Consider the following 64,185-nt stretch of genomic DNA (forward strand, 5'->3'; position numbering starts at 1 on the left):
GCGCGCGGGTTATAAATTTCTTTATTAATCAAAGAAACATGTGTTGTTAATTAGACTTGTTTTGTTCGAAGCTAGACAAAAAAATTTGCTGCGTTCGAGGAAAGTTCTCATTTCATTTTTTTTTTCATTTCATTTTTCTTAACTTAATTTACTAGTTACATCGTTATTATCGCATTGGTGAATATATATCATGGCCAATCATCTAAAAACGGACTAGCAGCTAAATACGACTCGAAGTATTAATAATAATCATGTTTGATTATATACTCACATATGGGTCTCAATGATCATCATTTGGAAAAATAAACTTATACTCGAATATTGGTTGATAGTTGAATGTTACTGGCGAAGGATGAGCCACCATGGGCGACAATAAGACAAGACACCGCCAACCAAATTGTGAGAGAATATCTTACCTGGGTCCCATGATTACGTCATCATGTAATAAAACCTGAACCAGCAAATGCCTGCCCATCTTTTGTTTCATTGCGATTGTTTTTGTTTTTGCTTCTCTCCTTTCGTCCTCTTAAACTAGCACGGAACATGCAATTATTTCAATAAGTTACAGGATTATGGATTACCAAAACAAGTTACAGGATTATGTAGGTTCACTCCAGCTGCTTTCCTTTTTCAGGGATAACCTACCTCTTCCATGGTAATGGTACCCACCTCCAAACAACTTCAATACTGTCCGAGTGTTTATCCGAACACTAAAGGTAACGAAGAAAAAATTGTGATTATTTGGGTGTATTGTCGAGACTTTGTTGAGTGGTCGTAACGTCTGTTGCGTGATCTTGTTGGAGGGTAGTCATAGGGCTTCCGGGCTGTCCAAGTTTCATAAGTATAAATTAAGGGTAATCACGAAATAACGTCTTATTTAAAAAAAATTCCGATAGCCACCCGTTTCAAAAACTAGTCTCCACATAAACTAGCGAAAAGAACTTAACATTTTATCTACTGTCTTCGTGTGCACAATAACAAAGAGGTGAAGTAGATAACCCTAGACTGAGGTACCCACAAGGACCACAACAAACGAAAATGATTTAACGATAAATAAGAAAACAGTAGGATTCTATGAAAATTTACCAGGTCCTACATTTTTTTCCAGGTCCTACATTATGACACCAATCAACAAGAGATATGATAACTTTCCAAGATATTTTTACCTTATCCGAGTATCAAAGACTAGCGGGGTAAATAGTAAATTGATTTCTCCACCTCTAATTTAAGGACACGTGTCGTCGTCCCTCTCAAATAATTGACAATCACGATGCCGCTACAAGCCTACAAGGAAGCCTCCACACACCTTTTGGCCAATGAACGGTGTAGACTGTGTAGTTAATCACTACTAATAAGGGTAATCACGTAATAGCAAGTCGTTAAGCTCTATATAAAGACAACTTTTTCTCTGCTTTTGTCCGGCGAAACTAAACAGAACTTAGATCTCGTTTCTCTCTCTCTCTCTACTGATTTTGAGAAAAAAAAAGGTGAAAGAAACTTTTAAGGGAATGCAGAGAGATGGTCGGAGTATCGCCGGTGAAGACTAAGCTGTGTGATCGTTTTAACCGATCTGTCACCGGCAGAAACAGCCACCGGAAACACGTTGAGGACGGGTGATTAGTTCAAAAAGCACCAGAGATCGAAATCCTAAATCTTTTTTTTCTTTCTTTTTTAATATTTGTAAGAAAAAACTATGGAGAAAGGATCTGAGGCTAAGGCAAGTACTACAGGGCTTCTCCACGGGCGTTACGAGCTAGGTCGTCTCCTAGGGCACGGTACATTCGCGAAAGTGTACCACGCACGTAACGTAACAACCGGAAAAAGCATGGCGATGAAAGTCGTGGCCAAAGAGAAAGTCATAAAGGTTGGCATGGTGGAGCAGATCAAGCGAGAGATCTCGGTGATGAGCATGGTGAAGCATCCCAACATCGTCGAGCTCCACGAGGTCATGGCCAGCAAATCCAAGATCTACTTCGCCATGGAGCTGGTCCGAGGCGGCGAGCTGTTCGCCAAAATCTCCAAAGGGAGACTACGCGAGGACGTGGCGCGCGTGTACTTCCAGCAGCTGATCTCCGCCGTCGATTTCTGCCATAGCCGGGGGGTTTACCACCGCGATCTCAAACCGGAGAATCTCTTGCTTGACGAAGAAGGCAACCTTAAGGTCACTGACTTCGGTCTCTCTGCTTTGACTGAGCATTTGAAGCAAGACGGGCTTTTCCACACGACGTGTGGAACTCCGGCGTACGTCGCGCCGGAGGTTATACTGAAGAAAGGATACGACGGAGCTAAGGCGGATCTGTGGTCCTGCGGTGTGATCCTCTTTGTGCTTCTCGCTGGGTACTTACCGTTTCAAGATGATAACCTTGTGAACATGTATAGGAAGATATACAGAGGAGACTTCAAGTGCCCTGGTTGGCTTTCTTCCGATGCAAGAAAGCTCGTAACGAAGCTTCTGGATCCGAATCCGAATACCCGAATCACCATCGATAAGGTTATGGACTCGGCTTGGTTCAAGAAACACTCCGCTAGGTCCAAGAACGAGCCAGGCGTTGTGGGAGAGGCGAAGGAAGAGATCTCGGAGACGTTAAACGCGTTCCACATCATCGCCTTGTCTGAAGGGTTTGATCTCTCGCCGTTGTTCGAGGAGAAGAAGAAAGAGGAGAAGAGAGAGATGAGATTCGCGACTTCTAGGCCCGCGAGTAGTGTCATCTCGAGCCTTGAGGAAGCTGCGAGAGTTGGGGATAAGTTCGATGTGAGGAAGAGTGAGAGTAGAGTGAGGATTGAAGGGAAACAGAATGGTCGGAAAGGGAAGTTGGCGGTGGAGGCGGAGATATTCGCGGTGGCTCCATCGTTTGTTGTCGTGGAGGTGAAGAAAGATCATGGAGACACTCTTGAGTACAATAACTTTTGCAGTACGGCTCTTAGACCAGCTCTCAAAGACATTTTCTGGACTTCTACACCTGTTTAAATCTTTGTGTGTTTATGTTCCTGTCTGAAAAAAGTATTGTTGGATTCTAGATTCGGTTCGTGATTCTTGTTCTTGATTCTTGAATCGTTTGGATCGTGTAAAAAGGTTTGAGTCTTTTCATCATTTGTGTGTTCTGTCTCCTTGTTGTCGATATGTTGCTTCACGAAGCAGAGATTGTTGTGTGGTTCTGTTCCTGTGGTTCAGCATGGTGTCTTAAAGATTCCGTATCAACAAATGATATTTATGATTTTAAGAATGTTCAATTGTCAATTCTTATGCATTCTCGTTATCTGTTTTATTGTTCTTTTGCATTACATTGGAATGATTAGGACATCATCATCATCTTTGTCTAAACCTCTTCCAATTGGAGTTGGTCCAGTTTAGACTAATGTCTTATTAATACATGTGTTATTCTGATGCGTGTCGACATAACTCATTTGAATTTGTGTGTGATTAACTTTATTGAGTATTACTCCCTATGTACACATAAGTGTTATCTAATCAATAGTGTAAGATAAGTTATATAGTCACTAGTCTGGTAGCTTTAGCGATTGGATTACAGCTCAAACGTGGTATCGATAATATGATTAACGATGTCTTTGTTTTGACGTCAAATATAAATGGAGATAAGTATTAGTACTTGGTTTGGTGAAGATAAAAAATAGTGGAGTAGAAAAGTTGATGGATCCTGATAATATTAAAAGAAAAAAGGAAGATGAGGTGGGCAACAAAACAAAAGTAGAAGCTGCATGATTGTGATGGATGTTTCACAAACCATATTATATATATCTTATCTGTTTTACATCTCACTAATAAAGTTTCTTTTTCATATTTTTGACATGTGATCAATTATGAAGATGCAAACCACCAACCGCATGATTTATTACCTCAAAGAAAATAATTGTGACATTTAACATTTGGAAATGTGAAACCTCCTAGAGCCATCGAATTTTACCAATTACAGACTTTTCTTATGGCATTTTTCTTGATCACTGTAGAAACCTTATATTCTGTTTTGTAAAAACTTTATACAAGGCCGGTTTTGATCAAATATCACGTATACATGTATGAGTTTCACCTGTCTATTCTCTACTGACCTACACAGGATGTAGTCATGTGGACACGGTCGTATTGGGGGTTCTTTGTCACTTTTAGTCGTTGTTTTATGTTGATTGATAACTAATTTGTCACTGATTAACAGACGGATTTTAAGTTGCGTGGCAATAAGGCCCAGTTTGATGACAGAAAGTTGCGGTTCACCTAAGTTCTTCTCCCCTACAATCTGCGGTACTAGTTTACTCTAATAATCATACAAATCTTTCACTAGGAAGAAAAGAAGTAATAATTCTATAAGATTTTTTCTCATTTAACATATGCATTATATTAAAAGAGCTTATAATTGACAAATTATACTGTATTATTCTACCCGTATACAGTCAGGTTCCGGTCCGGAGAATTGATCGTTTTGAGAATTATGATTTTTATATGACAACTTTAGTTATAAGTAAACACTGAAGATTTTATATGAAAATAAATGCATGAACTTTTATTTGAGCGTACTAACAAATTTAAACTGTCAGATTGGCAATATTACATATATAATATATATATATATATATTATATATATATATTATATATATATATATAGTACTCGAGATTTCTCACGTATTCAGAAAATGCAACTCTGATTTATAATGGCCTCGCAAGAGAAAATGTAATGATATGTCATAAATTCGAACAGGGTGATATTGATCGACTGGTATATAATACATTCACATGGGTTTGAATAATGTTTTATACCTTTGGTTGTTTTTAATAAGATGAGACATGATCACGAATAGGTTTTGGTTATCTGTCCACAGAACTCGAAATGCCGCGATATGCACGTCACCACGCACCACCGTTGATCTTAGTCCATGTGGTTTCTTATCTGATCTAATGATCTTCTTGGAATTCAGATGATGTGATATTGTGTAGTGTTCAGATGATGAGTAAAAATGGACGTTCTAATAGAGTTGCATATATAAGAAAAAAAAATTAGAGAGATATTTAGGTTTTGAATGGTGACCAAAGAACGGGGAGGAACATTCAATTCCTTATCATTCCTAAAAATATTCACCATTCACAAGGAATGTTTTTTCCTCTCATTCTTTCTCGTTCCTATTTTTGTAGAGGAATAAAGAATAAATCATTCTTTGAGAATTTAAAAAAGGAACAATTTTTTTTTTATTCTTGCAACTTTGTTCCTATACATTTTTTTCATAGTTGTTCCTAGGCTCGAATTGGTGACAATGAAAATGAATTAAATGAATACAAAAAATTGAAAAAAAAACTCACTTAAGGAATTGAATTGAAAAAAAAAAGTTAAATATAGAGGAACAAACGTTCCCTCTCAAATTTAGAAGAGGAAAATACTTCTCTAACTGGTGACCACAAAAAAAATAATAGGAACAAAGAGAAATGTAATGCAGAGGAACAAAATAATAGGAATACTTATTTCTTCTTATTCCTTGCCAGATTTTATAAGGAATACTTTTACTCTATAATTTCTTAAATTAAAAGGAATGAGAAGGAACATTAGGAAAATAATATTCTACATGAATGGTGTAAAATTTGAGGAATGAAGAGGAATTACCCATTTCCATTCATTCTTTTGGTCACCATCTTCTTTATTCATCAATATATGAGGAACAAGGAGGAATGGGATGGGGTCCATATGCTGTTCATTTGACAAAAAAAATCAACTTAATTGGTATCAATTTTGAGAAATAGCCAACTCATCATCTTTTTTTCCTTGTAATGTGGTTACCAATTGAAGCCCTAGTGTTTCCAGTAAGGTTACCAGTCGGAGCTTTAGATTTTAAAGGAAGTCTTCATCATATATATCAATGAGCCTCTGATATGTGTAAATATATCGTCGTTGTTCATCAAGGGAGTGCTTCGAGCTGTATGTTGGTATTACTTGTTAATCGTATATATAACTAAGAGAGGGAAGAGGTACATCAGATTTTTAATACAGAAAAAAATGGAGTTCTTTGTTCTGCCTTATGTGACTGTGCTGCGCTGTAAATTTTTCGGGGACTTGCCAATTTATTATTCAAATTTCCTTCAATATTTGGAAACATTAGAAGGAAACTAATCTAGAGGGATACATATTTGATTTTAGTATTTACTAGTGGATGATATTTCTTTTATTTGGTTTTTCTAAGTCACATTGGTCAGGCTGTTAAACATATACATGTGTGATCTGTGGGACAAATGGGCTTAGCTAGAGCCGAAATAATCGACGGAACTATTTGCCATGGGTATGAGTATGACTTCTTGCCCTGCATGTTCTTTTGAATCGCATATTCTGAAAAAAGGCTCTAAACCATAGAAAAAAAAAAGAAATTGGGCTGTATAGCAAGGAAAAAAAGTGTAATTAGAGAAGTAACCATTTTACCTACCAGACATATATACGGCGTTATCTATACATATTAATACTGTATTACCCTCTTCTATCAACCGGCTAACCTGTTAATAAAAATAAAAAATTACTTATTAATCTTCTAAAAATAAATCGTGGTTTTTATCGATGGTTTACTCCATATCTTCTAGTCCACCGTTTCGTTCTACATCGTCGTCAGCGTCAGATCGTCGGTCTTATCTGAGTTTGTTCCTTCTGAAATCTTCCACTATTGCCATCATCTCTAATTCTGAAATCAATTACGAAAAGACGTCGTTACAAATCAAAGTGGTGAACAAGAGCAACTCGAACCTCTTTCCCTTCACATTGGTGCTTTGTCTCACACCGCTTCTTCGTCAGATGCAGTACTTATCTTTTGTCTCTGTTAATTACTTAAAGTTGATCGGAGAAGATAAACAGTTTCTGTTATTGTGTTCTATTCTATTATATATGCATATAGAATAGTATGTAAAATAATATGTATTTTTATATTTTATTATGCGATATATTGTGTTACTATACTATTTTAGTGTTTCCATTCCATTTGATTGTTACTAAAAAGTGCTATATTTTGTTTAGAAATATTGTTTGTAATATTCTTAAGTTCTCACAATCGTTTGAACATGTAAAATTATACTATGATCGTTACATAATATTATGTACTTTTTAGATTTTAACATTTGGGTTTAGGGTTTATATTTGAGTTTAAGTTTAGTAATATTTAGAAGGTTTAGTAACTATATGTGAAACATATTTTGCTATTTCAATTTATGGTTTATATTTGGATTAGGGTTTACATTTAGATTAGAGTTTAGTGATTAGAATTTAAGGTTTATTATTTATAAGGTAAGGGTGTATGTTATGGATTAGTGCTATGTTATTTATTATATTCCATTCTATTTGGATTTAGAGTTTATCTTGGGGTTAATAGTTTATATTTAGGTTTAGGGTTTACTGATTAGATTTTAGGGTTTAATGTCCTATTGTGTTCAGAAGTATATTTTGATAATTTGGGTTGAGGTCAACATTAACTTATTTCATGTAATCATACACATTTCACCAATATATACTATGTTATTTATTTTGTTCCATACTATTTTGGGGTTATGGTTTATATTTGGGTTTATGGTTTTTATATATATGGTTTTAGGGTTTACTGGTTAGGGTTTAGGGTTTACTATTTAGGAGTTGTGGTGGAACTGGGATAAGGTTTAATATCTAGGGATTTGGGTTGGATTATGTATAGTATTTAGTGGTTGTTGGTGGGATTATAATCCTATACTATTTAGTTGATACGGAATGGAAAATTTGTTGTATATATATGTGATCAATAAAACTATACGTGGTGGTTTCTTTTTCTCTCAAAAAACCATGACGTCGCTTAATATATAAACTGTAACTGGTAACATATTAAATGAGAGGGCATAACCGAATAAAATAGGTACAAAAAGCCTGACATTAAATTATGTCAAAATCATAGCTAGATTTTTAATTTCACTTCAACAAAAAGCTATTTGGCCAATTAGCCCTAAAAAAACTAAAATTAAGAAAATAACCATCTGTCGACAAAAAAAGATGGAAATAACCATCTTTCCCCTTCTCTCTTTTATTTTTTATTCCTATATCTCTCTAGCTTTTAGTTAGTTTCTTAATATTTTGGTTATTAAATCAAGGAAAATTGGATTCCATATACATATGAACACCAAAAATCAAGTTTATAACCATAACAATATTTTGGTTATGATATTCTTTGTATAATATGTATAATGACAAAAGTTATCCTTCATTCCCTGTTCATTCTCACTCTCACTTTCATTTTTGTTCTCCTTCTCCTAAGACTATTTTTTATTTACCAAATTTTCTGTTTTATTCCATGATTATTTATAGGTTTTATGAAGTTTTTAGAAAATGAATTCTTCAGACACTGTATAACCATCATCAAATCCAATAACTGATGGACTTATCATTTTTATTCATATTTTTTTGGGTTTTATGATTTTGCTAATTTTCTGTATATGTGGATTACGATTCAGAGAACATGTCGAATTGTTGGAGAAGATAAACAGTGTAAGGTACTTTGTACTATTCTATTTTATAAACAGAATAGACATGGTTTTTTACTGTTTCAAGAAAATATGAATTTGACGGTGTGTTTGTTTAGTTGATGGTGCTTCAGTATAAAGTTTTATGTGTCAAAACTTTATATATAATGTAAACACTTTTTTTCATGAACTCTATATTTCAATGAAGAATATGCACAAAATTTTGCAACACTGCTTGTGAATACTATACTATCTATTTTATTATCTAAGAATGGTGTAGTCATCCTCTTCCTCTTCCCCATCCCCCTCCCCTACCTCTCCTCCTCTCCCTTACCCCTCCCTCCTCTTCCGCTCCTTCTCCCCTCCTGTCCTCCTCCTTTATCGCGGTAAAGCATCACTATCACACTTTCTTAACCAATAAATGATTTACATTGTGATGTTTCTATGTATCAAGTTCTCTATATTATTTATAGATTAGTAATATGTTAGTTATGCATAATACGTTAAACACATAAGAATTATGTTTAGTACAGAGGAAGATGCATGTGTACTTTATATATCTTGTGTTCGGTTCATCCTTTTTCTTCTCTTCATCTTCTTTTTAATCTCTCTCTTCTTTCTCTTTCTCTTTCTCTTATTTTTCTTCCTTGTGATGTATTGTTGGTGTAAATAGATTGTGTTGTGCTATTCTATTTGATAACATAGAATAGAAACAATTTCTTAATGTTTTCTCCTCCTTTCTTTCTTTTGCAGCGCCCCTCCTTCTCCTTCTCATTTGTCGTGGCAAGACATCACTGTCATTTTTTCTTAATCTATAACCGATTTACATCGTGATGTTTCTATATATTAAGTTGTCTATATTATTTATTTACTATATATAGTATAGTATAAATAACTACTTCAATTTGCACTGGATTGAATTTAGAGTTTAGTATTTGGGTTTATGGTATATGGTTTGGGTTTAGGGTTTAAAGGTTTGGGTTTAGGATTTAGGATTTGGGTTTAGGGTATATGGATTGGGTTTAGGGTTTAGAATTTGGGTTTAGGGTTTAGGATTTGGGTTTATGGTATATGGTTTGGGTTTAGGGTTTAAAGTTTGGGTTTAAGATTTAGGATTTGGGTTTAGAGTTTGGGTTTAGGGTTTATAGTTTGGGTTTAGGGTATATGGTTTGGGTTTAGGGTTTGAGTTTAGGATTTAGAATTTGGGTTTAGGGTTTAGAATTTGGGTTTGGAGTTTAAAATTTAGTTTAGGGTATATAGATTTGTGTTTATTTGTTTGTTTTTGTCTATATTATATGATATTTAGTTTAGGATATAATGACTTTTGTTTAGGATATATGGTTTGGGTTTAGGGAATTAGGATTTTGGGTTTAGAGTTTGGGTTTAGGGTATATGGTTTTTGTTTAGGGTTTAGGGTTTGGGTTTAGGGAAGTAGGACTTGAGTTCAGAGTTTGGATGTGTCGAGTATTCCATACCATAATATGTATAGCATAGTCACGTAATTGATGAAACTCAATCTCATAACTAGTTAACTTCTTTTGCGAAACTGACTATATTATATCGTGTATAGTATAGTATCACAGTTTTCATATTAGAATATTAATATTATGCTCACGCGCCATAAATGAGAGTTTGGTCATATTTGTGTACAAATTGTCACATCTGCTACTTTTTACTGTAGAATGACTATATCTTTCATTTTTTTCTGCTATGAATATAGAGCAAAATCACCTTTAAATCAATTCTCCCTTCTACTTTTTTTTGTCAACCCAATTCTCCCTTCTACAAAATGGGTTTGTTTGTCACATTACCATGTCCTTGTTTTAAAAATTAAAAATTTTAAAGACACTGGAATGTGAAAATAACCAAACTAAAATGAAGCTTATTATACATATACACATGACCTTTTTAGATACACTTGGATAAAACATTTGCTTAAATCTCTAAATTTTAAAACATTATTATACATAGATCGAATAACTCTAAGTTATTAAGTATTTTTATTAATATTAACGTAAAAATATTTATATCTCTTAAAATTTACATCCCGTCTTGGAAATACAAATGCCATTCTACTAATATAACACTAAAACCCCGACTATATGTCAGAAAACGGTATGGAATTCATCATTTGTTAGATTTTGGGGTATATTTAAAGTTTTTGGTATTTTTTTTACCAGTTCGTTAGAAATTGACATGTAGAAGAAATTTTTAATTTGTCTAAGGAATAAGTGAGCAAATAGCTCCTCCTAAGTTCGACTATGGATTTTGAATTAATTTGTTTATGGTTTATGATTCGTTTGTAAGTTATAAGACTATACCCGGATTTTTCAAAGACCCGAGTTTGTTTCCTCACTTATTTGTAAACCATAAATTTGAAAAAAAAAAAAAAGTAAACCATAAATTTAAATAACATTTATGTCCATTATATAAACATAAACTACGAATTTGTATTTCGTCTCTTTTTAAATTTTGTAAAGAATATTTTTTTTTAAAAAACAATGACGATAGTTTTTTATATATATTTGCAAACATTAGGGCTGGGCAAAAAATCCGAACCCGAAAAACCGAACCGAACCCGATCCGAAAAAGTAGCACCGAACCCGAACCAAAATTGATTAAATATCCGAACGGGTTCAAAATTTCGGTATTTAAAGAACCGAAACCGAACCCGATCCGAACCGAAATATTTTGGGTACCCGAATGTATCTGAAATAAATTTATATACTTAAATATATACATTATTTTTATATATAATGTATATTAAAAATATTCAAAATATATAAGATACCTTTAAGTTTTCCAAAATACTCGGAAAATATACGCAAATAGTCAAAAATAAATGTTTAAAATAGCTAAAGTATACTGAAAACACCAAAATAGTTAAATATCTATTGATTCTTTATCCAAATATTCAAAGAAAACCAATTTATATGTTAAATTAAGGTATTTTGACATATATGTTATGAAAATTTATATGTAATATGTTATCTTTCTTATAGATTTTGAAAATTTAAAGTATATAATGAATTTTGAAAATTTAAAAACATTTTAAATGGGTTATCCGAACCCGAACCGAACCCGCAAAGATCCGAACCGGACCCGAACCGAAATTTAGAAATATCCGAATGGGGCTGAAATCTTTGACCCCGAAAACCCGAAACCCGAATGGATTGAACCGAAACCCGAATGGGTACCCGAATGCCCAGCCCTAGCAAACATAAGCACAAATGTTTACGTTTGAAAAACAAATATCTACTATTTTCATCATTAGAAGTAACATGTAACACAGTTGGCATATTGCACGGTGGAAACAAGCATGTTATGAGTCTTATGACTTATGAGACACATGTGATACCATTTGTTTAGTCGAGGGCTGTTCAATATGGCAAAACCGAACCGTACCGAATTGAAATAGACAATGTGGTTTGAATTTGGTATATACCATACAAACCGAATGGATGTAAATTTCTAAAAATCGTAGGATTTGGATATGGTTTGGTATATAACCGATAAAACCGAATAAAACTGATTAAGAATAAAAACATGTAAATATATATATATATATATTTTATAACAACATATGAAAATTATAAGTTAATTTGTTTGCTAATAACTATTACCATATTTTTTACAGTAATAAAGAAATCATGATTTGTAAAACACTTGAAGTATAATTAAATAACAATTCATCACAACCGATGTTTCTTATTTTTTAAGTCTTTTTTTATCTTTTTGTTTTATTTTATCATTGACTAAATTGAAATAAATATTATAAATTTGATGGACAACAATTAGTGGAAATTATTCACAACTTTTTAATATATAAATGAATAGAGATTCTTGTTCAATCGAAGAAACATGACTTTGATGAACGCTAAATATGGAAGAACAGAAAATTTTCTTTGGTGCTTCGTGCTTCTGTTTTGTTTTTAGTTTTTTTTTATTTTTATTCAAAATTTTGAGTTTTGATTTTAATTCTAGATTTGATTATTTATTAGATGGTATAAGCTTTTTTTATTTTTTTGTTTTTTTATTTAAACTTATAATATTTTTTAATAAATGACTGTGTTGATAACATGACTCTAAAATTCATATAATATGATCACAAAATAAAAAATTATGTTTTTTGGTATAAAACCGAATAAACCGAACCGAACCGAAGTAAATATGGATTTAGAATGGTAGTTGTATTTTACTAACCGAAATACCGAAAAACCGAAAAAACCGAACCGAAACCGAACCGTTATCCGGATTGAACACCCCTAGTTTAGTCCCACCTAAAGTATTTCTACACGCATACTTGAGAACAAAGATTGTTAGACATACAAATTGAGAAGTAGTACACCATGTTGGTGAAAGGCAAAATGGGAAATATAAAGAGCAATATAAAACGTGGACAAATGAGATGTAGATAACTGTTTTGTCTAAACCTATGAAGAAACTAAGGCTTTGAATGGTAAAAGCGGTTCAAGCAGTGCAGATCAAGCGGATCAAGCGGATCAAGCAGGAGAAGTGCAGATCAAGTAGATCAAGCAGGAGAAATGCAGACCAAGCGGATCAAACAGAAGAATTACAGAACATGCAGGAGAAATGCGGAACAATTAGAACAAACATTTATTATAATTTTAAATAAAAAAAATCCAAATAAAGTAGATTAAATGTTTAAAAGATTATAATAAAATATATCAAAGTATATAATATGTAAATATAGTACATAAATAACAAAAATTATTGCACTAAATCTATAATATCACAATTTTAAAATAAAAATTTAATGATATTCTCTTCCATTATTGTTCATATTTCAATTATGTTACTATATATTTTCATAATACATATCATAATTAAATATATAAATGAAATATACATCTCTCTTCATAAGTATACATATTTAAATTATATTACTATATATTTGTGTGATACAAAATACGCATCTCTTACATTAGTATACATATTTAAACTATATTACTATAGATATACATAATATATTGAAATATGTATTATATTAAAATGATTATTTTGAAAAGTAAAAATTATATGACAAAAAATAATAAGTAGAGAATGATAATTTTGTATTGTTAAAGTTGTAAATAAAATAAAGTAAAAATATTATATTCATAAGACTAGATAAATATATTTTAAAGTTATGTGTTGTAACAAAGTTATTTATTGACCAAACAAAAAAAGCAGATCAACACCACCAAATGTTAGCGGATAAGATATGCATGCAGATCTCCTGCCTTTTCCACAAAAAGACAAAAAATATTGAACTGCATGCAGATCTTCCGCTTGAACTGCTTTTACAAACAGAAAATGGTGAATGGTGAATGCAGTGCGGGAGAACTGCATGTGGCGGGAGAACCGCACTTGTCCCGCTACTCCATTCGGACACTAAAGCGAAATAGCTTTTGAGTTTTCATGGGTTTTGGAACTCGGGATGTCCCTAACTAGTTTTCTTTCCCATCATCATCTTCCAATTTCCGTCCTTTTCTTGTTTGTTTGTTTCTTTTAACTCTTATTATATACACGTACAACTACAATGCCAAATTTTATCACGTGCGAAAGAATCCAAGGAATAGTTACTTGCGTTGTTGATTCACTGATAATTAATGTTCATAAAACGGGAAAAAGTTTATTTCTAACTGAATTTTTATGTAGTACTTTTTCTATTTTATAATAAGCGTCGTTTTATACTTGTACGCATTAAAAAATCATTTAAATTTGTATAACTTTTTATATAAAAATATCATTACCAATGCACATAATTTTATTTCAACAAATGAAAAAATAAATTAGATACTAAAGTTAATAAATTATGCATTAAATAATAGAACGACACTTATTTGCAATAAATTTTATTTTCTACAACGATACTAAATACGAAACGGAAGGAAAATATTTTTTCTCACTAATTTTTTAACAGTGCTTATTTTTATCATCAATTAAACATAAATTCAAAAAAAATTTATAATTTTAAAAATGTTTTAAATGTATGTTGACCGTAATCAACTAACTAAGTGACTAGATATCTGACGCGATGTGATTATTTAAATAAAACTTTTTATTTATTTATTTTATTTCATTTTTAGAAATCTAAGTCACCTAAACTACTAGGCCGAATCAGTTGATTTATTAATAGTGCAAAATAAGATATATATAATAAAATGAATTTAAAAAAATTGAGACTCAAACAAATAAACTCAGTCATCGGAAAATTAAACCATTTGACTAACTGAACATTTTAGTAATACAAATTCAACATTATTTTAACATACCATATAGTCATATTAGTTAAAGTATTAACTTTTTCCCTTTTAGACACATTTTTTTTCTATTTCTATTAGAACTTACAAAATTAAATTTTCAATGGAAGAAAATAAATTTTGAACTAAGCCGTGTAGGTTTCAATGGAAGAAAATAATAAATTTGTCTACGAAAAAGATAGTTGACAAAAACTGTATAATTTGTTAAATAATATTTAGTTTATTTTGATTAAGTAGTTTTTGACTGTTTTTTATGTGGATTCGATTCTCATGAAAGATAAAATTTTAATTAGAAATAATTAGCTAAACGACGTATTTTAAATGATAATACCACATCAAAAGTCCATTCAGTCCATCGCAGTCAACATATATTTAACTACTACTTTAAAATTTCATGTAGTTTAATAAAATTGTATTCAGTTCATAATAAAAAATACACATTATTGTATAGTTCACGATTCACGAAGAGAAAAAAACATAATGAAAAAACTCATATAAAAAATAACATATACTATATATATATATATATATATATATCCATTTCAATCCACAAACTTCTAGTCATCCAAAAAGAACTAGTACTTAAATACTGAGTTATGATATTTAAATATCTATTATTTAAAAATAACAAATTGCATTTCATATGTCAAAGCTTTATTTTTTTGACATCAACATAAACACACTCAATTAATATACTCTGCTAACTAAATGAAAGACTCTTTATCTACATGGACGAAATAGAACGTATGACTTTGTGCACCACTTACAGGATGTTCCATCAGATGTTTCGTCCTTGTATTTTGAGTCCGAAGTACATGTATGAGATGAAAAGTAGAGAAACTTTTATGAGGCATCTAAAATCTTCCAAATTTATTGCATACACAGACCATTTTTCTGAATCTAAAACTATTTTTATCAACTGAAAATAATCCAATGAAAACATGATATTAAATTGTCGATTTTTTTTATACATTCTAGTGTCCAAATAAATTATTTCAGTTCTACATGCGAGGGTGATTGAGTAGGTCCTGTAACTTTTGCCCCGTTAAACTATCAAAACGTTCAAAGTACCAAGAATTCAAGTATTTATAATGTATGTATTTTTTCTATTGTTAAAGCATCTCTAACCTTGAAAGTCACTTATAAATAGTGTTGTTTATCTATTTAAAATTTTAGCCGTTTAGGAATTTTTCAATTGAGGTAATTTTTGTTGATATTGAATATTACTATTGTACTGTTCTTTATTTTATAAAATTTATTTATATTGGATGAAAAAGTGTAAATTTGCTCCGTTCTTTGTTTATAAAATTTATCTAGCTTGGATGGAAAAGTGTTTATTTATTTATTTATTTATTTGATTTGTTTTTATTTTATTTTAGTTTTTATGAATTACTGAATCAAAATCATTGTTTTAAAATTGGTATATGCTTAGATATCCGTCAAGTCGATTTGAACAAAATGATTTTTTAAATCCAATTTTTTTAAAAAAATTAACCATTGCCTACCAATTTTTTTTGAACATTGATCAAAATAACTAGATAATTATAATTTTTTTTTTTAATATCTAAATACGCCTAACGATCTCTTGAACAAATAATCATGAAATTTGCAAAGTTAACCACAATGCTGCATTGTACTGTGTACTAGAATGTGGGCTCACTATAGCTATTATTGTTTCAAGTGGAACAAATGATTAATTAAGATTTGTTATGGAAATATATATCTTAAGCAGTAGTTAGTACTACAAGAGTTTTATCACTTGATTTGATGGTTTAGTTTTAGGTTTCTAATGTTTTAACTTTTAAGCACACTACATTCAAAAGAAGAAAAAGCTGATTTAGACAGGGTCATGTTTTCCTGTGATGTTGAATATGTGTTTATGCTGTTGCCCCCTATGACTATATATAATATACAATAAATAATATACCGATTGTTAAATATGTTAGACAAAAGAAAAGGTCAAAACATAATAAAACAGATTTATCTACTAGCCTAATCTTCCCAAATATGGAATCAAAATTCTTAAAAGATAGATAGAAAAGAAAAGAAAAGATTTGGAATTTTATTTTCATGTATGTTATCTATTGTGATTTTTTATGAAAATCTTGCTTTATACAGTTTTTAACCTTTATACGAAGATCTTGCTTTTTGTTAAAATATGTTTTCTAAAAACATAAGATTGGAAAGAAGCAGTGTTAACTATATAATCGTTAATTACTGTAATTTGTTTTGCGTGCTTATTTTAACATAATAATATAATACAAATATGCATAACAAATAATGTATAAATTTATACTCCCTCCGTTTCAATAAGATTCATGTTTTAGAAAAAAAAAACTGTTTTAAAAGATGTATTTTTTATATTTTCAATATATTTTTTGTCAACTAATAATAAAAAATTATGATTTTCAAAGAAATTAATTACATTTCTTGAAATTTTATTGGTTTAAAAATATAGGAAACATAAAATTACAAAAATATGTAGTAATAACTATGTTTTAATATGTTTTTTTAATAAGTGTGAAAATCATACAATATGTATTATTTGAAACAGAGCTGGGAGTATTTATAAAAAAAGGTGAATCGCATAGTGATATTTCTCTTTCAAAATTCTGTAGTTTACCTATTAAATTTGTTTTCCAAAAAAAAACCGAAATGGGTTTAAGAATTTGTTCAAAAAATAAAAAAATATCGAAATGGGGTTTCTAAAAGATGAATAATGAGGAAGACAAGAGGATCTGATAAGACTGTACCTTACCATTAATCGCCGCCAATCATCCCTCAAGCCAATTCAGTCGCTTGGTACAATGTACCAATGCCATTAATAATTTTTTGAGTTAGTGGAAGTGTTTTTTCACGTAATTATTGATTACGATACTGAATATATTACTATAAAAGACAATTAGTCATCATGATTAGCGTCTAAAAAGGAAATTCGAAACATGACCCAATTAAGAAAGAACAAAACTTTAAAGATACACTACGGGATCCCCCGATACACTACACATATGTCTGAACTTTTTGTGTTCCGTTCACATTATGTTTAGGTACATCTGTCTGAACTTTAGTTAATTTTTTTTTCATAACCGTAACACCTCAAAGGTTTTCTAGACCTAAAAAACTAATTTCACGAAATCACGATATTCTGCGTATTCTTGTCATTTAAGATAGTCTGGATGGCCAAGAAAACTCGAACCTAAAGCGGTACTCACAGTTGTAAATCATTTATCACTAAGTCAAATCAACTTGGTTTGAACTTTTGTTATTCGAGGTTTATATTTCATATGGTTAATTATTCCATTTAATAATATATATATACATTTTTCTCAGTTAAATTTTGAAAAAAATTAATACAAAAATGGAAAAGGTTAATTTATAGTGAGAATGGCAAATTCGAATTTTCTCAAACTGAAGAACAATTTTCTAAGAATGTTTTAAAAGAGGTTCTAAATAGATTCACAGAATATCTGAAATCCCAATCCAAATTTCATCTCTAGTACACTCTCATTATTAGGGTTTTGCTTTCTCTGAAACTCTACTGGTGAAATGGTCGACATATGGTTGAAATTTTGAAATTGCTGTGTAACTTAATGGTTGTTGTAATTAGGAAACGGAAAACAATCATTAGGTTGAAAGCATTTTTTTCAGTGAAATGAAAAAAACACGTAGGGTTTCTAGTGATAGTGATAAGACATTAATTGTTTTGAATCGTAAAAACATTTAATTAATTGTTTAACATTTTAAATGATCAACTTACAAAATGTTAGCGTTTGTCACTATTTATATTTGATTTTGTAAGTTGTGGAAATAAAACATTAGAAATTAGCGGAAGAGTTTTTCCATTTCAAAAATAATTGAAAGGTTTTAATTATCACTAAAGATATTTTTAAAGAACGTCTTAGCAAGGAAAGCTCAATTACCAATCTATCTCAGAATTATGCAAAAAACGGGCTACAGGAACCAATAAATAAACTATTGTAAAGAATGAGATTTTCTTTGTCCTCCGTAGAGAATGAGTTAGACAATTCAAAATGTTCAAAAAATCCTTATATATGATTTCTCAAGGTTCTTCACCAATCCGAACATTTAGGACCCGATTAATTCAAACGTAGTAGTTGCAGTTGCGGTTACGGGAATTTATTGATGAGGTTAGTTGCGGTTTCAAGCGTTATTAACTGTTTTGTTTGACTGACATAACATTTAAAAATTGTTGTGTTTGCGAAATATTTGTAAATGGCTGATTGTGAGATATTGCAGCAGTTTAATAATAACTTACCAATATTAACATTTATAACATTATTAAAACATAATATTATGATAAAATATAATAATTATTAATATAATATGATTAATAATGATATTATGTTTATATATTCAATTTTAATTAGTTTAAAGTGATAATTTTAATAATTTTTAAAAACTTTTAAAATAATATTTTGTTTGGTTTATATATATATGTATATATCTTTATATATGTATGTAAATTAATTTTTAAAAATTCTAATGAATTTTTAGTTTAAAGTTTTTATAAAATAAATTATGATACTGTTTCTGAATTTGAATTAATATATAAAATGTGTACATATTTTTATTTATAATGTTTTAATTTTTAATTTTTAATTTAAAATTTTAAATATATTTTTCAAAATTAATTTTATATTTATTTATGCATCCGCAACCGTCTGCAACCGCAAACTAGCTAGAATCAGCTTTTGATTTTAAAAAGTTCAAAATATTTTCGAAGCGATTCATAATGGTTTATATGATTATTTTGGAACACTGTTTTTTCAGGTGGTAGCAGGAAAAACAGTTAAGTATTTGATAACAAATTAATTATCTATCTTATTCAAAGATCACCAATCAAGTGAGTTAACTCATTATCTAGAATAATTCTTTAACTAGTCCTCGCAGAGATTGCTAATAAAATTTTCTTTACTTGGAATCCAAATTTTCTGATAGTGGAATTTTCTTTAATTAGCTTTGCCGTCGCGTTCTTTATGTACTTAAGATATCACAGTTCTCTTGTCAATTTACAGTTATTTTGTCTAAGATAAAATATTCTTAGCTAACAAAAAAAGAACATTTGATATTTGGAGAAAAATTAATATTTTATTTTTTCCTTACACCAAATTCTTTAAAAATATTTTTAGTACTAAAACCTTCAATTATTTTATTAAATGGGAAAATCCTTAATTAAGTTTTTTTTGCTAACTTGTAAAAAACTATTTTGGATAAAAAATCTATAGTGACTAAATTTCATTTCAAAGCGGTGTCCCACATCATTGGAAGTGTTTTTAACTCTTTAGCTTTCAAACCATTAACGTCTATCACTTTCTGTTACAAAATTATATACAAAAATGACATAAGTTAATAATTTTTAAGTTAAAAAGTTAAATTAACTGATGAGGTTTGTTACGATTCAAAAATAGCCAAAAGATTCTATCACGGAAAACCCAAATAAGTTTAAACTTATAAGCTTCAACAGTTTGTAATTTTCTTGGAGCTGTAAACATTTTTTTTTGGTACAAATGTTAAATAAGCTGTAAACATTTTCTTTCAGAAGGGCCAATGAACAAGAATGAATTTTACTCTAACCACATATTCACGAATAAAATCTGTTACAGATTGGGTTGTGATATATATATATATACAAACGGGGGCTTATTGAATGAAATGTTTTTTTTGAACAACAGAGTGAAATGTTTAACTCATCAAAATTAGTATAAAGGAAAAAAGTAGGTCTGACATAAGAATTCATTGGACAAAATAGTCACACACACAACACATATGGCCTTTTCGCCGGCTGTGTTACTCACGCGCCACCTTTGAAAAGCCGGTCTAAATTGAAGACCTCAATCTGTTTTCTGTTTTCGAATTTGACAGACCAGGTGTGCTCTTTTACCCAGTCACTATAAAACACATGTTTTTGAAACTCTGTAGAACTCTTAGCAAGGATTGGACCAAACTAAAACAAAAGTAGAAAAGCTCCCCCTCTCTCTCTCCCCCTCTCTCTCTCTCTCTCTCTCTCTCTCCCCTTTATATACCGACTGTGTCGCCATAAAACAAATACTCATCAAACAGCTAGATCTCTGAGAATTGAAATACGATTGAGTTAAGGGTTCTCTCGCATGTTCATTAGGGTTTGGAGAGATCTGTGAGCACGGGGAGTGAGGATGAGAGAGTTTGAGTCTTTTTGCACAGAAAGTCCATGTGGGTGCTGTATTTAATTATAAGTTGCTAGAAGACAGAGAAGAAATGCAACAGAGAAAACTGACAGAAGAGAGTGAGCACTTGCAAGACACTGTTATGTATCAATAACTTTGCGTGTGCGTGCTCACCTCTCTTTCTGTCAGTTGCCTGACTTCTCGCTTTCTCTCTCTCTTCTCTCAACTTTTTTGGCCTTTTTTATCATCTACATATCACTTACCTTCTTATCATCTCTTTTGTTGTGCACTGGCATGGTGATGTAGATAAGACTGACGCCCTTTCATTATCATTTCGTTATCTGTATGTTTTTTCTTCATCTTTTTTTTGTATAGGGGTTGAAGTGTGTGCTCGCCTATGCTTCAGATTTTTTGTTCTCAAGCATTTTGGTGAAGAAAAGCTCAGATTTTCATATCTGGGGTTTATGATGATAAATATAAACTTTAAAATTAGCTGTTTTGTTTTCTTCTAGTGGATCTAAGAAAAGCGCGAGTTTTGATGATCATGAACCCCCACCGGTACACATTCTTCTCTGAGATTAATTAACTATTTATTCATTGCCTCTTTGTCTTTTTTCGGATATAATTTGCGTTTTTCTTCTTTTTTTTGTTTGTTTAAGTTTCTGCATGTTGAAATTCTTTGAAAATCTTAGTAGCTACATGCAATTGAATCTCAGTTTATATATGCATCTGTCTTCTTTCTTTTCAAATTCTAGAAACCAGATGTGGTTTTCAGGTTTCATCATAAGCCATTAATGATGGAATTTTGTGAATAACATGTACATACTAGTTCTGTACCGTTTTAATGGGAGTATGAATTTTTCTAAGGAGTAATGGTAATGAAACACTGAATCTAGCTGTTTGTTCTTAAAAGTCTTCCATCTCTAATTTCCTTTTTGGTGTTAGGTTTGTACGGATTAATACACGTTTTTGCATTGAAGTCTTATCTTGGCATGTGACCCGGAAGTAGGTGGAGGAGATTCGCTGAAATTGATTTCTTTGCAAGTTGTGATCCAAAGTAAAAAGATTGGTTAACCCTATACCTAATACTTCTTTATATATCCTTTTTTTCCTTGCAAATATCTTCGTTTTTTGCGTCTAATTTTGCTAGGAAATAATTTTTATTTCTTCCAAGTCGCAATGTTAGTTTCTACTAAAACAGTTTATCTTATATAGTACAAAAGGAGGTTGAAAACGTTAGTTTATACTGAAATCGCATCACTCTTCTGCTGTTTTTTAATTGCAATGGTTGGTTTAGTACAAGTTTTAGAGTTACTATATTTCATCTTATCTTATTCTGGTTGGTTTGATCTTTTGTTGTGCTGGCCAAGTCCAACTTAATGTATTTTAATCAAAGTTTAGGGCTTTGTAATTGTATGCCTAGTTTTGCAGTTATTTTGCTAGAGTCTGATTTGAGCAAAGGCATGAGTTGGTTTTTTGTCTCCTCACTATTGGCTTTGTAAGGCATTTTGCTAACCTTGTGTCAACCATTCAATTATGGAAATGTGTTTGTGTTGTGTTTGATGAAATCCAATTGTGAAATATGGGTAAGGGTACAGGTGTCTAATGTGCTTCACCTTGAAATCCATAGTTGAAGTCGTGAATAGATAACAGTGGAGCCGGATCAGGTGTCTGGTGTTGTGTTTGATGAAATCAAATTGTAAATCTGGTGTTGTGTTTGATGAAATCAAATTGTAAACCTGGTTGATTACCTGTTCTAGTGTCTTAAGGGCTTCACCAGCTTTTTTCCTTAGCATGGTAAGTCATGTATATATAATTTGACCTCTATATAAGGCAGACTTTAGAAATTTCATGTACTTATTGTTGGTTTAGGTTATTGTGATGACTGTGTTGTTTCTGCTGGTCTTCATCCACTTAAATTCAGATATTTGTTCTTGAAGTAGTTCTCAATCAGTGGGTTCAAATGAGCATTAGACTTCAGATTTTGTAAGGGGATAGAGAGACGATTGTGTTTGTCGACTGTGAAATATTTTAGACTGTATCTTGTTAGAGTATCATATTTTCATAACCACGGATTGATGTAGAGGCCGAGCACCATGTGATATACTGATGTGTTAGGCTATCTTTGTTATCTTCCTTTTGTTGCATCTCCAATTAAGCAATTAAGCTCTACTGATTGTTAGATAGGTGAACTAAAGCAAAAGAAAAGTTATTGAGCTTGAGGGCATTTATTTGTAAGCGTTAAAGTAACTCTAGTGATGATACCATTGTGAGAAAAGTGTTGATTGATTTGTTTAATCCTTGCTGTGCAAGTGAGTTTACTATGGCTGAACAGGATCCTGTTTTTTTGGTTTTGGGCACTGTCATCACCAAAAACCTACGCAAGAAAAGACATCCCTCGTGAAAGCAATAATAACAACCTGATTTAGTGTTTGATTGCTTTTGCAGGAGTGAGATCAATATCAAGTGGGAAGATAATTCAAGGATATATAAATTTCAAGGTTGGAAGTGTAGCACTCAGTTAAAATCATTGATGATAAAAATAGTGAAATTGACAATAGATTTCTAGCTTGATGATCCTGGAGAAACATTTATGTCATTACCTCAGTTTGCTTGCAATTTGCATTATGTGTTTTGTCATAGTTCAATACTGAGTTATGTTTCTCAATCATGGTGGATTCAGTGGGTTTGTTGACTTGAAACTGAAGATTGGCAAGAGCACTTGTTGGTTATTGTATTTTGTGATCACGGATGCATCAGCTCCATCAGCCTTTTTTCTTCTCGTCTCTCTGCGTACGAGAGAGAGAGAGCATCTCTGAGGTATTAGTTCATTTCTTCTCTGCTTTTGGTAGTCAGAGAACTTGGTTCATGTCGATTGTGTCAATCTGAAGGTGTATGTCATGCTCTCTTTAGATCTTTTTGTCTCCCATTTTGCTTCACAAGCCCGGAATAGATTATCTAACATCTACTGGTTTCATGTATTGACCTTGTTTTATTTTGATTTTTCATCGGACAGGACTCATACAGGATTAAGGTATACTTGCTTCTTTATTGATTAAGGTATACTTTCTATCATATTTTCTTCATTGATATATTTTTGCCCTAGGTCCATAAAGCTAAACCATTTCACGCTTTTGCTTCGTTCATCTGAAACAAAAGATTAAAAGGGTAGCTAAATTGTTATCTTTAAATATGTTCTTGTGTGATCTACTTTTCGCATATCAGTCATGTTGAATTTATCGTCATTTACCTAAAACAAGACATGTGTCTGACGCTTAGGTCTTAGCGTAAAGATGATAAGGCAAATTCTGTTATGAGAGTACGTCAGCGATCCAATTCTCAGCGACTAATAAACAGCATGATACGATCCTGCGGCCAATCTTCTCAAATTTACAGCAAAAGTTGTGAGTTTATTATGATCATATATATATATATATATATATATACTTGTCTTACTTGATCTTAACATAAGAAGCAAGGCGGTGAATGGAGAAGGTGTTCTCGATATAATCAAGTCTGCTATCTTTCAGCTCGTTGGGATAGGGGTTGAATTGTAAAAATAACCTCCAAACTAGATGGTAAATCTGTATGTTTGCTTATAGAAATTAGAACCAACTCATCTTAATTCCGCTAGATACAACGCGGACTAGTCGACCAATTTAAGGCAATCGACGAAATGAATGAGAACCTTCTTTAAGAGCCGAGTGGTTTACTTTTGAATCAGAAATAAATGAATGTAGTGGGGAGTTAGTAGCTAACCCACTCGCTGAATCAAATCTGTGTCCCACATTCCTTTCCTCGCAAGCCTAATACGTCCAAACTTCGCCGTGATTCCTTTCCACCATTTGCTTTTAAGCTCAATAACAAATCCCTTATTAAACATGAAGTCAAAGCCATGCTGATTTTCGAGTTCTTTGTCTTAAAAGATTACCACCGGGTTGGAAATACCAATGCAATACACGAGTGTGCCATTGATAGCGGTTTGTAGAATTAGGTAAAAAGACAGAAACAAAAGTGTACGCAATTACGGTGTCATTTTCCAGAACGCAACATTATTATTACTATTTGAGAAAGTAATTCACTCATTAGGTTAATTTGAGTGATATCACATGGACACAAGAATAGATAAGTAAAAGGGCAAATAGATTATCTAAGACTTTAGTATATTTTTGTGTGTTTTACTCCATTGTTGTAAACTGTGTAAAGCACAAACATTTTTAAGGTGTTCTGTATCTTCTCACTTCTTCTTTTGTTAGCTTAAACAATTCATTCACAAGGAACAAAAATATGTTACCAATGAATCAATGTGACTTCTAGTTTACAAAAAAGAAAGAAACGCACAGAGATGGTGATGCCAACTAGCTGCTCGAACCAAACCATGTTTCCACCATTTGAAAATGATGATGGGGAATATGGTGTCGAGCCTACACCACACTGGATAACATACTTAAAGATTTTGATTAGAGTATTAGAAGGCTTTACTTTGCATTGGATTTGAATACCACATATAAGCTACAAAAGGGTGATTTCTGAATCAGATGAAAGTATAGTGCCATTTAAGAATACTACAAATTTAATAAGGGTAAAATCATAAATACACGACAGAACAGTTACAGAACCGTGAGAAATGCACTACCGACAACTGGTCCGGATCCAATTAAAAACGTCGTCGTTCTGGCACTTTGGCCCATTCACACACACTTGGGTAGCTCTGTTTCTATTTCTTCTTCTTCCACACTAATCGCCATTGTTAGCTAGCTACACATCCACTCTGTTTCCCAAGCTTTCGTGTTCCACGCAGGGAGCGATCGATGGCGCGTCGTTCGGGAGATTGTATGAAATGCCTTGTGATCTTCGCGGTTGTATCTGCTTTAGTAGTGTGTGGACCTGCTCTTTATTGGAAATTCAACAAAGGTTTCGTTGGATCTACGAGTAGAAACTCTGTTTGTCCTCCTTGCTCCTGTGATTGCCCACCTCCTGTCTCTCTCCTCGAGATTGCTCCTGGTATAACCCACCATCTCCCCTCTCTCTCTCTCTCTCTCGTTTTTGACTGGATTGGATTCGTGATGGTGAAAGTTAGTTCCTTTTAGAGTAAAGATCAGAACTTTTAGGTGTCTTGGATCTGGATGTTCCATTGGATTCATGATGGCAAGTTTGTGTTCACATCTTCTTGTCAAAAAGTTAGTTCCTTTTAGAGTAAAGATCAGAACTTTGAGGTGTCCTTGATCTGGTTTCAATATTAGATCTTTGAATCTAAGCTGCCTCTTTTGGGTTTTAATCTTTATGTTGTCTGTCTATGAGCAATTAAGAATGAATCTCAGCGTGTAGATAGTTCAACAAGTTTTTTGTTTTTGTTTTTTTTTGCAGGGCTTGCAAATCTCTCTGTTACAGGTTTGATCTTGATCCTGAGCTTGATTTTGTTTGGCTGATAGTGTTATAGCTGTGAAGATTACGCTCCTTCTCTGACTTGTGTGTTTTGATCAGATTGTGGAGGTGATGATCCAGAGCTCAAACAGGAAATGGAGAAGCAGTTTGTGGACCTTCTGACCGAGGAACTGAAGCTTCAAGAAGCTGTTGCGGATGAGCATAGTCGTCATATGAATGTCACCCTCGGAGAAGCTAAAAGAGTTGCATCTCAGTACCAAAAGGAAGCTGAGAAATGCAACGCCGCCACCGAGATTTGTGAATCAGCTAGGGAGAGAGCTGAAGCTTTGTTGATCAAGGAGAGGAAAATCACTGCTTTGTGGGAGAAGAGAGCTCGGCTATCAGGCTGGGAAGGTGAGTAAACTGATTGCATTTCTCATGTCAGAGAAACCAAACTTTCACAACTTAGCTCAAGAAAAGGAAACTGTTGAATTGTCAAGGAAGACAATCCTATCTTCCATGCTTCCTCCATATATTGTAGTCTTTTGTTTTGCCTCTGGATCAGAATGTAGCTAAAGACATGGCCTTGTATTGACTTTCTTTTTATACATAATTATGATTGTCCCTTTCACTGCCACTAAGTTGGTTCTGTATTTTATCTTACATCTTAAATCTGTTAGCTTCTACCACAAGTAATGATGTTGTCCACTACCCCCAAACTTAGTGTTACAATGCATGTTTTTACAGGAATATCAAAGAACAGAAAGCTACATTCTAGAGTAAATACATCCCTAGATGATCTTTCTTCCTCCATTGTCTGTCTGTGAGCCGGTGTTTAGCATTGTTTCTTTTATCACACTGAGGAAATGACTCTGCATAAGGTTTTGGGTCTGAAGAGATCCCATTGAGCAGTTTCTGAGTTGAAAGCACATGAAGGAATCTCTACCACAATTGTCTTCTGATTCTGCTACTTACCTCCCCAAAACCAATCCTACCTTTTCCTCAATCTCAAGCACCGATTATGCTTAGTTTCAGTGATACTAGGCTCATTGGCTAGTTGTTTGGATGGTGGATTGGTTAAAGAGAGTTTCTCCATTGCGTTAATGAACTTGCGCAGGTGCTGAATGTACTCAGGATACGTCTCTAAGTTGCAGTGCCCTCCTCCTTTCACCCATAACGGATCATACTTCTCCTTGGCCAGCTCCCACAACCGCTTCCCGTGAGACAAATCCACAATCTCATCACTTGTGCCCTGCAGGTTAATCCACAAAACCAATCAACAGAATGAAGTGAAGACAGACTCTATAACACTTGATATAACTTTTACATACATGTATTACAAGAACTTGAGAGCTGACATGGCGTATCTTGTCTATGTTCTGCAGTAAAGACATTCAAAACAAACACAATAAAGACAGAGAACCATATAGTATGAAGAAACCTCTTTGTGTGTGTGTGTGTGTTTTACTTACTTTGTAAATATCGAACCAGAGTGTCACTTTGACAGGATACAGGACTCTAATGCCAGAGAGGATGGCGCTGTGAAGAACAACTCCTCTCAGCCTCTTCAACCTTGAAGCCATATGCAACGTTGGCCCGCTTCCTACAGACTGTCCATACAGAATCACCTCCTCTTGCTTTACACCATAATCGCTTCTCAAGCAATTGTACACTGCCTCGATGTCATGATAGGTGTTGAACTCAGACGGCTACACCACCAAGAAAACAACAAACATATGAAAACCACATTAAACTTTTGAAAATTTGAATGAGTTCTCCTTGTTTATACCTTTCCTGTTGAAGCTCCATAGCCTGAATAGTCATAACTATTTTAATGACATGAGAAAACAAAAAAAAAAAATTAAATGCGAGAATCTAAACATTAGAAGGTTTTAGATTTTCTAATGTGTATTTATTATTATATACCTCATGATGTTGACGCGGAGATGAGCACGTAGCTCGATAAAGAGCTCAACCATTTGGCCAAGATCAGCTGCATTGCCATGGGAATAAAGAAGCGTGAATCTAGCAAAAGGGTGTCTCCAGAACGTGGCCACAACTCTGTTGCCTGACTTTGTGGTGAGCTGATGGACTTCCATGTTCATGTCAGGTGAGACTCCTGAGAAGACCAGCTTCCCGGTCTCCTCATCATTCGTTATGCCGTATGTAGCCGGTTCAGGCGGAAAGAAGGCGAGCTTGGCCGCCACATTTGATGTTACATTACCCATCTAACCAAACAAAATTCCACAAGGAAATATAAAAAATAAAGACAACTTTCAATGAAGAGAAGGAGAAGAACACAATATCCCTAGAACCTCCCTCTCTCTCTTGTCTAAGAAAAGAATAAAAAATGGTTTTGTTATTTGTTTTTTGTTCTTTTGGGTTTTGGTGGGATTGTGTTAGCTTGATGAGATAAGGTGGTGGAGGAGACAAGGATAGGATCCGATCTTGGCGGAGGAAAGACGAAGATGAGCTGTGTTCTCTTTTATATCAAAACCAACTTCTTAATGCATTTTATAATCTTTTAATTCTTAGGATTTAACAATAGTTATGACAGTTAATATTCAAACATCGTGCATGGTTTGATAATTATGAATTTATGATGGCGTAATAAAGAATAAAATTCCAAGTCAAAATAAAACTTCTGTTTATGTAACTTAAAAGATTGAGTAAGCCTTTTTTTGAAAAAAACTGCCATGTAAGATTGAAGGGCTAAGATTCGGTCAAAGACTGCAAGTGATGGTCTTCAATGGAATTGCTGTCAGAGAAGAGAAGTCAGACATTCCTCTCTATTTTGTATTTTCTTCTTATTTTGTCATGTTTTCCCAATCTTTGTTTTTAAGTGCAATAACAAAACAAAGAAGACATTTTCTGTTTGGACTAGTATGCTTTTAATATCTGACACTATTCTGTGTGCTTTTTGGACTTTGTCTGCAGACCCATTATCATAGCAAATGGTGTGTATATAGAGACTCGTGTGTATATTAGTGATAGATATACAATTAAATTACACAAGATGATGATTATTATAGTTTGTAATGTATATCAATGAATATCCCTGGTAAGACCGTTCTTAGTAGATCACTTTTATGCAAATGAAGCTACTGATCCATTTGCTTAAGAGGGCTAGCAAAGTAATGGTGAATAATGAATGTGCTAAACCTAGTAATAACATCTTTGGCTTTTACATTTGTTACCAGCTTCATTCTGGTGTTCTGCTCTTAATAGAGGCAAAGGTTATGATATTTACCCCATGAATATGTCGGTGATAAGGATGATGAGAAATGTTTTTTTCTGTGTCTGAAATGTGGTTTATGATCTTACATCCTGTAAATTTCAACAAGGCTACCTGAAAAGGGTTTATCGAACAAAGTAGGCTTAACAGCTTGATATGGAGCTTAGAATGTCATTATAGATTGGAAACAGAAACTTAATCTACCAATGATTGGCAACGAACAGCGAAATCCCAAACCCCATATCAGACCATATGTTGGCAAATGCTTTCCGGTTCTCTAATCTCCACTCCTCTCTCAGCTCCAAGCTGTTGAAGACACCAAAAAATCAACAACAGTGAGGCTATGCGTGGAATATAGATCAAGATGAGTTTTCAACACTTAAACATCAAAAGAAACTAAAACTGTAGCGTTGTGTCTAACGCTTTACCCTGCAACCTCCCACCATAACTCATCCTCAGAAAGAGATGGAGATTTGCCAATCTAGGGTACCTAGCTTTTTTTCTGTTCAGTTCCTTCACCATTTCTAGCTTCTGACTGCGTCTCACATTAAAGCGTCTAGCCAGCAAGTGGTACAGTTGTGGAAGCAAAGACACATACCAAACAATCAAACTGGGGACTAACACAAATGTAAATGGAGAAATAATCCGGGGAACTTAACTGTAGTAAACAAAGAAATTACCTGTTGCCTAAAAAGGGCACGAGCTAAAAATTCCGTTGCCTGCAAAGAGTGTACAATGTCAATGAGCATTGATCAGTCTTCTGGAAGAACATTACACTTAACAAGACATGTAACAAGACCCATATGTTACAATTGCATAGTGAGGTTATCTCATAACTCACAGATTTTGAAAATGCATAAGCAAAAACACAGTCTCCTTCGTATAGAATATCTTATTCTCTTCTACTCCTAAAACCATATCCCTCACCATTTAAACCAACCCTCTCTCTCAGGACCAGTTAACTCATCAAGCTCTGATTGGTCGTCACTTCCCTCAAGACCAGCATAGATAGCATCGGCTCCAAGACTCAACTAAACTACCGTCTGACTCAACAATTCGATCCTCCCATTTCCTGCTCACATCACCATCATAATCATTATCCCCAATCTCTCCTCCTGACCTTCCCGCAGCTCCACAATGGCCTCTGCTCGTCTCTTCCGAGTCTCGAACTTGTCTTCATCAGACATCTCATCATCCTTTGCAAGCTCAGATGGCTCATCAACAATGTCGTCGTCCCTCAAAACCAAGCCAGTTCCCATTCATATCATCAAAGAAAAACCTCTGCCACCAGCTTCTTCTCCTCTTATTACCCTGTGTGACTATCCTTCTTCTCCCCACTGGGAACTAATCTCCAAAGCCCCTTCTCTTACACCACAACGAAATCGAAAGAGATGATGAACCAAGAGAGGATGATGATGAACCAGGAACTGAGTTTTGGCATAATCAAGAACATGAATCAAACCCAACATTGTAAACAGAATCTTCAACGAAGAAACCTAGACTAACCAGCATATTTCGTTATAAAGTCTACACCTTTACAGTCCCTGAACACTTAACTCAGTGAAGAAGAAGCTCCAAACAAAGAGTTTAGCCCAGAGAGTAAAGTAGACCCCATTTACCACAGGAAGTGGATGATGTTATATAAAGCCACTCTCTTTTTTAATTGGTTAAATAAAAGTCCAAAAGAAAAAACAAACTCTAACTAATATCCAACTTGTTACAACTCTGGAGTGTTTATGGAGTCGTTGCATCGAGTAGAAACACTACTCTCTGGTCTCCATCACCACCACCCTCGTACTAACTCCAACAGAAACAGAGTTCCCAGATCTGTCAAGATCTTAAACACAGCCAATCATGTAAACCCAAGAAAGTAAGCAGACTTTCCATCTGTTCACTTCCTTCTCTCTTTTAAGGCATTTTCACGAACATCTTCTGTGCAATCACCATTTTGCAGGTGTCAATGTTTCGATCTCTACGACCAATTGGTTCCATACAAGAAAGCTTGGACATGGCAGAAAACCCTTGTCGACGAGAAAAAAACACTGATTGATAGAAACCAGGACTGTCCAGACACTGTGATTCTATTACAGCACTCCCCTGTTTACACAATGGGAACTGGCAGCTCAGAGGAGTATCTCAACTTCGACGTAAAGGACGCTCCTTTCGATGTGTATCGAACCGAGCGTGGCGGTGAAGTCACTTACCATGGCCCTGGCCAGGTAAACTAATACACTTAACTTTGTTTTCTTTATGAGTTCTTGGAAGCTAATATGATCGGTTTGAACAATGTATAGCTAGTTATGTATCCTATAATCAACCTTAGGAACCACGAGATGGATCTTCACTGGTACCTCAGGACGCTTGAAGAGGTTGTCATCCGTGTTCTTTCCTCAGCTTTCTCCATCAGAGCTTCTCGTCTTGATGGTTTAACTGGTGTTTGGGTCGGTATGTCTCAGATCCCTTTACTACATTATTGTCTTTTAGATGTGCGTAGTTGTATATTTTGATAGTGTTTGTATAGGCAACCAAAAGGTGGCGGCCATAGGTATCCGTGCGTCGACATGGATAACGTACCATGGTCTGGCTCTTAATGTCACAACGGATTTAGCACCGTTTGACTCGATAGTTCCATGTGGGATTAGAGACAGGCGGGTTGGGAGTGTAAAGGGCTTGCTTGCAGTTGCAGATGGAGAACAAGGAAAGGTTGGTGATTTGAGGTTGATAGATGTAGCTCATGAGTCTTTGCTTAAGGAGTTCTCTGAAGTTTTCCAGCTTCATATCGAGAAGCAAACAGTTTCAGATCCTAATGTTCTGAAAGCTGAGGGATAAAAGTTCTTTGCAATCACTATAACATTATTGTAAACTCTTTGAAACATAAAGATTCTATACAAGAAGTAGCTCAGGTTCCAGGAGAAGCTTCCACTTGAGATATATCTTCTTAACGCTCACATGACTTGGATCAAATTGTCCATCTAAAAGGTGTCAGTCTACATTTAATGCTTTTACTTATTTTCTGGCTAACTAACATATATGCAGAAACTGAAACTTAAGCTAGCTTTTGGATTGATTCGCATAATAACTTCCGAATCTGTGGTGGTTCTTACAAGTGTCTCAACTTCGAGAAAAACGGACACTAGACTTGTAACAACCCGTAGGTTCTTTCTTCTTCCCCTCTTTATTTTTTTTTGTGGTGTCTCTCTTTTAAAGAAACTTTACTATCCTGGCACAACCCCAGTTTCTTCAATGCCACGTGTTGTTGAAAAAACATGGCATGCCTCTCCATTTCATCTCAACCTGCTCCAAATGTTCTCTCTGCCTGAGATACCCTTTACTTTTCAGTCTCTCACAGACCTGTTAAGCACTAATCTAGAAGATCTGCTTCCGTTGTGGATATGATGCCACCCTCTACTCCCAAATCGCCTCTTTTTAGCTCTTCACTTGAAGAAGACCAAAGATTCAAATGCTACAGGGGTGTCCGAAAGAGGTCCTGGGGCAAATGGGTGTCTGAAATAAGAGTTCCAAGGACTGGAAGACGAATATGGCTAGGTTCGTATGATGCTCCGGAGAAAGCAGCCCGAGCCTATGACGCTGCTTTGTTCTGCATCAGGGGTAAGAAAGGAGTTTTCAATTTTCCCAGTGATAAAAAGCCTCAGCTTCCTGAAGGTTCTGTCCGGCCTCTGTCCAAGCATGACATACAGACAATAGCAACAGAGTATGCTTTATCAGCTGCGTCTGTGCCTTCTTCCCCTACCACCACAACCCCGGTGGCAACAGATCAGGTTCCTGCTTTCCCTGATGCGTCTGTTTCAACTGAGATTATAGAGATGGGCAATGAACGTTATCTCCCAGTGGACACAGCTGCGGAATCAATGTACTCAGTAGAAGACTTAGAGCTAGACAGTTTCCTCATGATGGATATTGACTGGATAAACAATCTAGACTAGCGCTTATTTGGTGTTAACTATACTAGTTACTTGTGTGTCCATTTAGATGCTTATTTGTGGGGGGGTATATACATGCATCATCATTGTATTTGGTGAACTTGTTTTATTTAGCATGCAGTTTGTTGTTCTTGTTTTTGCAATGTGTGCTCTTTTTTTTCATATACTGGACTTTATGATTAGGAGTTGGCGTCAAAACCTTAACTTTTTTTGTTGCATGTGTTGAGGCAAAAAGTTTTCATACACTTATCCAACTACCAACGTGTTTGTAAACTGTCCAATATCAGGCCGTTATTCAAGTTTTCTCTTTGCATTGCTTAGAAACAAAGCAATGCCCATTTTTTATAGTAATTATGATTTGCAACACATCCAAAGATCATGGTGGTGCATGAATCCTCATTATTCACCTCCATTTGATCAAACACATAACAAAGCCTCTGAAGAATCATTAAAGTTCTTTAACTAAATATCAACCAATGCCGTTGATAAGAGAACTGATCCCAAAATCGAGCATGAAGCACCCATGGATGTAAGAAATTCAATAGATTATATAAAAGGACAACCATATACATATCAATTAGCACCCATGGCCTAATGGATAAGGCGCTTGACTTCTAATCAAGCGATTGTGGGTTCGAGTCCCACTGGGTGTGTCCGCTTTGGACAAAAACTTCCTTTTTTTATAACTATTTACTTTTTTTTAACGTTTATATAAAGCGAATTAGTGATCCATAAGTAAATTTTGCTTTAAAGTTTCTGGACCAAATCAGAAACGCAAGTGTTTCAAAAAAGAAAAAAAAAATCAGAAACGTAACAGAATTCTGAAACTTATGTATTTTTGTAAGAAGCCCAATAAATTTGAAGATGATTGGGCCCAAATCCTTGAGCATCTCTGAAACAGAAGCACGTGCGCTAGCGTCGACGTGGCTTTACTGGTGGATCTCCCTCCTTCCTTCCCATTTGGCTTCTCGAAGAAAAAGTGTGGCAGGCAGAGATGACGAAGCAGATGATCCTTCGAGACATTCAAATCCTTCGTCTCTAAGAGAAATTTCCAGATCAAGAGGCTCAGGGCAAGTGAGTGAGTGCAAAAAAGTTATTCAAGAGGCTCTGATAATCGATTGTTTTGATTTTGTTGAATTTTTTTGTTTAGGATATGGCGCAGGAGCAGGAAGAAGCGGTGGCTGAGGCACGTGATCAGAACGATTCCCCCGTCGCCGCAACCTCCGATAGCGTGAATGAGAATAAGAAGAAGGGGAATGGATTCTTCTCGCGTATTTGGAATGCCATGTTTAGAGACAAAGGAGACGATTTCGCGAAGAGGCTTGAATACATCTCTAAGGAAGAAGCAAGCGTTGTATCCAGGATCAAACGCAGATCGATCACGTGGAGGAAACTCACCAGAAACCTCGTCCTTTCCTCCTTAATCTTTGAGGTCAGCAGTTAATGGATTTTTGAATTTTGAATTTTTGATGTTTTTTAGTTAGTGTTTTGGTGAGAAGAATATATTAGATCATTTGTATATCTCAATCCGTTAGTTGTTATGAATAAGTTGCTAAATATGCTTGCTTGCTTTCAGGTAATTGCAGTGGGTTATGCGATCATGGCAACCAGAACTAAAGATTTGGATTGGAAGATGAGGAGTTTCCGGATCTTGCCTATGTTTCTATTACCTGCTCTCTCTGCTTTTGCTTATTCCTCCATCGTCAGCTTCTCAAAGATGTGTGAGTCTTGTGTTTGACATGCTCTTTTTATGTTTGGTGTTTTCTTCTCTGTGTAAAACTGGTTTGTATAGTTGACCGCAGAGATCAAAGGACATTGGAAAAGCTCCGAGCTGAAAGGTTGGATAAAATCAATGAGCTTAAAGAAAGGACCAATTTTTACATCACCCAACAACTTATTGAGGTGAGATTGTAGACTTGAGAACGAAGAGAATTTTGTGAGTGTGGCCTTAGCATCTTAGATTCTATTAGGATTCTGCTGCTTTGTCACTGCCCTTCTTTCCGATTTCTTTCTTTGCCATTTCTTTCTTTGCTTATTGATCAAGTACTGGTACTTTTACTGCTTATCACTTATAGTAGTTACTGGATAGTTACTATGTGTTCAAGCTTCAAAGTTTGTTTGTTGTAGTTGAGATAATGGTGAATATGAATAGAGACAGGGTGAAAGTTGGAGTTCGTTGTGTTTATTTCTATGGGGACAAGCATCCATACTTGAATATAAAAAAAAGGAAGACATACACTAGTTGTTTTGAGAGTACTTTCATATCGGTGCAATATGTTCAAAATAATCTATAGCAAAGCATATGAATGCTTGTCACTGTGACTTGAGGTGTCTGATAGCTTACTACGGCAGCTACAGGTGATGCTAACATGGACCTTTTTGATGCAGAGATATGACCCCGATCCAGCTGCAAAAGCAGCCGCTGCAACTGTCCTGGCATCCAAATTGGGTGCCGACTCTGGCTTAAAAGTAGTTTTAGGAGATGAATCCCAAGTAGATCCGGCGTGGGGAAAGAGTAATGACATGGAGGTCAACCAATCACGAGGGCTGAGGAATCGAAGACATCCGAATACTAGACCCCACGGTTCTGCAAGCACTTCAACACATCATTCTGATGACGAGTCTCGCCATTCTGGGGAAACCGAGAGATTACTAAGCACCGCGGAGCAAAGCCAGGAGATGCTGGTTGAGCATTACAGTCCCCAGGGGTATGCGGCTCCCGATGGCAGTTGGATCTCACGCATCGCGGCTCTCCTTGTGGGCGAAGATCCCACACAGTCATTCGCAATCATTTGTGAGAACTGTCATATGCATAACGGTGAATGAATCTCTAAGCATCATCCTTTTACCTGAATCAGCTACAATATGTTGGCTTCTAAACATGGTTTTGCAATGTGTTACATAATTGGGCAGGACTTGCTAGGAAAGAGGATTTTGAGTATATTACGTATTATTGCCCTCACTGTAACGCCCTGAACAAACCGAAGCATTCAGAGGAGAATCCACTTCTTCCTCCTGTTCCTGCTCTACTGGTCACAGACTCTCCCTCATTGATTGAAACCAGTGAAGTGGTTAATAGCAGCAGCTCGTCCAGTGAACGTGGGAATAGCCCCATTCCTGAAATAAACGAGGAAGTTGCTACTACTGAGACCGGGACACCGAGCTGAGTAAGATCCAGTTACCTGAGGAAGAAGGCTTTCGTGTGCTAGTATTCGTTCAGGTAATTTATAACTGTTCTTTATATATAGTATATTCTTACAGGTTTGGTTATGGTGTGTTTTTAATACAACAAGACAACAGAGTTTTGGTGGGTAAATATAACGATAATTGTTATACGTTTTTGGGTTTAAATCTTTTTAATTTGGTTTACTTCTACAGATTGTCTCTATATTTTGTTAATGTATTCACTTTCGAAAACAGATCATATTTGGTATTAATACTATGAGCTAACAGTTTCTTCATTTTGTAAATTTTCTTCAAACTAGATTTTAAAGAAAACAGATTTGATTCACTTTTAAACATTCCCATCCACAAGTGAATTAAATTTTAGCCGTAAGGTCAAAAGAGATTTGATTCACTTGTAAACTTTGGCCTTTTGTTGTCATAAGGTCAAAATAGATTTGATTAACTTGTAAACTTTAGTTCGACATAAAAATACAGCACAGTGAAATGCATGCACTTCATCATCAGTCCAAGACTCTTATCAGTATCCTCTGATCCTAAAGGCCGACCCCGTAGGAACGACCATTGGTGTTGTGCATCGGAGACGGAGTAGGCGAAGACACCGTCCATTCATACCAAACCTGAACACGATTGTCAGAGGATCAATAGTGGTTCTCAAGACTAAGAGAGTTAGCTGTTTATAAAACTAGAATCATTGTCGTTCTAACAATTTTTTTTACCTTCGACGAACCACAACACCTCCAAAAGTGTACTTCTAATGGAGAATCAGGGTGAACCTCCACAGGTTTCCTCAATGGGAAAAAGATGGGGAACCTGCCAATGGGAACACGATAGTTTTAAGCAAGAGGAGAGGGAGGTTCAACAGTTTAAATGCCATATTCAAACATTAAGCCATTACCAGCTGAACATGTTTGGTGTTGCTGTTGTAGGCTCGATCCCAAGATGAACATCTTTATAGAGGACGGAATCAAAATAGCCAGCGAATCCTGTTTTTTGTTGAGTTATGTATATAGTCACAGCAGATTAGGAAAACTGGAGATAATAATTCTCATTTTAACTGACGAAGGACCAGAAAAACTTGTACCGTGCACCAAGGCTGAGCCAGCGTCGCTTGGAAGATTGAAACGAAGCTTTTTGTAGCGTTGGTTGTTGGCTTTTGTTGAGAAGTTTGGATGAGTAAATGTGAAAACCTAATTAAGACCAAAACAAAACACATGAGATCGACAAATCTTCAAGACTTGCATAAATGTATTCAAAGAGAACGCCTTCGGCTATAAAGCAATCCTTGAAGATAAGACACTCACAGACTGAGAAGGCGCAACTCTAGCTACACTGTGCAGTTTGACGACATAAGGAGTTTCAAAGTGCGCAAGATCTTTATGGGCCTTAACCTGCAACAATTAGTGTAAAAGACTAGGTTGAACTGAAAATTCTTGTGAGAAAGAGTACACATCAGATTGACCTACGTCATTGTAAAGCTTCGAAGCTGTTACAGGTTGAATGAAACTTGTATACCTGCAAAAGTAACAATGATGATATGCTACAAGCTTTAAAACTGGACTAGCAGCTACTAGAGCATATTTTTTTTTATATGGAAATTCAACTAAGCAAAGGAGTACACATACGAGGATGGTATTGAAATTCCATCTGGCTTCAGAAACCTTTGGGCTCCATCAAGACACTCAGGAGAGAGCTCATTGTCTCCAAAAGAACCCAGCAATTCACTAACCTGAAGAACAGAGGCAACCGAGAATAAGATGAACTGTATAATGTCGGTATGCCTAATAGCTACCAAAATCTGTGCTTACTGACCAATATATCAGCTTTTTCAGGAGCAGTCCAAAAACGCATGTCGCATGATATGATCGTAACCATGCCTTCCCACCCTTCCAGCTTAACCAAATTCTGTCATAAAGGATAAAGATGCTCACTGAGTTAATAAAACCGCTGCGCACGTCCAAAAGAAACAACGTAAAACTTAGGTGTTACAACTGACTCGGTTGCTGACAACTCACATGGAGAGTTACAACTGCATTAGGATTCTTTTCGACCGCATAAACTTTCAACTTGCGATCAGTTTCTTCAGCTGCCTATGAAACCAATGAACACGTTTGATTAATAAACAGTGGTCAGCGTGGAGTTGCATCATAAGATTTTACCTGCAACGATGCCCTAACAAGGGGTCCTCTTCCTGCTCCCACAACCATCAAGACCTACAAACTATAACTTTAGTACTACTACTTTATTAGGTACCAAAAAACAAAAACTTATAAATGACATGTAAGCTATGAAAGAAAAACATTGACATGTAACGTACAGTAGTTAACTCGGACGCTTTTGCATCAGGGACCCTGTCCACCAAGGCTTTAGCAACTGCTCTTTGATACTGGCAACAAAAAGATGGACAAACGTTAGGCCTGACATAAGAACCAACCACACAAGATTAGTATAATATTGGATTGTATAACAAAATCATCCATTGGTCTGTTCCCTTCTGCTAACCAAAGCAGAAACAGAAGGAGGGTCGTCAAGAAAAGAGAGGTTTTAAAAGTTAAAATGTGAAGAAAATACAACAAGCATACTCAACATACTTGGATGTATTTAATAGAGTCTCTCTCAAATGTCTCATAGGTTTGGGCTTCAAGGTTATCCATCAGAGGCTGTACTTGAAAAAAACAGTAGAAGCTCTTAAGAGTGAGAATGGAACACTTTCATGACAGTGCAAGGTATTAATGTGAACAAACAGAAATCAATATACTTATGAAGAGAAAATAACCTGCAGGGGTGCCTGCAAAAAATCCCTGTAGCCCAGCTGTAAACAAATAAGATAAGAATTGAGGTTTGCTCTTCTGTATGCATCTCTGGTGATAAAAAGAAAAATAAATAGAGGGATGAGGTAAAGGATCCAACAAATGACCTCTAAACGTTCCTGTTCAGGAAGTGGTTCCATTTTCTGGAACAGATAAGCAACATAATCCAAATATGACCGCAGGGGATGCCTCTGCGTACCTGAGAAACACATTTGGGAACTTGTCAAAACACAACGTTGTATACAATCTAATTAGTATATACAAACTAATTAGCTCAAAACATGGAACGGATTGGCTTATAAACTGAACTAGGATAAAACAAGCCCGGAGGATAACAGCTAAGTGTTGGCGGAGAAAAAAGATCAGAAAATTACCTTCAGTGTTAGAATCAGAAGCCTTTGGAAGATTATGAACAGGCTTTCCAGAAACTACAACCTGCAATTACAAGATTGATGATAATGAGCCTAAGGACAAGAGAATATATATATATATATATATATATATTTCTGTATTTACAAGAGGATACCTATCACAGAATGACAAATATAAAAAAAAAAAGCTGATCACATAAAGAGCAAGAGTTCTTGGCTTAGTGTTCTACGTATCAAACACTGGGATGTATATTACCTGGACAGCATGATCGAAAAATCCTGCTATTAGCTTTTGATGGCGTTTTGACAAGCAAGGATAACCACGAGCATTTGTTAAGAAAGACTGCACAACCAAATTAGAAGCATTTTGTGAATCATCAGGACTTCAAAACCGTTTTTTTAAATTGCGGTAAGAAGGTGAGGGGCACTTACATCAGTGCTTATAATGGCTGCTCTCACAGACTCTCCCATCCAGCGTCCTAGGGAACTTTCAGAGGGTAGGTTACTCCTACATAAAGGAAAATGTGTTATGTTTGCGGAGGGAAGAAAACTTTTTGAGTCCACATTAACAAAAAAAAACAATCACGACTTTTTCTCAACTCACATAACGTCAAGAGCAACAGACAGCTTACTGTCATGCTCACAAAGAAGACGAAACGAATTCCATAGTTCCCAGGAATCATTCTGCACAAAGCGAGTATATATTAGATATAAGATAACAAAAAGGCTAAAAACAGGAAGGTATAGGACATTCATTTGTATTTTTATAGATTTAGAAGGCTAACATACACAAGCAGACTCAAAAAGCTAAGAAGCCGCAAAAAGTAAGAACAATCTAAAGTTTACATCAACTTTGATCCGACATCTTACCAGACCCTTTGAAGTAGCATCCATTGAATCTCCATCAGACTTCACCAGCGGAACCCTCAGCCATAACTTCATAGCAGAATCACATTCAAAACAAAACAAAACAAAAGAATAAGAAACAAACTATTAGAGCTGGAACGAAAACACGATCATCTTAAGTAAAACTTGACCGAAAGCAAGAAAACTCATTAAAACCACCTGCAAGTTAGTCAGCCCCGGTAAGATCTGGTTCACACATCTAGCATAATTAGCACACGAGGTCCCTTTAGGAGTTGGAAGAAGGCACGCCTGCAACCAAAAAAAAAAAGCAAACATTAGCAAGGAGCAATTCCTCCTCACGCATCAACAATCAAATCCATGGGATTCACAAAAGCACCTGTAAGGAGAGATGTGTAGCCCATGCTATTTCTTGCTTCAGTGTGGTTTCAGAGTCCATCCTCAAGACTTCATCTTCGGAATCCAAGTCAATCCAAGAACTAACCTTCCCTATAAAATTAAAAATGTATGACACACCAATCAAAAGTCAAAACCCTTAATTCATTCATAACAATAGGGAAAAAGCAAAAGAGGATGGTACCAACGACGTGGCTGCTCCACTGAGAAGGTGCCAAGACTAAGTCAGAGCCAGAGACGGGAAGAACCTGAGTATCCGAAGAAGAACCGTTTGCTTCCACCAAGCTCGGCCTATACGAAGGGTTCATCTGCGTAAAGCAAAAAAAAAAAAGAAAGGGAACTCAGAGATGAATCAATAATAACGAAGAAATAAAGAGTAATGAATGGAAAGGAACGAACCAGAGGAGCAAGGACATAGTCGAAACCGCCGGTGGAGATGTGGAAGGAGAGAAGAGAAGGAACATCGTCTGAGAATTCAGTCTCTACGCCGCAGTACATGGACTCGCATCTCTCCCATCCTCCTCTCTCTCCGAGCCCCATCTCTCTCTCTCTCTCTCTTTCTCTCTTCTCTCTATCGGAGCTAACAAGAAGTGAAGGAATAGCAGCTGGAATTGGTTTTTCCGATGAGGAGAGGGTTTTTGAGAGGTTTTCATTTTACAGGTGTTGCAGTTTATATCGGGCTTTTCTATTGGGCTTTCTGAATATTATTTGTTAGCCCATTAAACTATATGATGTGTCTTTTCCTGGTTCTCGTCACATTACTTATCGGCTAATAGCCTTATATACATAGTCGATAGATCGACATAACTAGTAGTTATCCTAACAATAAGGATACGTAAGATAAACACCAAACTATAATATAGATAATAATGATATGTCGATCATATATATCGGTACATAACACTCCCCCTTGATCGACACATCCGGTTCAGGATTCATTCATGCTTTGAATGTTGCCTCATTAAAATCTTTCCAGGAAAACCTAGTGGGACAAAACCATGGATAAGGAAAAAGAGTACAACACATGAACTCCCCCTGATGAATGCATCACTGAAGGTCTTTCAGTCGACGCATCCCGAAGATATGGTGTATGAGATTCTTGAGGTCGGCAGGAAATGGTGAAAAAGTCGGCTGGATTGTCTTGTGATTGGGTTTGTACTTCTTTCTCTAATATTGTGGACAATGAATACTTGGACGGGATCTTCTTCTTTGTTGTCGTCTACTCCATAATCTGGTCGGGCATGTTGATATTATGGTCCTCGACCAAATCATAATCACGGGTACAAATACTCTTTACATGGATCTGTCTCTTTTGTCATTGTCCATCTAATTTGGATAGACTTCGACCAGTCATACACATGATCACTCTTTTGAGCCATTGTGATTTCTCTTTAACCACTGATATACACATAATGGCTCATACTTGCATTGTAGTCTCATACATAAACTTTATTAGTTAAACATCGCAGTCCATACTTATATTTTTATGGCATTTCATGATCTTCTTACCGTGGACCATACCACGAGCTGAAACACATATATTTAGGTCATGGACCTTGTCCACACACGCCTATAACTTGCCCATGAATGGCTAATATATTGCAGTCCAATGTTGCTGCAATTACATGGTCAGTGTGCTGCGATGATGTTACTATAATGTCCTTATTCATTTATGTTGGTTCCTTAGAACCTTCTTTACCATCAGCTATATCTTAGACTATGCATATTGATATGCATGCTGTTAATTGGTATCTTAAGGCCATCCCACGTTTTTGGGTTATCAAGTTGGTCGTCTCATATGGACGATTGGACCAGAACATGGTCGGGCATGGTCTTTGGTTGATATGGTCGTGAGCCTTTATTGGTTCTCTTTGCCTAGTCCTGCGACCATCTCATATATCTCTTAGAGTGTGTTGATTTCAACATACACACCCACGGCCATGGTCCCTGCTGCAAGTCATTGCAGCCTCATTATATGTAAAATATAGCCTATTTAAGGATCAATTGATAACTTGTATCATTGAAACCATTGAACCAGTGAACCTCTCTTTGGGTTGGTTTAATATAAACATAAACACAAGGAATTATTATATCCTCTATAAGGATCTATGGACATATTGTACTAAGTATTTTCTTAGTCTTTCATTATCATTTGCAGCTACCTTATTTCAGTCCATGAATAGCTTATGAACAAAACTATTCGATGAAATTTTTTTTTCTCATATTTCTGATACTTTTATCATTTATTTATCCAGTGATCAACATGCTGCTTACTACATTTCTTTTTTACTTATATCCATCTTTTTTACTTATATCCAGACCTTTTCGAATTTGTAGTAGCATCCACCACATAGGAGTATACCTCCTTATAATCTGTTCATTGGTCTCTGTGAGTATCCTTGTGTAATCAAGCCATTCTTTGAATGCTCTAAATAGGAATATGAACACCTTAGTTCATGTGTCTCACGATTTCTTTTCCTTTCCCACACAAGACCTATTTTCACTGGTTTATCTTATCAGATGGTGTTTATATATATATATATATGTGGCCAGTACACCCATCTCTTTTATAAATCCCCACGGTTTCAATCTTTTAATCTATGAATGCATTCTTGTATTCTCGTGGGTTCTGATCCTCGCTTATATCTTTTAAACTCAAGTGTTATTTTCTTATGCATCTTTATCATTTGTGTATATATGTGTCGACACTTCTTTTATATGGTTTCATTGTGTTCCAGACATGAACTAATCGATTAGAGATTTCATTCTTACTAAGAACCTTCATTTACCTTGCAGTTTGGCGTCCCAAACTACATGGTCTGGTCTCTTAGATGTTTAGCTGCAGCCTTATCTCAATGTCTGGTCTGGTTTCTCTTATGACCTCGGATATGTCATTTCTATGCACCTTTATTTTCATTTTCGAGGTTCCTTATCTTATGGAACATATTGGTCAATCTTTAGACTTATAGCAACTTGATTATGTCTCTTCTAGGACATTAATTCCGTGGTGCTTAAGCTGGTATGACTTAGTCATTCTTTTCTTTTCTTTTCAGGTCTAATCTGTCTGGCATTCTTTTAGCTAGCTTTGTATGATCTTTCTTTGGACGATCATATTCTCTGGTCCGAGGATCTTGCCAAGACAAGGATGGTTAATACCATTCCATTTCTCTTTATACTTTTACCAGCTTATTTCTTTCTCCCCCTTATGTTGGATAGTCGGATTTAATCATGCAATCCGTAAACCTGGCCTTAATCTGATCACCCATATTTGGCTCAAGGTTTCTTATAAAATCGTAGGAGAAAGCATTCTCATATCCAACATATATTCCCAATCTTATCTCATCTTCTTATGAGGTTCCATCCTAGACGGCACATATTATTGTGGTGGTCTATAAATAATCTCTTAGGATGGTCTATGTCTGGATCATGACCCTTTATCATTCTTAGATGGGAATATATATGCTCACTTTATATGGCCTGATGCATATTATCATTACATGTAAATCCATGTGTTCCCAAGCATTAGCTAGTGATCTTTGTATCAAAGAATTCGGCCAAGTTTTATCATGGTCATAAACCATGTCACTCGAATTTTTAGTGTTGTTCATGGACCACGGGAGTGTCATTTCTCCCCCTCATGAACATGCTATAAATTTTTAGATGCTTGGAACATTATAGCCTATTGAGTTTCCCTTGTGTACATGTTACACAACATGAGATTCTATGGGATAACTCTTTGTGCCTTTTTCGATATCAATCTTTGCATCAATTTTAAAGACCTGGATTGCTAGTCCAGTCATGCCATAAAGTGTAAAAAAATTTGTGGTCAACCTATCTGGTTACCTAGGCATTTTGGCTTTATCATACTGATCTTTTAGCATAGTTTAGATCAGTCGGAAGTACAGTCTCGACCATTTCTATGTCTTGGGCGATTTTATTTATAATTTTGATGGAACTTTTTATTTCCTTTGCCCATTGGTTCAATGTGGAAACCATTCATTTTCAAAATGTTATAACTCAAATGGGTCTTTTATTTGGGTGAATAATTCATACCCTCTTTAGGCAATGCCTTTGGTCGAATAATTTTAATTACTATACTCATTTTCTTTAAAAAAAAATCATTTGTCATTTATCATTCAAGAAATTATCAAGCAAGTCAAACATGATAATATAAAACTAAAACAACTCTTATTATATAAAAAATGTAAATGACAAACAAATCAAAACATAAAATCAGAATGTCGAAATCTTGATTCTTAGGCAATGTATAAGCCGGCCACTCCTTTTATTATTCTGGACGTGGCTTCTTTGGATTCACCCTTATTCTCTTCAGCCTTATTGGCTTCAGGAAGTCTCATCTCACTGGTTTTCTTTAGTATCTCATTATTCTTCTCATCTTGTAATAGATACGAGATCAAATTTGTATAAGTGGTGAAACCTTTTTTCTTTAGGTATATTGTAACAATAGATCCCTTGGATCAGCTGTGAGGAATGTCTTTTCCAGTAAATCTTCCTCTGTTACCTCTTCACCACATAGTTTCAATTTAGAAACGATTTTAATTAGAGCTAAGTTATATTCATCTACGGACTTGAAGTCCCGGAATCTGAGATTAATCCACTCATGCCTAGCCTTTGGTAATAACACTATTGTGTATCTGGATTTTAACTCTGTCCAAAGGTCTAGAGGGTTCTCAATATTTAGATACTGATCTCTGAGATCCTCATTGAGATGGTGGCAAATAATTGTTACTGCCCCATATTTTTCATTTTCAGTTGCATATTCGTCTTTGATGATACATCTGTCAAGTCCTCTTATCTTCAGGACAATTGCAGTGTTCATTGCCCATTTTAAATAATTATCTTCAGAGAGATTAAGGGCTGAGTAATCCAAATTCGACATCTGAAAATATAGATTTTATAGTTTATAATCGGATTTAAACAATGCATTTTGGTTTCTTTCAACCTTTTATTTATGCAATGTGATTTGGTTTATTTCAACCTCGAAATTATTCAATTTAACCCGATTTCTTTTTAGTCAATATACCAATGCAACTTCGGTTTCTTTCAACCTTTTGAATTTATGCAATGCAACCCGATTTTCCATCTAGCAATCTGATTTTCCATTCAATCTAGCAATCCGATTTTCTCATATGATCAATCAATCAAAAAAATTGTTTCATGATGCAGCCTTAGCAATCAGTGTCTATATGATCAATATGAGCTAAACAAAATTTAAATCAGATAAAAAATTGATTTTAGATGATTTAAAATGTAATCGGATTCTAGAGAGAGAAAATAGGGTTTAGGGTTTCGAAAATATAGTGTTTCGCTTTTTATATTTTTATTTTCAAAACAATTGATCTAAATAGTCATTATATGACTTAAAAATAAATTAGATCAATCTAAACCATTCTAGCATTTTTCTAATCTTTCAAAAAAATGGAAAGTTTCCAGCAACTTATAAAAGTCAATTTCTCAAAAACAGAAGTTTTTAGAAAAGTTATTTTTGCATTTTAGCAATCTTGAAAACTTTCAATTATGGTTTTAAATAAGTTTTAGTAATCTTCCATTATTCTAAAACTAATATGAAAGTTTTCAGAAACCATAAAAGGTTAATTTTCACAAAAACCGGAAATTTCTAGAAAAAGGTAAAACTTGCATTCTAGCAATCTAGAAAATTTCTATAATTTTTTTCTATCAATCCCTAATGATTCAAGTCTATTTCGACATTTATCAGAGAAATCATCTAGCAAATAGACTAGAATTTAACAATTTCAATCAAAAATCACCTATTTGCAATCGGATTTCATAAAAAAAAATATGGTTTGTGTAATTTTCAATCCTAAGCAGTTTTAAACATGAAGAACAACTTAAACAAAAATAAACTAGACAATCAGATCAAGAAATCAAGTCGGAATCACAAAAAAAAATAGATGTTTTTGGATGAAACCGATCATGTTTATGTTTTTGGGGATTGATCGATTTCTAGGTTTAAGGATTCGATTTGATCATTCAGATCAAGGGGTTTTTGAGATTCAGCAAGCCATTGAGGCTGTGATTTTAATTGATGAACAATCTCAAATCGAACTTTTGGTTTAAGAGCTTCGATTTACTCATGGAACGGTAGAGACCTATTAAACTTTTGCTAGTGGTTTTTGATTTGGGGTTTTGCAAAATTTTAATGGTCATTCCTTTATAAATCAACCACGTTCGATTATATGTTCTTTTAGGGTTTCAAAGTTTACCTTTAGAACTTCGAAGTGTTGATTTGGACCATTGAGAGCTGGAACAAGTCGGATCGCGAACTGCATGACCAGAACGGATCAGGAGCTAGTCGCATCTTAGGTTGAGCAAAAACCTCTTGTAGCTTTAGAAACCTTAATCAAAAATGAATCAAAACAAGTTAGTATAGATAGATGAAGCAATCGCAGAAAATAACAAAGTATAGACAGAGGTTGCGGTTTAGGCTTTTGATTAGGGTTTTAGGGTAGTTGACGGTGCCGGTTGGAACGGAGAGTGAGGGCACTTTAGACATCGGATTGATACAAGGTTTGCGGCGATGGATTCGTCTCGTCCAGGGCTTCAATTTGATATATTACTCGTCGTCTGGATCCTTACGGTTTGAGAGAACGAACTGTTTGAAGTTGCATCAGAAATTAGGGTTTTTAAAGAGAGAGACACCAATTTAGGGTTTAGAAATCGTTTGGGGTTTAGGGTATTCTAATCGGCTTTTTAGATTAGGGTTTATCAGAGATTTCGTGCTGATAACGTGTTGAATAATGAACGGAAAAGCTTGTCACATTACTCATCGGCTAATAGCCTTATATACATAGTTGACCATATTGATGGATCGACACAACTAGTAGTTATCTTAACAATAGGGATACGTAAGATAAACACCAAACTATAATATAGATAATGATGATATGTCGATCATATATATCACTCGCGGCTCTCTCCTCTCTCCTCACAACGATTATTAGATTAGAGGATTTGATTGGTCTGAAAAAAAATTGAGACGGAAATAAAACTGAAGAGGAGAAAGAAAATTATTAGATTAGAGGATTTGATTGGTCTGAAAAAAATTTGACTTGAATGGCCTAAATGAATTATAAATCAAACGTATAAAGATTTATAGGTTTTATTTTGATCAAAGACATTACATTTATCTTATTATATAAAGCTTGGTTCTTCAAAGTTACTAATTAACATGATTGTGACATGTGTCAGTTTTTTTTAAAGATGGTGACATGTGTCAAAAATATGATATAATTCTCTTTTTTATTATTTAATAGATTTAAAAAAGGAAAATTCTTTAAAAAAGGAAAGTTTCTAAACAATTACTATTAAAAAAATTTTATAATTACTTTTCACTATTAAATAAAATTTGCCAATCAGATCAAGAAATCAAGTCGGAATCACAAAAAAAATAGATGTTTTTGGATGAAACCGATCATGTTTATGTTTTTGGGGATTGATCGATTTCTAGGTTTAAGGATTCGATTTGATCATTCAGATCAAGGGGTTTTTGAGATTCAGCAAGCCATTGAGGCTGTGATTTTAATTGATGAACAATCTCAAATCGAACTTTTGGTTTAAGAGCTTCGATTTACTCATGGAAGGGTAGAGACCTATTAAACTTTTGCTAGTGGTTTTTGATTTGGGGTTTTGCAAAATTTTAATGGTCATTCCTTTATAAATCAACCACGTTCGATTATATGTTCTTTTAGGGTTTCAAAGTTTACCTTTAGAACTTCGAAGTGTTGATTTGGACCACCGAGAGCTGGAACAAGTCGGATCGCGAACTGCATGACCAGAACGGATCAGGAGCTAGTCGCATCTTAGGTTGAGCAAAAACCTCTTGTAGCTTTAGAAACCTTAATCAAAAATGAATCAAAACAAGTTAGTATAGATAGATGAAGCAATCGCAGAAAATAACAAAGTATAGACAGAGGTTGCGGTTTAGGCTTTTGATTAGGGTTTTAGGGTAGTTGACGGCGCCGGTTGGAACGGAGAGTGAGGGCGCTTTAGACATCGGATTGATACAAGGTTTGCGGCGATGGATTCGTCTCGTCCAGATCTTCAATTTGATATATTACTCGTCATCTGGATCCTTACGGTTTGAGAGAACGAACTGTTTGAAGTTGCATCAGAAATTAGGGTTTTTAGAGAGAGAGACACCAATTTAGGGTTTAGAAATCGTTTGGGGTTTAGGGTATTCTAATCGGCTTTTTAGATTAGGGTTTATCAGAGATTTCGTGCTAATAACGTGTTGAATAATGAACGGAAAAGCTTGTCACATTACTCATCGGCTAATAGCCTTATATACATAGTTGACCATAATGATGGATCGACACAACTAGTAGTTATCTTAACAATAGGGATACGTAAGATAAACACCAAACTATAATATAGATAATGATGATATGTCGATCATATATATCACTCGCGGCTCTCTCCTCTCTCCTCACAACGATTATTAGATTAGAGGATTTGATTGGTCTGAAAAAAAATTGAGACGGAAATAAAACTAAAGAGGAGAAAGAAAATTATTAAATTAGAGGATTTGATTGGTCTGAAAAAAATTTGACTTGAATGGCCTAAATGAATTATAAATCAAACGTATAAAGATTTATAGGTTTTATTTTGATCAAAGACATTACATTTATCTTATTATATAAAGCTTGGTTCTTCAAAGTTACTAATTAACATGATTGTGACATGTGTTAATTTTTTTTAAGATGGTGACATGTGTCAAAAATATGATATAATTCTCTTTTTAATTATTTAATAGATTTAAAAAAGGAAAATTCTTTAAAAAAGGAAAGTTTCTAAACAATTACTATTAAATAATTTTTATAATTACTTTTCACTATTAAATAAAATTTAGAATTATTTACTCAATATTATTTTTAGTATATATTTTGAATCATTATATATTTTAGTAAAGGAAAATTGCTATTACATAGTCTTTGAAAATTCTATATTATAAAATATTTGATAGTAATTTCTTTTTTTTAAAGACTAAACAAAAATAATAATTGCAAAAAGGTATTAGAAAGTTAATTCTTTTTTAAAAAAATTATAGTGTTTATTCTTAAACTCACTAAAGATAGAGAATTATAAAAGATAAATTAAACTTTTTAAAAAAATGTTAAACAAACTAATTGTAAAATCCCACAATTTCAATTATTTAATAAAAAACATGGAGAAAAACTAACTTTATAATAAATAATATTTAATAGTAAAAGCCTAATTAAAAGAAAATTGTAAAAGTACTCTTATTATTTTCTTATAAGTAACTAACTTTCTTTTCTAATAGATAATTGTATATTAAAAATTATGACCAAAAATAGCTACAAACATTTCACATCTATATTTAGGTTTAAGCTTCCACATATTATTTTTACAAAACACATAATAATAGTAATTTTTAATTTAAAAATTTAATGATAAACATGATACTAACAATTATTTAATTAACAATACAAATTGAAAAAAAAACATTAGTGATATTGAAAAAAACGAATTTTGAAAATGCCATCTTTTAAAAATAATTAATATTAACTGGAAATAATTATTTGATAGAAATTTTGTTTTTATAAATCCTAGATGAAATATAATTGTAAAAGATTAAGTAATATTAATTTCCTTTTCTAAAATCCTAAAAGCTGTAAAAGAATATTTGATAGTTTTTGTTTCCTTTTTTCTAAAATAAATCATAAACAAAAAAAATTGTATCATATTTCTAAGTCCTAACCAAAAGAGAATTGTAAAAAAAAATATTTTATAATATTTAAAGAGAGTGTGTGATGATGAACATAATATTAAAAATTCTTTAATTAACGAAAGAAGTGAAAAGTGGTATTGATATAAAGTGTTAATAAAAGCAATTTTAAGATTATTTATTAATAACTAGAAATAATTATTTGATAGCAATTTGTTTCTGAAATTCTAAAGAGAATATAATTGTAATAGGTTATATGACAAATTTTCCTATTCTAAATTTTAAAAAATGTAAAAGAGTATTTATTTTTTTATTTAATTAATTGTAATTAAATAGGAGATTTATAAATAAAAATTCCTTTTTTAAAATCCTAGCAAAATAAATTTTTTAAAACTTATTCAATAAAGCATTAAGTTAGTACATAAGAACATGTATAATATTGTCCTTGACTCGAATGGTGTATTTGACTTTGATTTCTTTTTACCTTTCATTCAATTTATTATTTTGGGTTGTGTTGAGTTTAAACGTTTAGGTATAGTATCTTCTTTAATCCTAATTGCAAAATTTACAACATTGATCTATGAACAATGATTATAAAATACAAATATTAACTTGAACTTATGTGTGAAAAGGGTTTTTAATTATAAAATAAATTCCACACAACATATGCATAAAAATCATAAAATTATAATAAAATGATTTTTTATTATGTTTTTATTAAACTAAAATATCGAACAAAACCCGTTGCAACGCAACGGGCTCATATCTAGTTTAATATATTTATCACATATTTTCATAAAGTTATCCTTTTAACAAGGATATGCACAACGACAGTTAAGAGGTCCGGGAACTTTAGGATCGTCTTCACAATATCCAAGCCCGCCTTTGTGTTGCGCGGCACAGTCATGATCGCAGAAGAACTTTATACAGTCCAGTCCTTCTTTAATGGTTGTTACACATACCTTTCCCGCATCTGTCGTTTCTTTTTTGATCAACTCCTTTCCTTCAGTCTTTTCAACCATTAAACATACTACAAAAGCATAGCATTGACGAAAAAATATATAAAATATATTAATTTATATAGATATCGTAACATTTTTGTTAAATAGGTAATGTGAAATTGAAATTACCTGAGAATACAATCATGAGTACAAGAAAATAAGAACATGATAACTTGGCCATGATCAATATTCTTTGTTTGATATTTTTCTTTTCAGTGATTTTGGTGTAGTAATGATTATATGTCTATATATACTGGTCGTAAAGTATGGGATGTTCTTTTTCTTTTTTTTTTTGGACAAATGGGATGTTCTTTTTCTTTGTTTACGTTTTAGGACATAAATAAAAATATTTACGTAAATGAGAAAACAATAAATATAATCAAATTTTATTTTAAATAGACTTTTGACTATTGAAGAATTTATTAGCGAAATAAAGATAAAATAATAAGTCAGTTTAATTAACAAATTCATTTAAATATAGATGGGGGTCAAAATTTTGTAGGTATTTACAAAAAGAAACTACACATCTGTTATGGAAATAATCATTTAAATAATGCAGTAACTAGTCAAATCTAGTTAATGCAGTCTTGATATTGTCAAATGTTATCCTTCATTGGTCAACAGGAAATGACTTTTGGAAAAAAACCATTAGTTAACTATAGGAAAAAATAAAATATATCTTTGATTAACCAAATAAATTCCATCTCATTTCCACCAAATAAATCAAATTAAATTAACGATTATGAATATTAAAAATCCCTCGTTAATTTCTTGAGTCGTTTTGTATTCCATATAAAGACATAAGAACAATATATAATATACTAGGGGTTAGTCCGCTCTAAGGACATGTGAATTTACCCGAGTTTGTTTTATATTAAAATATTTTAATTTTATAAAATATTTAAAATTTTACTTTATATTCAAAATAATAAATATAATATATTTTTATTCTAAGATCAAATTTTAAATTTTATTAACTTTTGTTGGTTTAATTTGAAAAAGAACACTACATTGATTTTGTTAGAGAACAACAAATTTTCAAATTTCAAAAAAAAATGTAATGATTTATATTTTTCCTATTTGATTTCTATTTTAGTTTGATATAGTTGACTAAATCTAAAGTAGAAATAACTAATATTTTTATTTCTCATTTAAGGTACATAATTTTCTTTTTTCTTTGTTTACTTTTTATCACATAAAATAAAAATGTTCGCTTAAATGAGAAAAAAGAATAAATAATCTCATCTATTAATTTAGAATCTTAATTTATATAATGTTGACAAGTCATAATAGGTTCTCTTAATTAATAACTTAATGTGATAAACTTGATTATCTACATTAAATCTAAATAATCAATAAAAATATTAATAATAAGTCAATTTTAGCTATAAATTTGAAATTCATTTTTAGTTATAACAAAATCTGTTGAGAAACAATTTTATACAATCCTACCAAAAATTTTCAATATTTTTTATAAAATAATACATTAATCGTAATTAGTAATAAATATTATTCTAATTAATGTTTATTAAAATTTTATCATAAAAATAAAAATTCTATGCTATTTTATAAATTTTATCATTATAATCCATATCTAATCTATTGATTTAGAATGATATTTTTTATCTACTATTTACAAGTCATAATAGATCCACTTAATTAATAACTCAATGTGATATACTTTATTACATATATTAAATCTCAATAACCAATAAAAATATTAATAATAAAGCAATGTTAACTATAAATTTGAAATTTATTTTAGTTATAACCTAATTTGTTGACAAAAATCTAACAAAATGCTAATAAACCTTTTTAAAAATTTTAATAAAATAATACATAAATTAATTTCGTAATTAGTAACATAATACTCCCTCTGTTTTTTAAAGATGTATGTTTTGGAGTTTTCACACATATTAAGAAAACACATTAATCACGCATTGTTTTTAGAAATTACCAAATTTCAATGCATTTTAACCAATAGTCTTTCAATAAATTCAATTAATTTTATTAAAATTTGCAATTTTTATATAGAAAACATAAAAAAATACATCTTTTTGAAACAAATATTTTTTCCAGAACATGCATCTTTTAAAAACAGAGGGAGTATTAAACTGCAAGAATGCCAAGCACTTTGTTTTATGAAGTACATGGGGAATGGCCTATGTCTCACAAATAACAAGCCTAGCAGGCAAGCAGTATTCAAGAATGTATCTCGTATTTCCTTAAACTAGATCCGAAATGTTTATTATCACATGACAAAAAAACTTTTTATATAAAACAGTACGGGAAAAGAATTAGGATTTTAACCTATCTAGCTATTTTATTTAAAGTTGCTGAATCCTTTCCCAGCTTAGCTACTGTTATTGACACGTATTTGACCAAAACATAGAGTAATATACAAGAATATTACAAATCAGAATTATAATTTCAAAAGAAGATCAAGAGAACAAGTATATTTGTTAAGGGAATGTTAGAGAGTGAGATTAGATCAAGTGCTTAATGAGTTTATATTAAACCGAGTGGTAACGTTCTAATGCGTTTAGGGGTCAATAGTTGTGTAAATGCAAATTTTGAAATTAGAGACCCAAAACTTTAAAGCATAACAAACTCTACAAAACCATAAGCTACTTAATTAACTTAGATCATATATGTTCCCCATTTGTTCACAAGACCAGCAGGACTCAGTATCACTGATACGTATGTAAGCAAATAACCTATTATATGTATTTGACATCCATCTTCTGCAAACCTTGACAAGTGAAGCTCCGGTAGCAAATTTCTTCTCAAGCTTTTTAGATGTGTCACTAAGTTGTATCACTGATAATTTAAACAAATATGTTTAACGCACTAAACTAAAGAAGTTTATCTGAAGCGCCCTCATTCATTATCTATGGTTATCAACAGAGTTTGAAGATAATAGAAGGTGAGTTTGTCTTGTTTGAAATCAAAATCTCGTTTTTATGATTAATTAAGAACGATTCAGATTCAGATCGCATAGGATAATAGAGAGGCACCTCATCCTCACGGCACACACTTTCGCTTTTATGACCATCTCCAGATCTTTTGTACTTTAGGAGTAATAGCGGTGAACTGATGTTCGGCCGTCGAGTACGATGGCAGATGCAACGTAGAAAGAGAGGCAAAGAGGATGTTTTCGATTTATATAAAAAGGATAAAAACATTCAAATGATAAATTTACGTAACGGCTGGAGTAAAGAAGAATAATAACTAGAGTTGAAATTAAATTCAAGGATTAACCAATTTGTAGGGGCGGGCGGAGGGAAGAAGATGTAACATCGGATGGAATTTAAGGTTACTTCGATACGGCAATAAAACTGAAGAGGGAGAAAGAAAATTATTAATTAGAGATTTAGAGGATTTGAAGAATGGTCTGAAGAAAAATTGACTTGGATGGCCTAAATGGATTATAAATCAAAAGTATATAGATTTTCATAGGTTTTATATTGATCAAAGACCTTACATTTATTTAATATATTCATCACATCTTTTCATAAAGTTATCCCTTTAACAATCATATGCACAGCGACAGTTAAGAGGTCCGGGAACTTTAGGATCGTCAAAACAATATCCAAGCCCGCCTTTGTGTTGCGCGGCACAGTCATTAGCGCAGAAGAACCTTATACAGTCCAGTCCTTCTTTAATGGTTGTTACACATACCTTTCCCGCATCAGTTTTTTCAACCATTAAACATACTACAAAAGCATGGCATTGACGAAAAAATATAATAATTTATTTAGATATAATAATATTTTTGTTAAATAGGTAATCAGAAATTGAAATTACCTGAGAATACAATCATGAATACAAGAAAATAAGAACATGATAACTTGGCCATGGTCAATATTCTTTGTTTGATATTTTTTTCAGTGATTTTGGTGTAGTATTATATGTCTATATATACTGGTTGTAAAGTATGGAATGTTCTTTTTTCTTTGTTTACGTTTTAGGACATAAATAAAAATATTTACGTAAATGAAAAAAAATATAATATAATAAATATAATCAAATTCTATTTTAAATAGACTTTTGACTATTGAAGAATTCATTAGCGAAATAAAGATAAAATAATCAGTCAGTTTAATTAGCAATTTCATTTAAGTATTGATGAGGGGTAAACGTATTATAGGTAACAAAAAGAAACTACACATTTATTATGAAACAAAATCTATTATGGAAATAGTCATTTAAATAATACAGTAACTAGTCAAATCTAGTTAATGCATTCTTGATTTTGTCAAATGTTATCCTTTACTGGTCAACCGGAAATGACTATTGAAAAAATCATTAGCTAGTTATAAGAAAAAATAAAATGTATATTTGATTAACTAAATAAATTCCGTCTCACTTCCACCAAATAAACCAAATTATATTAACGATTGTGAATATAAAGACCCCTCGTTAATTTTTTAAATTTTGAGTGTTTAAATAATTTTAGTATTTTTGAAATTTTGTAAATTATTTAACAAAAAAAATTATAGTAGAATATATATGTTTTATAAAAATAAATTCACCATATACTACAAAAACATTTTCGTGATATATCAAGTTATCTTATGTTATTATATTCATAAAATAAATATTATTTTATAAAATCTTTGTATTAAAATAAAAAAGACAATTATAGTATTAGTACCGATATAGAAATAAAAAATAAAAATTACAATATGAACATGAGACTAGTATAAAAATCTGACTAGAAACATATAAAAGTATAAATGAAATTAGATGACCTAAATTAAAATAAATAGACTAAAATTTTTACACACCATAATAAAAATAAAACATATCCCATTCAAATTATTTTAAAATTTTGTCCATTTCAACGTAATCATTTTACATTAAACAAATTCAAACAAAAATAATAAAAATTACAAACAGAAAAAATTATATAAATAGCGATTCATACGTGATACAAAACCAAATATATCAAGACAAAAATATGTTATACAAAATCATATAATGAAATCTAACAATTAATTACATAATACATAAACAAATATAACCAAAAATATCAATGAAACAAAAACAAAGAAATGCCAAGAGATTTATTTCTTTAGTTAGATTTTCAACTTAAATAATTATGCAGTTCACATCCTACTTAAATAAAATCCAATAAATAAAGTAACTATAACTAGCGGTGGACACTTTACCCGATATTTGAAGCCGCATTTGAACCCGATCTAAAAAACTCTAACCGAAATCCTAATCGAATTAACAAAATATCCAAACGGGTATTAAGTTAAGAGGTTGGATATCCGAACCCGATAATACCCGAAACCAAATGGATATCCAAGATAATCGAACATATATATACTTATCCTTATATTTCTAGTTTACATCTTTCATTTTATTTAAAATATTTATTTTTATGCTACACATACTTGAAGATCATATAATATATATATATAATTACGAAAAAAGATTTGACACTCACTTAAAATGCATGTCAAGCTTTTTATTTCATGTATTAACAAAATTTACATCCAAAATTTAAAAGTAATAGTAAAACTAATGGTTATTTATTTTTGAAATGTTATCTCTAAATGTATTAATCGTTTAATCTATTAAAAATTAAAAAATAAGTTAAGTAAAATCTATATTTTTAAATATAATAAACTTAAAATTAAAAACTAATTTTTTTCTTTTAAAATCTAAATATCCGAACCCGACCTGAAATAAATGAATCCGAACTAAAAATATCCGAACCCGACCCGAAATGCAGAAATACCAAACGGGTATTATAACCTTATACAGAAATACCTGAAAATCTGAAATATCTGACTCGAACCCGAACGGATATCCGAATACGCACCCGTAACCATAACCATATTCATACCCTAACTTTGATGGTTTCTATAGTTTTGTCAAATAAGAAACGACTAATAAATTTTAACATTGTTACCAGAAAAACATAACCATACTCACACCCAGCTGAACATATAAGAAAATTTACACAAACTTATATCTTTAATAAAAACCGACACATCAAATTCTGCACGTAGCAGAGATCTATCCTAGTAATTAACATGTTAAATATTGTATGATGATAAAAAGTTATTGTTTTAAATAAATAGTTATTAGGCACAAGTTTTACGTACTAGAATAGAATAAAAGTTATTTTTGTAGTGAATTTAGTTTTAATAAAATAGACTATATTTTGATCGTCCGGTAAAAAATGTTAGTTGATATTAACTACTATTTTGAATTATCATCTACATATTTAGGTTATAAAATAATTTTATGTGTGTCTATATTCTTATTCAATGTTTTTATATCCGACTCGGATTTGCGGTTAAACCTGAAATATGGTGATCCGTATATAATTCGGTTCAAGTTTAATGAAAACCCTTTTAATTACAAAATCTAATAAAACCTCGTACAATTTTAAAAACCGCCATTAATCTGTGATTCGACACAGATTGACCAGTAAAAGACTCAGAAAATCTGATAATATTCTTTAAAATATTATATTCTTTAAAATACTACATAAGTTTAATAAGTTATTAGAATTTTTATTTTTAAACTTATCTTTAATTTAAATCAACTATATAGTTAAGAAAAATTAAGGTATGTTTATAACTTAATAAAAAACATTTTTAGTTAAAAATTTAAGATGTGGAGATATTAATATATCTATCTATCTTTTAATATGTGTGATTTTTTATTTGGACTTTATATTAGAAACTTAAATAATTAAAATGAGACTAAATTCATATAATTGTAATAAGTTAGATATATACGTGCTTTCCATATAATTAATTAAAAGTCTCTTTAAACCTTAGATTACTATGGCTTTTGTCTTATTCGTCTCTCACAAGAACCATATATGCATCAAGTGAGTTTCTATGAATAAATCAGCTTTGGTACACCAAACTGATTCAGAAAAGACATTCAAACAGACATATTTGATAGTTTAGAAGCTCTGTGCATCGTGCTGACGTGATAGTGTCCCAACTTTAGTTTAGTTACTCAATGCATACACATCAAAGTGATTATGCTCGCCATAGAAGAGTTTTACATGAGAATCAGAAGTGATTTAATTCAACGGCAACTTCAGATATGCCGGTGAATCACCATAACCCATAAAAAATAGAATTTCTAATTAAGTATTAGCTGTTATAAATATTGTAGTGATGTCCATATGGAAAGTCTTAGATTTACTTGTTCCCTACTCCAAATTAGACTTTGTACCCAAGCTATTGTATCATATATAAGAAGTTCATTATTCATGGAATAAGATACACTGATTCCTCTTTTCTCTTGTCTTCTCTTCTTTACTTACAACACGTTATCAGCACGAAGCTCTAGTGATCTTGAGTTAATAGGTATAGATTCTAATTCTATTTTTTAAGTTCCATCCTTCTTTAAATCATGTTTATTATCAATTCATGGTTTGTAAGAATGGATTCATACACGGTATGAGCTTAGGAGTTTTAGTCGACAATATTGATCTACCCTTGTTTCAAGGAAAAAAAATCGTTTGATTTAAAAAAAAGATCTTGTCGACGATCATAAGCTAATGCTCAAACCTTATTATGGTTTATACTCGTATGTATTCTTGTTACTATTATTTTTTTATTTTTTTTTATTTTTTTTTAATGTGATGCTTATCATGGGGTGCCTCCTTGCATATTAGTATTGTTCATACGAATTAGTGGTTACATGTTAAAGTTTGCAGCTGAATGTTGTTTATAGTGGTTTAATAGCTTACGAATTATATGACCACATGTTAATAATTTATGGCTGCATATATATTGTCAACTCATTTGTCTTGACGTGTAGATTGTTAGTTCATTAACACGTTTATTTTTATAAATCCACGATTATTATCCTATCTTCCATTTAGTTAAACTGGAATAGCCTGCAAATATATTACTTGCATAAATTCTTGAATCAATTTTTTTTTTTATGACTTGGGAGAAACGTTTATGCATTGATAATGGAATATTGATATTACCATATAAGTTTTGTATATAAATCTATGCATATACAGCTTATTTACTTTTTAAAGATGATTGCATTTTCCTTATTTTTATCTTATATTAATAGATCTTTGACTGCATCTTTTATAAATTTTATTTACTTTTATTAAGGCATAATCAATTAAATTTCAAAAAATATTATTTATTTTTGATGTATTAAGATGCTTATGATTATATTTTATTACCATTATATATGAGAGTTGTAAGTTTAAGGTTTGACTTTATAAGATCCATAAGTTTTGGAAAACAATCCAAAGAAAGGTAGAATCACATTCATGTTACTACCTAAAGCTCACTATATCTTTTGCATCTAAAGATTACAAGACCTGAAGTCTGTTAATTTATCCCAACTATGTTGGATGTTAAATTTATGAATTAAATTTCTTTAAGAAATTTTAAAGATGCATATATATTGGAAAATATATATTTTTCATACAAGTAATGTTGTCCAGTAGACACATGAATGAGAAAAGAGATTAAAGAAGTTTATATTGTCTCTTTGAGACTGAAAAAACAATGAGCTATTGATGTAAGATGATAAATCACGTCTAATTGATTATGATCAATTCTCCTGAAGAGAATTTGACATTTTATACTGAGAAAGAAAATCCACATAAATAGCACCATTCAAGAAAGTGAATATAAAAGTGGTTGCAGACGTGGATGTGGATATAAATAAAGTCAAAATCAAAAGAGTTTCTTTTTAGAACTCATACTCTCAATTGAAGTTGAGAAAATAAAGATGGTAATAAAGAAAAGATATGATTCAATCATCTGTAGAGGAAAGAAAATTATTGTGATTACAATATAAGATAGTATAAATCTTATAGAATGTTAAAGAAGAGAATATATGATGCTCCAGAAGAGTACATAATATTATGGCACATAAGAATGCAATTTAAATCCTTAATGTGTTATATTCTTAAATCTCAAAAGTAAGAAGGATCTAAGAAAGAATACATGGCTCATGTAAGGCATCTTGTTGATTCTAATATGAGATTCAATCGAGATTGATAAACCTGTAGTGTTAACATATCGAGGGGAAGAGTTAAAGAATCTCACATATTATAATAAGTGAAACATCTAGAAATTTATGTTTCCACTCGAAGTGAGATTGGTGAATCTTTCTTAAAGTAAATCCATGGAATTTTGAGACAAGTTATTTTGAGATACTAAGCAAAGGAAATGCTAAATTTACTTCCAAAAATATTTTTCAAGGCAGTAAACGCATTTTAGAGAAAATATCTACATCCTTTCATAAGTTGTATTACACAAAGATTAGTGTAATAGAGATAATAGTAAACCAGAAGTTTACAAAGTATTTGGCATGAACCAGTTAGACCATTTTGGTTCAGTAATGATGCGAAAAGATACATAAAGATTTATGTGAATATTCATTAGAGAACTAGAAGATTCTTGTGAATGATTTCACAAATGTTTCTTGCTCATAAGATAAAATGGAAATACGGCTTTCACCAGCCAAATGAAGTTATGGCATGAATAAAGGAAATGTTGGTGGACTGATCACCCACCATGCATCTTTATAATATTGGTGAATTCATGTCTTAAGTCTTTGACGACTACAACAAATTCACTTGATAAGTGTTAAATATTTTGAGCAATACTAATTCGTATCAAGCCAAAAGGTAATCATTAATTCTCCACATCATTGGTATTGGGTCAGAAACCAACCATTTTCATCTAAGAATGTTGGATGTGCGATATACATTCCAGTTGCTCCACCACAGAGCTTTAATTAAGATGAGTTTTCAAATCAGGTTGGTAATATATGTTGGATATGAATCTCCATTGATACTTAAGCATCTAGAGCCATCCCCGAAGGATATAAATAAGGCTCTATATGGATGTTAAAAACTAAATTAGTATTTCCAACATAAGTGAGAGAAAATAAAAAGCTGGAAAAGAAAACAAGTTGAAATGAATTATCATTGATCCTCAGACTAAAGAGAAAGTTAATCAGAAATCCAAAAGATAATTCTATAACTTAGTAAATCAGTTGCCAGAAGCAACTAATGACCCTAATATAGTGTGACGTAGTCACATATACCAGCTATAAATGCTCTAAATAAGAATTGATGTTCCAGAAGAACAATATCAAACTGCGAGTTACGCCTGAAGCGTAGTAGACATATTGGTTCCAAAGACAAAAATCATCCTATACGAAAAGGAGCATAAATTAATAATGGTCAAGAGGAATAAGAGTTTTGAAGATCTCTAGGAGAGACATTAACATGACTGAAAGAAAATTCAGGTACTTGAGATAATGAAAAGATATCTCAATAAGTTATGTCATGTATGAAATAAAATGGAACCCATAAGCAAATCGACGTCGTAGATATTTATGCATGCAAAGTAGCAGCTGATATGATAAATGAGAAAGAGGATCATGAAATAAAGTCTATTGAAAAGTGTACACACAGAAATGATTGGCCAAATCATAAAGAAGTAATAGACAAAGATACAAACTCTTGTGAAAGAGAGATGTATTTGGACCAGTAGTCCATACACTAGAAGGTGTAAAATAAATGGGATAGAAATGTGGTTGCACCAAAGTAAGATCAATATGAAATTGGTTGTGAAGAGACATAATCACATATGGTAGATGCAACTACTTTCAAGTTCCTTACTAGTCTGGCAATAAAGGAAGAACTTGAACTATACAACCCATTGGAAACTGATAATCCCTAAGAGATATAATCCTTGAAGGATTGATGATATCAAAATCATGTTCCCGAGAAATCTAGCTATTCGATCGAAATATGTTTTATGGGATATGTGAAATATTAGAAGTTAATCAGTACATCCATTTGTATTTATCAAGAGATTGTGAATCAATAGAATCATTGATTTGAATAAAATCCAAACTCTTGAAGAGTTATAACAAATTGTTTGTTTGGAAGAAAGATATTGAAAAGACTACATTGTTATGTGTTCTAAACTAGACATCTAGAATCAGAGATGTTATCTTAAAAGATTCTTAAATATTTTAAGATGATCATCATATATATGACTGGTCCTGAAGTACCATATTTAAAACAGGCTATGTTTTACATATGATAATACTGCAATGACTTGCAGCAGAAACCATAGCCGTGGACATGTGTATGACTGAGATCAGTACGCCCTAAGTGACATATAAGATGATCACAGAGAAAGACAAAGAGAACCATTAAGGCTAACGCCAAAGACCATACAATCAAAGGTCATATCTGGTTCCATTCCAGTCCAATCATCCATGAGAGATGAATAATATGCCAACCCAAAACATGATATGATTTTGAGGTATCAACTATCATTATGCATAGTTTAAAGATATAGCAAATGGTAAAGATGGTCATGAGACGCCATCAAAGAAAAGTTGGACTGCGATGTTTAAGTAATAAGATTACATTGTGGGGCTGCAATGTAAGCACGAACCCTTATGATTATATCAGTGGATAAAAGGGAACCATAATGGTCCAAAAAAGTGATCAGAAGAATGTCTGGTCGAATCCAAATAGATATGGCATTGCTAAAGGCTTTACATAAGTACCATTAAGGCTTATGCACATCCGACCAAAAGTACACTGTATTAATATGATTGGCGCATTGATATGACAAGCCATACTAAGTCGGATAGTCTTATGGATATGTTTAGACCATAAGGTATTGGAACTAAAGCCATACACGTCCCTTGCCATAAGTTATTTAAGCAACTTATTATTCTCTTTCATAACCGAAAGTTGTAATTTCATATGACAAGAAAGAAAGTCATAATAATAATTTTTATAGTTATGAATGAATAACTCGTATGTACGAGGCGAATGTCCAGAAGACTGTATGTAAGATGTTTGGCTTAAAGTCTAAATAGACCAAGAAATTATTAGCTATCTCGAATGAGAATTATGGACCAGAAGTCCATAGATCTTGAATACTCTAATAGAAAGAGTTTATTATGATATTCTAATTTCAAAAGAAATTTATTTGATTGGAATGCATATCCTGAAGATATTGCTTTCAGGGAAAGAAATATGAAAATGTGTATGGTTGTACTCTTTTTCCTTATCATGGTTTTTATCCTATTAGGTTTTCCCATGAAAATGTTTTAATGAGGCAACAAAGAACACACAAATGATACACACCAGAAAGGAGTATTTGAAACTCTAATGCTGATTTAAAGTCTTTGAAAGCAAGAGAATCGAAGAAAATGATCAAGTCATAGGAGGACTCATGCACTGCAGAAGAACGGTGATATTCGTGTCCTACCAATTGGCTGATTTATTCATCAAGGCGGTACTCACAGCTACTTTCGAGAAGTTAGTTCACCTGATCAGATTACATCATCTCAAAGATCTCGACGAATGTACACATGAGGGGAAGTCATTACGCGTTGCACTCTTT

At 33.0% G+C, this 64,185-nt stretch overlaps 8 protein-coding genes, 1 long non-coding RNA gene and 1 other non-coding gene across 23 annotated transcripts; 7 read left to right on the top strand and 3 right to left on the bottom strand.

Moving 5' to 3' along the window:
- The first annotated feature begins 1,407 nt into the window (after nucleotides 1-1,407).
- Nucleotides 1,408-3,091, top strand: LOC108842606 (CBL-interacting serine/threonine-protein kinase 6). Its single transcript, XM_018615579.2, has one exon. The coding sequence runs from the start codon at nucleotides 1,694-1,696 to the stop codon at nucleotides 2,966-2,968; it is 1,275 nt and encodes a 424-aa protein (XP_018471081.2). The 5' UTR covers nucleotides 1,408-1,693; the 3' UTR covers nucleotides 2,969-3,091.
- Nucleotides 3,092-20,345: 17,254 nt separating this feature from the next.
- Nucleotides 20,346-24,585, top strand: LOC108832185 (uncharacterized). 4 transcript variants are annotated; one of them, XR_001946475.2, is made up of 6 exons: nucleotides 20,346-21,229; nucleotides 21,399-21,943; nucleotides 23,335-23,387; nucleotides 23,570-23,706; nucleotides 23,903-23,946; nucleotides 24,166-24,585. It is a non-coding gene; the product is annotated as an uncharacterized LOC108832185 (long non-coding RNA). The 4 variants fall into 4 exon arrangements; XR_001946474.2 differs by having other exon boundaries at nucleotides 20,351-21,444; nucleotides 21,832-21,943; XR_008937629.1 differs by having other exon boundaries at nucleotides 20,346-21,761; nucleotides 21,832-23,387.
- A 987-nt stretch (nucleotides 24,586-25,572) lies between these two features.
- LOC108832184 (uncharacterized) lies at nucleotides 25,573-26,876 on the top strand. The gene is made up of 3 exons (XM_018605681.2): nucleotides 25,573-25,890; nucleotides 26,254-26,277; nucleotides 26,371-26,876. Exons 1-3 carry the CDS (start codon nucleotides 25,698-25,700, stop codon nucleotides 26,670-26,672), a joined length of 519 nt encoding a protein of 172 aa, XP_018461183.1. The 5' UTR covers nucleotides 25,573-25,697; the 3' UTR covers nucleotides 26,673-26,876.
- Nucleotides 26,857-31,083, bottom strand: LOC108832183 (uncharacterized). Of its 10 annotated transcripts, none has more exons than XM_056992607.1 (10): nucleotides 30,413-31,083; nucleotides 30,166-30,204; nucleotides 29,976-30,041; nucleotides 29,690-29,791; nucleotides 29,501-29,599; nucleotides 28,177-28,478; nucleotides 28,040-28,076; nucleotides 27,723-27,959; nucleotides 27,582-27,629; nucleotides 26,857-27,502 (listed from the first exon to the last, which is right to left on the bottom strand). In XM_056992607.1, exons 6-10 carry the CDS (start codon nucleotides 28,476-28,478, stop codon nucleotides 27,242-27,244), a joined length of 885 nt encoding a protein of 294 aa, XP_056848587.1. In that variant the 5' UTR covers nucleotides 29,501-29,599; nucleotides 29,690-29,791; nucleotides 29,976-30,041; nucleotides 30,166-30,204; nucleotides 30,413-31,083; the 3' UTR covers nucleotides 26,857-27,241. The 10 variants fall into 10 exon arrangements, with proteins under 10 accessions (XP_056848587.1, XP_056848584.1, XP_056848588.1 ...); XM_056992604.1 differs by having other exon boundaries at nucleotides 29,914-30,041; XM_056992608.1 differs by having other exon boundaries at nucleotides 30,327-31,083.
- Nucleotides 31,084-31,145: 62 nt separating this feature from the next.
- Nucleotides 31,146-32,336, top strand: LOC108820989 (octanoyltransferase LIP2p, chloroplastic). The gene is made up of 4 exons (XM_018594031.2): nucleotides 31,146-31,355; nucleotides 31,440-31,704; nucleotides 31,780-31,930; nucleotides 32,007-32,336. The coding sequence occupies exons 1-4, from the start codon at nucleotides 31,222-31,224 to the stop codon at nucleotides 32,312-32,314; spliced, it is 858 nt and encodes a 285-aa protein (XP_018449533.1). The 5' UTR covers nucleotides 31,146-31,221; the 3' UTR covers nucleotides 32,315-32,336.
- Nucleotides 32,337-32,877: 541 nt separating this feature from the next.
- Nucleotides 32,878-33,632, top strand: LOC108820990 (ethylene-responsive transcription factor ERF015-like). Its single transcript, XM_018594034.2, has one exon. The coding sequence runs from the start codon at nucleotides 32,878-32,880 to the stop codon at nucleotides 33,427-33,429; it is 552 nt and encodes a 183-aa protein (XP_018449536.1). The 3' UTR covers nucleotides 33,430-33,632.
- Nucleotides 33,633-34,006: 374 nt separating this feature from the next.
- Nucleotides 34,007-34,079, top strand: TRNAR-UCU (transfer RNA arginine (anticodon UCU)). Its single transcript has one exon. It is a non-coding gene; the product is annotated as a tRNA-Arg (tRNA).
- A 302-nt stretch (nucleotides 34,080-34,381) lies between these two features.
- LOC108819377 (uncharacterized protein At2g24330) lies at nucleotides 34,382-36,887 on the top strand. Of its 2 annotated transcripts, none has more exons than XM_018592395.2 (6): nucleotides 34,382-34,500; nucleotides 34,577-34,858; nucleotides 35,003-35,147; nucleotides 35,219-35,328; nucleotides 35,815-36,244; nucleotides 36,340-36,887. In XM_018592395.2, the coding sequence occupies exons 2-6, from the start codon at nucleotides 34,580-34,582 to the stop codon at nucleotides 36,591-36,593; spliced, it is 1,218 nt and encodes a 405-aa protein (XP_018447897.1). In that variant the 5' UTR covers nucleotides 34,382-34,500; nucleotides 34,577-34,579; the 3' UTR covers nucleotides 36,594-36,887. The 2 variants fall into 2 exon arrangements, with proteins under 2 accessions (XP_018447897.1, XP_018447898.1); XM_018592396.2 differs by having other exon boundaries at nucleotides 34,389-34,504.
- Nucleotides 36,888-37,030: 143 nt separating this feature from the next.
- LOC108819403 (protein arginine N-methyltransferase 1.5) lies at nucleotides 37,031-41,687 on the bottom strand. The gene is made up of 23 exons (XM_018592433.2): nucleotides 41,450-41,687; nucleotides 41,235-41,358; nucleotides 41,034-41,143; nucleotides 40,856-40,945; nucleotides 40,661-40,726; nucleotides 40,395-40,474; nucleotides 40,223-40,298; nucleotides 40,047-40,133; nucleotides 39,794-39,854; nucleotides 39,527-39,618; nucleotides 39,386-39,421; nucleotides 39,201-39,269; nucleotides 38,927-38,995; nucleotides 38,769-38,822; nucleotides 38,625-38,699; nucleotides 38,422-38,514; nucleotides 38,235-38,338; nucleotides 38,076-38,124; nucleotides 37,914-38,000; nucleotides 37,694-37,799; nucleotides 37,508-37,595; nucleotides 37,329-37,422; nucleotides 37,031-37,229 (listed from the first exon to the last, which is right to left on the bottom strand). Exons 1-23 carry the CDS (start codon nucleotides 41,588-41,590, stop codon nucleotides 37,146-37,148), a joined length of 1,935 nt encoding a protein of 644 aa, XP_018447935.1. The 5' UTR covers nucleotides 41,591-41,687; the 3' UTR covers nucleotides 37,031-37,145.
- A 9,899-nt stretch (nucleotides 41,688-51,586) lies between these two features.
- Nucleotides 51,587-51,959, bottom strand: LOC130498962 (defensin-like protein 159). Its single transcript, XM_056992826.1, has 2 exons — nucleotides 51,908-51,959; nucleotides 51,587-51,807 (listed from the first exon to the last, which is right to left on the bottom strand). The coding sequence occupies exons 1-2, from the start codon at nucleotides 51,957-51,959 to the stop codon at nucleotides 51,587-51,589; spliced, it is 273 nt and encodes a 90-aa protein (XP_056848806.1).
- Nucleotides 51,960-64,185: the final 12,226 nt, after the last annotated feature.

This window comes from Raphanus sativus, chromosome 8 (genome assembly GCF_000801105.2).
Source record: "Raphanus sativus cultivar WK10039 chromosome 8, ASM80110v3, whole genome shotgun sequence".
Classification (NCBI taxonomy): Eukaryota; Viridiplantae; Streptophyta; class Magnoliopsida; order Brassicales; family Brassicaceae; genus Raphanus; species Raphanus sativus.

Bases quoted from the DNA above. Each gene is read 5' to 3' on its own strand.
- LOC108832183 (XM_056992610.1), bottom strand. From the start codon at position 28,478: ATGGGTAATGTAACATCAAATGTGGCGGCCAAGCTCGCCTTCTTTCCG. The intron at 27,960-28,039 runs GTATAAACAAGG...TTGGTGGTGTAG, and splicing joins ATGGAGCTTCAACAGGAAAG to CCGTCTGAGTTCAACACCTA. The intron at 27,503-27,581 runs GTATGTAAAAGT...ATTAACCTGCAG, and splicing joins CTCAAGTTCTTGTAATACAT to GGCACAAGTGATGAGATTGT.
- LOC108819377 (XM_018592395.2), top strand. From the start codon at position 34,580: ATGGCGCAGGAGCAGGAAGAAGCGGTGGCTGAGGCACGTGATCAGAAC. The intron at 34,859-35,002 runs GTCAGCAGTTAA...GCTTGCTTTCAG, and splicing joins TTTCCTCCTTAATCTTTGAG to GTAATTGCAGTGGGTTATGC. The intron at 35,329-35,814 runs GTGAGATTGTAG...TTTTTGATGCAG, and splicing joins TCACCCAACAACTTATTGAG to AGATATGACCCCGATCCAGC.
- LOC108820989 (XM_018594031.2), top strand. From the start codon at position 31,222: ATGGAGTCGTTGCATCGAGTAGAAACACTACTCTCTGGTCTCCATCAC. The intron at 31,356-31,439 runs GTAAGCAGACTT...ACCATTTTGCAG, and splicing joins AATCATGTAAACCCAAGAAA to GTGTCAATGTTTCGATCTCT. The intron at 31,705-31,779 runs GTAAACTAATAC...AACAATGTATAG, and splicing joins CTTACCATGGCCCTGGCCAG to CTAGTTATGTATCCTATAAT.
- LOC108832184 (XM_018605681.2), top strand. From the start codon at position 25,698: ATGGCGCGTCGTTCGGGAGATTGTATGAAATGCCTTGTGATCTTCGCG. The intron at 25,891-26,253 runs GTATAACCCACC...TTTTTTTTGCAG, and splicing joins TCTCCTCGAGATTGCTCCTG to GGCTTGCAAATCTCTCTGTT. The intron at 26,278-26,370 runs GTTTGATCTTGA...TGTTTTGATCAG, and splicing joins TGCAAATCTCTCTGTTACAG to ATTGTGGAGGTGATGATCCA.
- LOC108820990 (XM_018594034.2), top strand. From the start codon at position 32,878: ATGATGCCACCCTCTACTCCCAAATCGCCTCTTTTTAGCTCTTCACTT.
- LOC130498962 (XM_056992826.1), bottom strand. From the start codon at position 51,959: ATGGCCAAGTTATCATGTTCTTATTTTCTTGTACTCATGATTGTATTC. The intron at 51,808-51,907 runs GTAATTTCAATT...ATGCTTTTGTAG, and splicing joins ACTCATGATTGTATTCTCAG to TATGTTTAATGGTTGAAAAG.
- LOC108819403 (XM_018592433.2), bottom strand. From the start codon at position 41,590: ATGGGGCTCGGAGAGAGAGGAGGATGGGAGAGATGCGAGTCCATGTAC. The intron at 41,144-41,234 runs GTACCATCCTCT...TTAATTTTATAG, and splicing joins GTGGAGCAGCCACGTCGTTG to GGAAGGTTAGTTCTTGGATT. The intron at 39,855-40,046 runs GTAATATACATC...TTGTAATTGCAG, and splicing joins TTTTCGATCATGCTGTCCAG to GTTGTAGTTTCTGGAAAGCC.
- LOC108842606 (XM_018615579.2), top strand. From the start codon at position 1,694: ATGGAGAAAGGATCTGAGGCTAAGGCAAGTACTACAGGGCTTCTCCAC.